Source organism: Papaver somniferum, chromosome 3, assembly GCF_003573695.1.
Source record: "Papaver somniferum cultivar HN1 chromosome 3, ASM357369v1, whole genome shotgun sequence".
Taxonomy (NCBI): Eukaryota; Viridiplantae; Streptophyta; class Magnoliopsida; order Ranunculales; family Papaveraceae; genus Papaver; species Papaver somniferum.
The window spans coordinates 127,546,970-127,619,058 of record NC_039360.1 but is presented as its reverse complement, the minus strand read 5'-3'; the positions used below and the strand labels follow the sequence as shown (position 1 = coordinate 127,619,058).

Below are 72,089 nucleotides of genomic sequence, written 5' to 3'. Positions count from 1 at the left end.
AAATATGTAAACCATACTTGGGGACTGAGGATCTTCACGGAATCTCTTCACTGTCAAATCTCAGAAGACACAGTCAACCAAAAGGCCATAGCCACAACAAGGTCATCTACTCTTCAAGGGTGTAACGCAAGAATATCATCACCTCTTTGTCTAGAAGGCGCCTTCAACACTTTACGAGGCCGAGACGGATCCCAAGCCTGCTCAGAGGAAAATAACTTCAGAAACTAAAGAAAAATGCGATTGGGGACTGCTCATCGCAGTCCATACCGACGACCATCAAAGACTCATGAGATAACTCCAGAGACGCAGCTGAAACATTTTCTTGAAGAAACAGAGGAATCCACAATAAACAACATAACTCTCTCATTTCTACCTCTTTGCTATCCAGAATATTTCTTCCATGTGATATCCTGAGCATCCCAGTGTCATATCCAGAAGAGTACAATAAGCTTGTATCAAATCCCGTGGACATGAATTCAAGGCGATGCAATGAAATTAGGATACACATGGGGACTACCAGCATGGGACGCTTTCACTCCCCTCAACCTGGTTATTTCTGATTTCAACATCATCACTACCGAAGATTTACGATCCGCAGGAATTTCTCAACATGAAGTCGTACATGTGCATCGAAGACTCCAAAAGCACGCCACAAAGATACATTCACATATTCGACCATGCCATCAGATCCAACAGGAGTATAACTGGGGACTGCTCACTGCATCCCATTCCATACGATAGTCCAAGATTCAGAAGCTGGTTCGAAGGATATCTCTTGGAACAAAGTCCTTGAAGACTTGATAGCAGCACATCGGCAACAGAATGTCTCCCAACTCATTTATTTCATCATGTGGCTTCGGAAGATTTCTACCATACAATCATCCACAACATATCATCATCGCGATCAGAAGGTCCAGACACTGAACAACCTAAAGTCAAGGATGGACCGACAACGCAACCACAATCTCCAAGATTAGACCTGACATAATCTTTGTCGAGCATATATTTCATCCATCCATCCCAAGAATGCAATGGAGTTTGGTAAATTTTGGAATCCACTGGATAGACAGTGCAGACGAAAGCACGGATCCAGACGAGCAACAGAAAACAGAAGAGGGTCGATACCTCGTTTCATGCGGACGGAGTTTCTAGAGTTTGCACAGAATAAAGATTCATTCTTGCTCCATGAACGGGAATAAATGACTGGGCGCGACTATGCTACCTCGTGCCCGCAACATCCCTCCTAAATTCTTCCTGAGTTTTACTGACGGGCTATTTTCACCTCCTAAACGAGCTCAAAACCTAAATATTCCCACGCGAGGAGATAGGAAATTCTTTTCCGTCCAGAATGGAGGGTCGAACCGTCAAAATCCGAGTTCGTACGAGAATTCTACAACGATTTTAGTAAGGAGCGCTAATTAGGGCTTTGGCATGGCAAACCCTAATTTAGACAAAGTTGCCAGGAGCCATCACCACCGTTTGGTAGCCGAAGTTCCGAAACCAGTTTCCACCTAGACCAAAGACAGTCTCCTTCATTCCAAGCCGACCAATGTTGACGGCTCCATTCCAAACCGCACAATGCCTGTGGCTCCCATTCCAAGTCGCACCAACGCCAACAACTCGCTAAGCCAGCACCTCCGCGTTCCCTAGCCCAGCCAAGATGACGCGTGACCAAGCCAAGCCGACAGTCTGCATCTCAACTAGCAACCGCCTCTACCATTTCATGGTCTAGACAGCAACACCACGAGTAGAATTCACTCAGGACCGCCAGAACAAGAATCACGAATTCTCCATATCCCTCGAAAAAGGTTAGCCAGGTCCTCTTGACCATCTTTTCATGACTTGTCATTTCGATTTCTTCATTTCCTGTCACCATCCTATGCTTACCTCGCAACAATGTTGTTGTTCCGAGCTAAGCAGGGGACTTAATATTGATGGTGGTTTTTAGCTCAGGGTTAAAATCGTAAAACCTTACATCTAACGTGACGCCACTACCAGCGCATTTATTGAATCATTCAACATGCCTACGTAAGAATTACCAGGGTAACTTTTTTTTTATATATACATGTGTCATGTTCCACGGCAGAACCCTTAGTATTGACCGACATCATCTTCGTATATAGCAAACCCTAATTCTCACACCACCGTGGCAATGGAAAACCATGCCAGCCACGTCTCTGCGCCAAGGCATGCCAACCATGCCAGCCACGTCTCTGCGCCAAGGCATGCCAACCATGCCAGCCGCGCCACCGTGCCAATGGCAAACCATGCCAGCCACGTCTCCGCGCTAAGGCATGCCGACCATGCCGTCCACGCCACCGTGCCAATGGAAACCCATGTCAGCCATGTCTCCATGCAAAATCCATGCCGGCCCTACCACATGCCGCTGGCTACCAAAAAGAAGGGTTACAACAATCAACGACCACCCTTCTATCTGAGATGCAGTTCTCAGCCGTCCAAGTTCGCCACCTAACGCATGGAAACTTGCTGTCCAAAGCCTAACATCACGTTTTATGAAAACCCTAATTTTGGACGCTCCTAACACAGGCCAAAGCCATGCACGACATTGGATTCCAAAACGAAGGGTTGCAACAATCAAGGGCCACCCTTCCATCTGAGATACAGATCTCAGCCGTCCAAGTTCGCCACCTAACACATGTCAAATTGCGGCCCAAAGCCAAACATCACGGTTTATGCAAACCCTAATTTAGGTTGCGCCTAACAGATGCCAAAGCCATGCACGACGTTGGCTGCCAAAATGAAGGGTTGCAACAATCAACGGCCACCCTTCTATCTGAGATGCATATCTCAGCCGTTCAAGTTCGCCACCTAACTCATGGAAACTTGCGGACCAAAGCCAAACATCACGGTTTATGCAAACCCTAATTTTGGTCACGCCTAACACATGCCAAACCCATGCACGACGCTGGCTGCCAAAACGAAGGGTTGCAACAATCAACGGCCATCCTTCCATCTGAGATGCGGATCTCAGCCGTCCAAGTTCTCCACCTAACGCATGGCAACTTGCAGCCCAAATCCAAACAACACGTTTTATGCAAACCCTAATTTTGGCCGCGCCTAACACATGCCAAAGCCATGCACGACGCTGGCTGCCAAAACGAAGGGTTGCAAAAGTCAACGACCGTCCTTCCATCTGAGATGCAGATCTCAGCCGTCCATGTTAGCCACCCAACGCATGGCAACTTCCATCCCAAGTCCAAATGTCACGGTTTATGCAAACCCTAATTTGGTCGTGCCTAACACATGCCAAAGCCATGCACGACGCTGGCTTCCAAAACGAAGGGTTGCAATAATCAACGACTACCCTTCCATCTGAGATGCATATCTCATCCATCCAAGTTAGCCACCCAACACATGGAAACTTCCGGCCCAAGGCCAAACATCACGGTTTGCACCAAACCCTAATTTTGGCCGCGCCTAAAATATGCCAAAGCCATGCCGGCCCTACCACATGTCGTTGGCTGCCAAAACGAAGGGTTGCAATAATCAACGGCTTCCCTTCCTTCTGAGATACAAATCTCAACCGTCCAAGTTCGCCACCCAAGGCATGACAACCATGCCACATGTTCCAATGGCATGCCGTGCTATCCACATCTCCGAGCCAAGGCAATCCAATCATGCCGCACATACCAATAGCATGCCACGCCGCATCTACGCACTAAGGCATGCCAACCATGCCACATGTGCCAATGGCATGCCTTTCCAGCCGACATCTCCGCGCCAAAGCATGTCAACCATGCCAGCCTTTCCTTCACGCCGTTGGCTGCCAAAACGAGGGGTTGCAACAATCAACGGCCGCCCTTCCATCTAAGATGCAGATCTTAGCCGTCCAAGGTCACCAGCTAACGCGTGGAAACCTTTGGCTCAACGCGAAGCCCTAATTTTGGTCGCGCCTAAACTATGCCAAAATCCTAGATTGGCCACACCTAACCATGTCAAAGTCATACCGGCCATGCTTTGATGTCGCTGGCTACCAAACGAAGGGTTGAAATAATCAACGGCTACCCTTCCTCTCAAGATGCAAAATCTCGACCGTCAAGGGTCACCACCGAGCTGGCAAGTCTCCCAAGCTCAACTTGCCAAACAGCAGCAACATGCTACATGTTTTCCACGAAAACACTCGAGACATCAACACATGTCACAAACTGGGGGATGCTCATTAGGGTATTGGTTTGGCGGTTTACAATGTGCGGCATACACTACGCCCGTTACAAGACAGTGTCACAAGAATGAGGAGGTTAGTAAATACAGGGAGTAATGGTGAAACACTTTCCTTCATTATGGAACATCAATTCCAGGCGTTACCGGTTACCACATCCTCCCATTTAATCATCCGTTTCTATTTCTTACGAGACCAGAGTACGTTCCACTACATTATGCCAAAACCATCCTGGCCCTAAACCATGTTGTTGGTCGCCAAACGAAGGGTTGCAACAATCAACGGCCATCCTTCCATCTAAGATGCAGATCTTAGCCGTCCAAGGTCACCATCTAACGCGTGGCAACCTTTGGCCCAACGCCAAGCCCTAATTTTGGTCGCGCCTAAACTATGCCAAAATCCTAGCTTGGCCACACCTAACCATGTCAAAGTCATGCCGGCCATGCTTTCATGTCGCTGGCTACCAAACGAAGGGTTGCAATAATCAACGGCTACCCTTCCTCTCAAGATGCAAAATCTCGACCGTCGAGGGTCACCACCGAGCTGGCAAGTCTCCCAAGATCAACTTGCCAAACAGCAACAACATGCTACATGTTTTCCACGAAAACACTCGAGACATCAACGCATGTCACAAACTGAGGCATGCTCATTAGGGTATTAGTTTGGCGGTTTACAGCGTGCGGCATACACTACGCCCGTTACAAGACAGTGTCATAAGAATGAGGCGGTTAGTAAATACAGGGAGTAATGGTGAAACACTTTCCTTCATTATGGAACATCAATTCCAGGCGTTACCGGTTACCACCTCCTCCCATTTAATCATTTGTTTCTATTTCTTACGAGACCAGAGTACGTTCCACTACATTATGCCAAAACCATGCTGGCCCTAAACCATGTTGTTGGTCGCCAAACGAAGGATTGCAACAATCAACGGCCATCCTTCCATCTGAGATGCAGATCTTAGCCGTCCAAGGTCACCAGCTAACGCGTGGCATCCTTTGGACCAATGCCAAACCCTACTTTTGGCCGCGCCTAAACTATTCCAAAATCCTACTTGCCGACGCCTAAACTATGTCAAAGCCACGCCAGCCATACTTTCATGCCGCTGGCTACCAAACGAAAGGTTGCAATAATCAACGGCTACCTTCCTCTCAAGATGCAAAATCTCGACCGTCGAGGGTCACCACCGAGACGACAAGTCTCTCAAGCTCAACTTTCCAAACAACAACAACATGCTACAAGTTTTTCATGAAAACACTCGAGACATCAACACATGTCACAAACTGATGGATGCTCATTGGGGTATTTGTTTGGCGGTTTACAGCGTGCGACGTACACTATGCCCGTTACAAGAAAGTGTCATAAGGATGAGTCAGTTAGTAAATACAAGGAGTAATGGTGAAACGTTTCTTTCATTATGAAACATCAATTCCAGGCATTACCCGTTACCACCTCCTTCCACTTTACTCAGCCGTTTCCATCTCTTACGAGACCAGAGTACGTTTCACTTCGACTTGTATAAATAGGTCTTACCTATTTCCACCGAACAACAAGTTTTGGTCAGGGAGCATACAACACCCAGAAATCACTTGTTAGCTTTCCCATCTGTTATCTTTCACTTTCTGATACAAGTCAAACAACTACTCTTCCAGAATCAATTATTCTGGTCTCATCACTCTCTCCGCTTCCCTCGCCAAAACCAACCCTTCTCCTTCACTTTGTGACCGAAGCAAGTCTGGAACGGCCATTTCTTGGTTTAGGTCGGATTTGTACAGATTGATATCTCGAATCTAAAGTACTCCGTTGCAGTACATTGTTTAGGGTTTAAACTCGTTTCTCACCCACAACACACGAAATTACCGAAACCAGCAGAAACTGTTTTCCCCCTCAAACAATGGTGATGAAGAACATGGCTGATATGAAATTGATCATATGGCTAACCATTTGGTTAACTATTGTTGAACCAACAAATGTTCATGTTTGGGTACGGTTACATAAACCCAAAATAGTACATTTCATTTGTGTGTAACAAGCTAAGTTTTCGATCCAACGGTTGAAAGATATTAGCTTGAATTTAATTAGGTTTTCATCTAACGGTGAATATTGAATGTTTTGTTACCAAGCTAACATTGATTGCAAACCCTGATTTGAAAGACTATATAAGGGAGAACTCTAGCAAATGGGAAACCTAATCCCCACACCTTCCGTGTGATACTAGTTGTATTAGCTAGAGTCGATTCTCCTTTAACCTTAGGTTTCTTCTTGAAAACTAGGTTAACGACTTAAAGATTTCATTGGGATTGTGAATCCAGTCTGATACTACTTTCTCGTAGTTGTGTGATCTGATCTTGTTGATTCTATCGTTTTGAGTACAATCGTAACGATTGGCTAGAGATTTATATATCCGATAGGCAAGATATAAAAGTAGTCACAAACATATTCATCTCATCGTTTGTGATTCCACAATATATTCTTTCGCCGCATCGATTAAGATTATTGTGAGGTGATTGATAATACTAGGTTGTTCTTCGGGAATATAAGTTCGGGTTATCAATTGGTTCCTGTTCACCTTGATTTATCAAAAGACGGAACAAAACTTGTAGGTATTTTTGTGGGAGACAGATTTATCTATTTTGTAGACTTTTCTATGTGATACAGATTTGTTTATTAAAGTCTCCGACTTTGGTTCGTAACAACTCTTAGTTGTGGGTGAGATCATCTAAGGGAATCAAGTGCGTAGTATCCTGTTTGGATTAGAGACTTAAGGAGCGCAATTTTACCTTGAATCAGTGTGAGATTGATTGGGGTTCAGCTACAGTCCAGACCGAAGTTAGTTTGTAGTAGGCTAGTGTCTGTAGCGGCTTAATACAGTGTGGTATTCAATCTGGACTAGGTCCCGAGTTTTTTCTGCATTTGCGGTTTCCTCGTTAACAAAATTCTAGTGTATCTGTTATTTCTATTTTGCATTATATTTTTTTATATAATTGTAATATCACAAGTTGTGCGTTTGAATCAATTGGAAATCCAACCTTTGGTTGTTGATTGAAATTGATTGATCATTGAACATTGGTCTTTGGTACCGTTCAAGTGATTTCTCTTGTATTCAATTAGACTCGCAGATTTCTATTTGCTTGAGAAAGAATTGAATCAAGAAAGAGAGATATAACTCTTTGATATACTTTAGTAAGATTGAGTCTATTCGATTCTCTTTAAAGTATATTGGAGTTTGTCCATACAGATTGCTAAGCCTAATATTGGGTGTGGTTGTTGTACCCTCGCCTTTTCAGTTGGTATCAGAGCAGGAAAACACGTTCAAGACCTTACAAGTCTGTGTTTGTGGCAATCTGAGTCTGAGGACAAAATCTCTTCTCTAGCTTTTACGCATACCAAGATGTCTCCTAAAGCTTTTAATTACACCGAGTGTCTTGGAAACACCTCAAAGGATTACTCCTTAGTTGATTCTTCCGAATCCTGAGGTAGAAAGATTGTTCCATCATATGTTGACATCTCTTCCTCTCATGAGGATGTGACACTTTGGAAAAAGCTGAAACGGAGCTCACCAGAATTTTGAAAAATTCCACTGAAGCTATTGATTTTCAGGATCATGCTCATCTTATTGATGAATTTGAAAAGTCTCTAGATCGAGAACGTGAATTGTATAATATCATTGAGTCATTCTCTAAGAATATTGAAAAAGTTCTCAAAGAAACTACTCTACAACGTGGAAAGATTAGTGTTCTTGAGGATATTATCAAGGAAGACTCAATTATAGAAAAACGAATGATCGAGAACACTCATCATATCTAAACAGACTCCGTGTTGAAAAAGACAAAGTTGGTGCATCTCTTGTTCTAGCCCATGAACAGTGCAGATCCTTGGAAAAGGAAAACTCTGTCTTAAGGAGAAATTCTTCCGTAACAAATAATTCTCATGAATTACCGCACGTGAGGAAATACTCTCAAGAAGAAGGTTGTCTCAAGAAAAGTTTGCGTGACTTACAACCCTCTCATATAGCTATGAAGTTAAAACAGGTGCCAGTTTTTGTTTCTCCTCCACGAACCTGTACATTCTGTGGGAAAAAGAATTACTATGCTATCCATTGCCTTGCCATAAGGAAACAAATCTCGAATCTTCATAATTTGCTTCTTTCTACTATCAATGGAGTAAATAGTCTGCCGAATTCTGCAGTGAATCTCGTGCCCATAGAAAACCAGAAACCTTATAAAAATGATCTTTACTCTAGAAATCATCACAAGGAACAAGTTCATCTCAATGGTATAAACTCGTATGCCACTAATGAACACATTCCTTGTGCTTATAAGAATGAGTCTGGTAAATCTAAGTCTAGAAAATGGATCACTATCTATTCTGATCCTCTTGAACCAATTGAAAGAGGTCCTAGATTTAGTCCTCAAAGAAAGCCTTCTGACAGATATGTTAAACATGCCATGTCTTACACTTCTGGGATGAAATTCGACCGAAGAAAGGAAAAGAACACAAAGATCAAACTGCCAGATAATATATACAACTCCTTTCTCGATGATCATAGTGATATTAATTTCCACTCTACCACCTGACTCCAGGTATTCTTTTCCTTGTTTCTAACTTGAGAGGTGCAAGTAAATTAATTGAGAAATGCTCAAGTATGTTGTATATTATTTCTGTTTGAGTTTTTGTGCTGACGGTCCTCTCGTGAGTTCTTAGGGTTTTCGTAACAAGAGTTTCCGACTCGTTTTTAAAAACACATATATACTTCTGTATTGTGTTTCTCCTTCCCTAACAAAAAAAAAAGGAAGTTATTCATGGAGAACTCTGTAAAATCTCAAGAGATTGTGCATCTTGATATGGAGGAAGACAATCAGGGGCGTGAGTCAACTCAGGAGCTGGTTCTAAAGAAGATGCTTGAAAGAAAGGATCACAACTTCTAGATAGATGATTCTGTCAAGGACTTAAATCGTTTTCAGAACGATTCAAAGGTCGAGTTTTCAAATCTTCAATTGAAAATAAACCAACTTCTAGATGGTCAGGCCAGAATCCTTGCTAATCAGAATATTCTGATACAGAATCAAAAGAACTCATCATGGACTGCGTCAAAGCTGAACAACTTGCTCGGGTTGTTGATCGCAAAGTTAGTGTTCTGACTCACGAACATGGTGTGTCTATGGTCAAGAGAATAAAGGAAATCAGTGATACCTTCTTTGATGGATTCATTGAAAGATATGAGGTTCTCAATGAACTCTGATTTTTCCTTTAATTTTTCTAGTAAATCTTCTATTTTTTTCCGTGTTTCGTTTAGAAGAATAACTAGAGTTTGGAATAGCCATTATTGTGATTACACATAGCTATGTCCAACGTTTTCATCTTCATGTTTTTAGATTTATTGGTTTAAATTCTAAAATTGTTTGAAAGATGATTTTTGCAGTATTAATCTTTATGGTTTTATATATTGCAATTTGTTATGGGATATATGTGTTTGCGTCCGTGAACTGTGATTGTCCCATACCTTGTGAAAGTTAAGTCCTTTATATGTCGATATGCATGTGTTGATAAAATAAGGAATGAACTTTTGACAAATACAAAAGTTAATCCTATTATGTCAATTATTCATGGAAGATGGGTTAAAATCTTTTGTTTACAAGGATTATGTCTATTGTATGTCATTATGCAAATGGTGATGGAAAATAGAATTAATCCTTGCTTATTCCACAGTATTTGGTCGACCTTCGATCCAAAATTTGTGTATATACCGTGGGTGTCTTATGCGTACCTCTATCGACTGAGTTATTGTTTGGCTTAGTTGTTTCTCCGTGAGGTACTTTATGTCGAGCATGATCAACTAATTTAATCATCGTGTTTGGTTGTTTAGTTGTTGCTCCGTAAGTTTTCTTATGTCGAGCATGACCAATTAAATTGATTACTTTTTGTGGTTAATTTGGTTGTGTATTTTGATTAGATTAATTATGGGATCTCTTGTGATTAATATAATTGAGCATTTTTGAGTCTCCATAAGTTCATTTATGTTGAGCATTTCCGATTAAATTAATCATGGGTTCTCTTGTGGTTAATTTAATTGAGTATTTTCGATTCAAATTCATACTTGTATGTAATTTGTTATGTCCAAAGAAATCCTTCTTTTCTCTTGAAATTAAGGTCGCTCTTGTTGCTCTTTCGGGAATGACATATTATGGGGGAGAGTTCTCAACTGAACTTGTGCTTAATTGCCAAATCTTTGTGGGGAGTGCGGCTGTGAAATATTATAGGGGTTATCTTGTATCTTTATAAACTCCTTGATGAATGCATTTAGCTTCGGCTATATGATTGCATCTAAATAAGATGATATATGCTTTCTTTTGGTCATGAAATGTCTCTTTCGGAAATTTCAGTAGGATCCCGTTTTCGTACCTTTGCCAATTTTATTGACAAAAAGGGGGAGAATTAATATGTAGTTCACACTACAAATATATATGGTTTTCGGATCATTATGTAAGGGGGAGTGGTTTCCATGTGAGATGGAGTATATATTGACTAAGGGGGGTGATACATATCACCATAGTATTGTCGAAGTTGTGATATGATACTATGACACTGTATAACAATGATTGGGAACTCTTATTTTCTCGTTATTATATCTACGGATTTTCAACAACGATGATGTTGAACTTACAACCTTTGGGATCATTGGAGTACTTGGAAGTGATGAAGATTTCGAGTAATGTTGAAGATTAGGCATGTGGAATAGGAGCTACAAAAGTTAATTCATTTATTTTTGTATTCCATATGTATTGATAGTTTTGTCACTAAAATTGACCAAGGGGGAGATTGTTAGAGCATTTCTCGGTCGAACTAGCATGCATTTTATCTCAAGCATGTTTGTCAATGTTAGTGATCAAAACTATAAGTCTTGATTTCTAGTCTATTATATCTAAGTCTCGGACTAGGATAGAAAGTGTAGTTGAGCTCAAGAACTCCATGAGAATCATCATACAAGACGAAGGACTACTCAAGGAACTGGCGGATCTTCATCGACTAAAAGGTATGTGGAGACTTGAACTTATATATCACTCAAAAGTCTATCTACTTTATCTCCTATTTTGAGACAAAAGTCGTTTTGCTATATAAAATTTGATTATATACATTTGCTATTTCGAGACGAGTTTATCTCGCCTATCTATTTCTAGAAATATGTGTTGGCAAGCTTTTGCGTTGGCCAAGTTCATCTTTACTTAGTGACGAAAGTCATGACACGTTTCAATCACTTTGAAAATTGGTTACTTTGACGAAATGTCCTCTAAGAATGTTTCAACGATTGAAATGAGAGTTTAGATCATATAACCAATGATGGATATAAGCATTGGGTGGCAACATATATATGTATAAGTCCTTTTTCCTTGAACCGAAGTTTGCAAACTTTGTTGATCAAGAGAACCGGAACAAGAGACGTGAACTCAGTACGCGAACCCAGTCCGCGAACTGGCGGAAGTTCTCGACCCGAGAAAATCTGCTGGAGTTTGAAAACTCCTTCCGGGAACTTAAGTCCGGGAACTAAGTCTGCGAACTTAAGCTGGTTATATCTAAAGACGATTGTTTTTGAACTTATTTATATTAACAAAGGAATGCAAAATGCAAACCGTGGATATATAGTTCACGAACCGATTCGAGTGAATCAAATCGTTTTTGCTTCAATTGTGTCTTGTGTAGTTACATAAGATTTCCTTGCATTGAACAACTTTCTAACTAGTTCATTTGAGTCATTTGAACTAGTTATGGTGAAGAAGAACATGGTTGATATGAAAGTGCTCATATGGCTAACCATTTGGTTAACCTATTGTTGAACTAACAGATGTTCATGTTTGGGTACGGTTACATAAACCCAAAATAGTACATTTCATTTGTGTGTAACAAGCTAAGTTTTCGACCCAACGGTTGAAAGATATTAGCTTGAATCTAATCAGGTTTTCATTTAATGGTGAATATTGAACGCTTTGTTACCAAGCTAACATTGATTGCAAACCCTGATTTGAAAGACTATATAAGGGAGAACTCTAGCAACTGGGAAACCTAATCCCCACACCTTCCATGTGATACTAGTTGTATTAGATAGAGTCGATTCTCCTTTAACCTTAGGTTTCTTCTTGAAAACCAGGTTAACGACTTAAAGACTTCATTGGTATTGTGAAGCCAGAACGATACTACTTTCTCGTAGTTGTGTGATTTGATCTTGCTGATTCTATCGTTTTGAGTACAATTGTAACGATTGGCTTGAGATTTATATATCCGATAGGAAAGATAGAAAAGTAGTCACAAACATCTTCGTCTCATCTTTTGTGATTCCACAATATCTTCTTTCGTCGCGTCGATTAAGATTATTGTGAGGTGATTGATAATACTAGGTTGTTCTTCGGGAATATAAGTCCGGGTTATCAATTGGTTCCTGTTCACTTTGATTTATCAAAAGACGAAACAAAACTTGTGGGAGACAGATTTATCTATTCTGAAGACTTTTTCGTGTGATACAGATTTGTTTATTAAAGTCTTCGACTTTGGGTCGTAGCAACTCTTAGTTGTGGGTGAGATTATCTAAGAGAATCAATTGCGTAGTATCCTGCTGGGATCAGAGACGTAAGGAGCGCAAATGTACCTTGAATTAGTGTGAGATTGATTGGGGTTCAACTACAGTCTAGACCGAAGTTAGTTTGTAGTAGGCTATTGTCTGTAGCGGCTTAATACAGTGTGGTATTCAATCCGGACTAGGTCCCGCGGTTTTTTGCATTTGCGGTTTCCTCCTTAACAAAATTATGGTGTATGTGTTATTTCTATTCCGCATTATATTTTGTTATATAATTGAAATATCACAAATTGTGCGTTTGAATCAATCACAAAGGTCGGATTTCCAATTGATTGATCCTTGAACACTGGTCTTTGGTACCGTTCAAGTGATTTCTCTTGTATTCAATTAGACTCGCAGATTTCTATTTGCTTGAGAAAGAATTGAATCAAGAAAGAGAGATATAACTCTTTGATATACTTTATTAAGATTGAGTCTAGTCGATTCTCTTGAAACTATATTGGAGTTTGTCCATACAGATTGCTAAGCGAAATATTGGGTGTGGTTGTTGTGCCCCCGCTTTTTCAATTTCTCTTTCAAGACATCTTAAATGTTTATATGAATGATTTAGTTATGTTGAAGTTGCTTATTTTTAGAAAAAAGTTTGGTCGTTAGAGTGTCTTCCAAAAATTAAATTTTTCATGTGGAAAGTTTTTGCTCAAATGTTGCCAGTGAACTCTACCCTTAAGCTTTATAATCTTGTTGTTGACGATTACTGCCCGTTATATAGAAATGAAGTTGAATATGTTATGCACCTGTTTATTCTTTGCCCTATTGCGTCCCATATTTGGTTTGCTTTATCTTTCCAACATCTGATTTCTTCTGATTATAATTGGATTCAAGATATTTTTCAATGTTGGTTTGATAAAGACTTAGGAAATTCCCCTTATGCAGTAAAATGGCCAAGTATTGGAGCTATTGTGATGTGGTGCATTTGGAAATTAAGATGTGATGTGGTTTTCAGGAATGCTTCAATAAATCTTGATAGAGTAATATTAGATACTAAGAGATTGATCAATACTTATATTGCGCCTCCCCAGCATTCGAAAAATATTAGAATGGATGTTAAAACTTCCATTCATGTTGTTGATTGTATCATGTTCATAGATGGTTCCTTCAAGAACTTTAACATGGGTGGGGGTATGATTCTCTGTGATACTGCAAGTAGAGTAAAGACGTCTATATCGGATTTTGGATTGATTACAGACGCAGTTGGTGCTGAGGCGACTGCACTAATTTTGGCAATCTTGAATCTGTCTAAAGTTCTATTTGTTAGTGATTGCCTACATCTGGTGGATTTTGTTAATGGAAGCAATAGTGTGGTGGATTGGAGATGCAATGATATCTTGGAAGAAAGCCGGATTTCTATTTCTAGTTGTTTTTGGTTTTAAGTTTGTTTATATTAAGCGTTCTAAGAACAAGCTAGCTGACCGGCTTGCACATCGGAATAGAAAGTTTAGTTTGAAAGATATTTGGGTTTCTTTTCCTCCTTTTTTGGACAGTTTAATGAGGAAAGAACCCATAGTTTAAATCTGTAATTTCTTTCTTTGTTAATGCATCGGTGTTTTTCTCAGCAAAATAAAATAAATTACGGTGATGAATTCAACTCCAACTGAGATTTTCCTTATTTTGAAACTTTAACTTCATGCGCTGGATTTCTAAATTCTAATTGTTGTGGTTTATGACTTCTATTCAAATACGTACATGTACTATGAAGGGTCTATAAATAGTTGTTTAGCTACATATGTTCTCTTGGAAGCTAGAAAAATTCTCAAGGTATTTTTCTTCTTTTTTATTAGTGTAATTTTAATATATTGCGCCAAGTATAGGAAGGAAGAGGTTCATGGATGTGTCTACTTGGAATGAATTTCTTTTCTTGTCTAGTTGGTATGAATTTGTTAACAAGGAGAAACTGAAGGAAAAAGATGAGGATTATGCGAGAAAGGGCATGGACTTCATATCGCTCTTGCAAGGAAAAGGCAATGAGCGGAGAAGCTATGATCAGGAGACGGTGGACAAGATTAACGTTGATTTGAAAAGGGAACCTTTCGTGAAAGAGTTGGAAGAAAAACATCCCCGAGCAGCAACAAATAACACCAAGCCTTTCAACATCTGCGCGCATCAACCAGCTTCCTACAAGGAACCACGTCTTCTGACAATTTTGGTTAGGCTGAAGGCCTTGATGGTTGAGAGAGGACTAGATAGAAGGGATGATTAAGCACTGGGACTTGTTATATATTTTTCAGATGTTATTTGCTTCACACTTTGTTTTTTTCCTTCCGATGCAACTTATATAGTTATATTCTTTTAGTTTGTTTTTTTGAAACATTTATATTCTTTTAGTTTTAATTATATATGTATGTTGAATTTAAAGCTCTCCCTTTCGTTCCAGTTCTGATACACCATGAGTAGTTCGACCGCTAACTATGAGCGAGCAAATTAGGCTAACTCTGCAACTTGTATTAGGTGACACACCACCAGCTTTATTAATTGAATGAATCTAAGTCGGGACTCTGTATTCAACAGATGCTAAGCCGGCACCAGATGCACGAACAAGAACTGTGAGGTCTTCTACATTCAAGTAATAGGGAAGGAGTGGAATAGTCACCTTTTGCTGCTCATCTTCCCTCCTTAATTGCTAATGAAATTGAGAAAATTCATATACCCGTGGAGCATAGTGCTGCTGACATGTTATCCACAACCATTCAGGGATATTCACCTCTGAATTAAACCCCGTCTGGGATTATTTTATTTTTAACTAAAAACACTTTGTAACAAATTTTTAACAAACTTTTACCAAAAATTATGTTTGGTAAATTTTTTTTGAAAGTGCTTATGGAGAGAATCACTTTCATTATAGGCATACTTTTAAAAGCTACTCAGCACTAGCTTTTCAAAGCTGAAAAAGCAGAAGCTATGAACCCACATAATTCGATATAATTGATTCTCTATTTTGACCTTGTTATTTTATTATAAAGACAAGTTTTACCTAGAATATTGTACACTTAAAATTATATTTCTAATTTTTGTTTTATTTATCCATTTTTCATTTTAAAATAATAATTATGATTATTATATTTTTTAAGCAAACCATAATCATAAAATTCTTTAGTCCCAACCCTTCCGAACAGTTCCGTGTAATTTCTTTTCTCAATTTTCTATAAAAGCACTTGCGACTTTCCTTTTTTTTAGAGAAAAAAAGAAATTACTTGTATTTTATAAATATATTAAAATTAGAAATATAATTTATTATAATAAAATTGTGTTTAAAACTAATTTTTGAAATGTGTCTATTTTCGTCATTAACTACACCACCGGCACTTTAAAATACCAGTTTACCAAACAGAATTTACAGTTTGTTAATTGCACAGTATTTTTTAAATTATAGTTTACCAAACGTCATGCCGATTTATTTCCAAAGCATATCACAACAACGCACAACACAACACAACAGAAAAGCACTTTTCTAAAACTCATAGCTATACCAAACTAGCCTTTAGTTTGTTTTTTTTTTCTTTTTTCATTTTTGCTTTCTCTTGGAAAATAAAATAAAACAATAATAATACCAGAATAACCAAACAAATAAAACTAGTTGTAAGAAAGCCAATTATAATCACATTCCTGACATCAATCTGCACTTGGATTCCACCCGAAGTTGATTTATCAAATACAAATATGTAGTTTTAGTAAGTACACCCAGAACCTATCCTTGCTCCTCCAGTGAACTAGACGACATCTCCACCTCTAACGCCATAATCAAAACCAACCCAACTTCCCCTTGAACGCAACAATAAAACCAAACAGTGGCTGAAGTGGATCTTTAAACACCAACGGCAAGTTTCTTTTCAACTTTTCTCTAGAACTTTTTGCAAAGGAGAGACTTCTCTCTCCAACACCACCCCTCAAAGAAGACGATAAATGCTAGGCCATTCACATCACAAATACTATCTCCAATGTTGTATATCAAAATATCTGGTTATTAAACCTACACAACCTTAAATCTTGGAATATGCACATCAACGAAACTCAACAAAATATAAAATCAGAATCGAATTAAAATCTTATAAAGTGTGTTCCTGATTCTGGGAGATGATGCCTCTGGATGAATCTGAGATTCATTTCAGCTTAACATTAATGAAAACCATATTAACACTATAAAGGCCGAAACATGCAATAGTTGGGTGAGGAAAAAGTCTACCTTGGGTCCACGCACAAGTGAAGAGATTCCCCTGGATATAAAATATATATATGAGATGAGCAGCCTGCGCATTGATAAACATAATAAATAAATTTAAAAATAAAAAAAAAAAAAAAAAAAGAAGAGAGAGTAAGATGAAACTAAGCAAAACGAGATGGAATATCATATGGAAATTGTTGGAAAATAATTAATAGAAAATTAATTTTTAAAGCTTTTAAAAAAAGTAATAATTTATTATTCTCTTTTGTGAATGAAACTTTTTAGTCCCATATCGGGAAGTTTCTTTTTTTAAGTTGTATTATTCCATTATATAAACAAGTTCTCTACTTTTGTATAATCTATGGGAAAGGGGATTCTCTATTTTTTAGAGAGATCCCCAAGGGATAATATTTTATAGTGATTTCTTTAACGTTCGCGATTTTCCTTATGAGTTTTTTTCGGAGTTGCCAAGCTCAAGTTGAGCATCTACTACATATGCTAGTAGTAGGTGTAGTAGGGTGTTTTGTCTTGGAGATATCCGTCTTGTGAGCGCTATAGCATCACTCTTGAGTGTAGTCGGGCGCTAATGTATGAAGGACAGCGTGTTGAACACGTGACTCACTATGTTTTTCCAAAGTTTTGCCTTGTTGTTGTTGCAGATATTTGGGAGCTCGTCCGTTTCATCCAATCGATCACTTCCATTATAAAGGAGCTAAGTATCAATAACTTTTGCTTATTTGATTTTTTTCTTATTTTGATTATTGCACCTAACAATCTTAAGACATTAGAATTTGTAATAATCATGGATGTTAATTGTGGACTCAAAAACAAAAAAAAAAAAAACGAATTTTTGGTCAGTTGTAGAGTTTCGAGTTTATCTCTTACACTAAAAGGAATTTCGTTGAACCCTTTGGAGATGATGTAGAAGACATCTTGATAGTTAACTACACAAAATTTCAGAACTTCAGGAGTTGTAAAGTTTTTTTTTTTTGATATTTTACATATTAGAGAAACGCTCCTGAAAAATTCAGACGAGCAGAAATTTGTTGTTCAATAAATTAGTTTTTATGGGATAACCATGAGTTTTTTGAAATGGTGATTCAAACGAAGTTTGTATATCTAGATTTTATATTCTAATCAGATGGAACATGAAAAAGCGGCGGTACAACAACCACACCCAATATTTCGCTTAGCAATCTGTATGGAAAAATTCCAATATACTTTTTAGAGAATCAACTAGACAGTCAGACTCAATTTAGAGAAAAGTATATTGAGGAGTTAATATTTCTCTCACTTGATTTGATCTTTACTCAAGCAAATAAGAATTTGCGAGTCTTTATCAAATACAAGGATAATAACTTGGATGGTACCAAAGACCAATATCCAAGGATCAATCAATTTCCAAATCAACAACCAAGGTTGGATTTCACAATTGATCGATAAAACGCACAAACTGTGATATTTCAATTATATAACAAAATATAATGCGGAAACCGCAAATGCAGAAAAACCCTGGGACCTAGTCCAGATTGAACACCACACTGTATTAATCCGCTACAGACACTAGCCTACTACAAACTAACTTCGGTCTGGACTGTAGTTGAACCCCAATCAATCTCACAATGATCCAAGGTACAGTTGCGCTCCTTACGTCTCTGATCCCAGCAGGATACTACGCACTTGATTCCCTTAGATGATCTCACCCACAACTAAGAGTTTCTACGACCCAAAGTCGAAAACTTTAATAAACAAATCTGTATCACACAGAAAAGTCTACAGAAAAGATAAGTCTGTCTCCCACAGATAAACCTACAAGTTTTGTTCCGTCTTTTGATAAATCAAGGTGAGCAGGAACCACTTGATAACCCAGACTTATATTCCCGAAGAACAGCCTAGTATTATCAATCACCTCACAATAATCTTAATCGATGCGGCGAAAGAAGATATTGTGGATTCACAAACGATGAGACGAAGATGTTTGTGACTACTTTTCTATCTCGCCTATCGGAGATAAAGATCTCAAGTCAATCGTTACGATTGTACTCAAAATGATAGAATCAGCAAGATCAGATCACACAACTACGAGAAAGTAGTATTGGTCTGGCTTCACAATCACAACGAAGTCTTTAAGTCGTTAACCTGGTTTTTAAGAAGAAACCAAAGGTTAAAGGAGAATCGACTCTAGCAAATACAACTAGTATCACACAGGAGGTGTGGGGATTAGATTTCCTAGTTGCTAGAGTTCAACCTTATATAGTCTTTCAAATCAAGGTTTGCAATCAATGTTAGCTTGGTAACAAAGAATTCAATATACACCGTTAGATGAAAACCTGATTAGATTCAAGCTAATATCTTTTAACCGTTTGATCGAAAACTTAGCTTGTTACTCACAAATGAAATGTACTATTTTGGGTTTATGTAACCGTACCCAAACATGAACATTTGTTGGTTCAACAAAAGTTAACCAAATGGTTAGCCATATGAGCACTTTCATATCAACCATGTTCTTCTTCACCATAACTAGTTCAAATGACTCAAATGAACTAGTTAGAGAGTTGTTCAATTGCTTAGATCTTATGTAACAACACAAGACTCAATCGAAGCAAAAACGGTTTGATTCACTCGAATCGGTTCATGAACTATATAGCCACAGTTTGCATTTAGCATTCCTTAGTTAATATAAATAAGTTCACAAAAAATCGTCTTTAGATATAACCTGCTTAAGTTCGCAGACTTAGTTCGCGGGCTTAGGTTCCCAGAAGGAGTTCTCAAACTCCAGCAGATTTTCTCGAGTCGAGAACTTCCGCTAGTTCGCGAATTGGGTTCGCGTACTGAGTTCACGGCTCTTGTTCAGGTTCTCTTGATCAACAAAGTTCGCAAACTTCGGTTCAAGGAAAAAGGACTTATACATATATGTGTTGCCACACAATGCTTATATCCATCATCAGTTATTTAATCTAAACTCTCATTTCAACCATTGAAACATTCTTAGAGGACATTTCGTCAAAGTAAGCAATTTTCAAGGTGATTGAAACGTGTCATGACTTTCGTCACTAGGTAAAGATGAACTTGGCCAAAACAAAAGCTTACCAACACATATTTCGAGAAATAGATAGGCGAGTTAAACTCGGCCCAAAATAGCAATTGTGTATAATCAAAGTCTATATAGCAAAACGACATTTGTCTCAAAATAGGAGATAGAGTAGATATACTTTTGAGTGATAGATAAGTTCAAGTCTCCATATACCTTTTAGTCGATGAAGATCCACCAGTTCCTTGAGTAGTCCTTCGTCTTGTATGATGATTGCCATGGAGTTCTTGAGCTCAACTACACTTTTTATCCTAGTCCAAGACTTAGCTATAGTAGACTAGAAATCAAGACTTATAGTTTTGATCACTAATATTGACAAATATGCTTGAAATAGCAACACATGCGAGTTTTACCGAGCAATGCTCTAACAATCCCCCCTTTGTTAATTTTAGTGACAAAACTATCAATACATATGGAATACAAAAATAAATGAAATAACTATTGTAGCTCCTATTCCACATGCCTAATCTTCAACATTACTCGAAATCTTCGTTACTTCCAAGTACTCCAATGATCCCAAAGGTTGTAAGTTCAACATCATCGTTGTTGAAAATCCATAGCTATAACAACGAGAAAACAAGAGTTCTCAATCATTGTTATACAATGTCATAATGTTATTATACAGTAACAAAGATCAATTGCATCACAACTTCGACAACAATACTATGGTGATATGTATCACTCCCCCTTAGTCAATACTCCATCTCGCATGAAAACCTCTCCCCCTTACTTAATGATCTGAAAACCATATGTATTTGTAGTGTGAACTACATATTAATTTTCCCCCTTTTTATCAATAAAATTGGCAAAGGTACGAAAACGGGACCCTAATGAAATTTCCGAAAGAGACATTTTCATGACCAAAACAAAGCACATATCATCTTACTTAGATGAAATCATATAGCCGAAGCTAAATGCATTCATCAAGGAGTTTATAAAGATACAAGATGAGCCCTATAATATTCCACAACCGCACTCCCCACAAAGATTTGGCAATTAAGCACAAGTTCAATTAACAACTCTCCCCCATATTATGTCATTCCCTAAAGAACAACAAGAACGACCTTAATTTCAAAAGCAAAGAAGGATTTCTTTGGACGTAACAAATCACATAGAAGTATGAATTTGAATCCAGAATACTCAATTAAATTAACCACAAGAGAACCCATGATTAATTTAATCAGAAATTCTCAACATAAGTGAACTTATGGAGACTCAAAAATACACAATTAAATTAATCACCAGAGAACCCATAATTAATGGAATTGGAATACACAACCAAATTAACCACAAAACGTAATCAATTTAATTGGTCATGCTCGACATAAGAGAACTTACGGAGCAATAACTAAATAACCAAACGAAAATGATTAATTTAGTTGAACGTGCTCGACATAAAGTACCTCACGGAGCAACAACTAAGCTAAAAAGAACTTAGTCGATTGTGCTCAACATAAGACACTTTATGGAACAACATAGTATGTACACAAAAATTATGGATCGGAGATCGACCTTATAACGTGGAATAAGCAAGTATTCATTCTATTTTCAATCACCATTTGCACAATGACATACAATAGACATAATCCTTGAAAACAAAAGATTTTAACCTATCTTCCATCAATAATTGACATAATAGGATTAACTTTTGTATTTTTCAAGTGTTTATTCCTTCTTTTATCAACACATGCATATCGACATATACATGACTTAACTTTTGACAAGGTATGGGACAATTCACGGACGCAAACACATAATTCCCATAGAAAATTGCAATATATAAAACCATAAAGATTAATACTGCAAAAATCATCTTCCAAACAATTTTAGAATCTAAACCAATAAATCTAAAAACATGAAGATGAAAACGTTGGACATAGGCTATTCGAAACTCTAGTTATTCTTCTAAACAAAACAAGAAAATAGAAGATTTACTAGATGTATAGAAAAATCACAAGCTAAGAACCAAAAAGCATACTCCAGTGCTATGGTCGTACTCAAACTAAAAATCAATTAGACGGTTTCAGGAACATCACGAATATTGGGGTCATCGAGCTTGCGACAACATCCATTACATTTTCAGAGAAGATATTCTCTTTGAGAAGATCATTGATGTGAGATTTTATGAGACCAAGGTTAGAAGTAACCTTTTTCAACTCAGTTTTTAACACATCAAGACTTTTCAGAGTATCGACGAGCTGCAACTTTGATTCCTTAAAATATTTAAGAAAATCATGAACCACTTCAGCGGAGATCATATCATCCTTCTTAACATCCTCATGAGTATAGGCATAGTAACATGAGGCATTAGGATGATCTTCATCTACAAGGGTTATTTTCTTCTTCCCTTCGGACTCAAAACCAGTACCTTTATCAAGAAAGCCTTTAGAAAAACCACAAGATCGTGAAGAGGACGACATTCTGGACAGACCAAGATAACCTAGAGTACGCAAACGTGACTCAAAGGTTTGGTATTTATATGGTTTCTAAGGGAAGGAGACCTTTAGGGTTACTAAGAATTGATTTGTATTAGTAACAGGGGTACCCGTACGAACACAACCCGACCCAAGGAAAACTTAAGACATAAATCTTTTTGCTATATGAAAAATCATAAATGGCTCAATAAATTCCATACCAATAGGAGTAGTTTGGAGCACAAGAGTAGCAGGCAACATTGTTGCAAAGATAACTTCTTTAAAAAAAAAGAGCAACACGAAACGACAAGAATACTTAAGAAATCTTTTCTGGAAATAGTAGTTTAGCTATAAACGATAAGAAAATAGCTCAACTAGACAAAAGCAGTATGCTAACAGTATACCTGATTATTGACACAATTTACTCAACAGGATTTTTATGAGTACGTTCTTTAATCCTTGTGATTAATTAGGACAAGTATGAGCTCTGAGCTCATTAAAAGAATTGTGTCTATGGTCGAATCTCTTTTTCCTTTCGAATTTAGAAACAGATTATTTTTGATGTGAGAAATTATCATAAAACTTACTGTCATCAAAATACGAGAGATAATTTGAGTCCTTACCAGAGGATTTTTTCCTTGAGGGAATTGACAACCTGTTGATAGTTTCCTTATTCCTTCCAATCATCTCCTTCAGGATATTTCTCATATCATCATTTTTTCTCCTTTCTCCTGGAATCTTATTCTCATCAAGGACAACATTATCTTCTCTTTTAACAATAGGAGAGACTTGTTCCTTTCCTAAATGTTTTTTGTTAAGACTTCTGTTCCGCTTTGGAGCATTTGAGGAACTCATTAAACTGACTTTCCTGGTAGCATACACCGGGTATGTACGAAAACCAATTGGTTTAGACATACGAATGTCAGTTACACCTTTGAGAATTAAGTCTAAGGTGCGTTGAAGTTGAACAAAGGATTTTTTATTCAACCTAGAGTTACCTTTTTGTTTTCCAGAACATTTTCCCTCACAAAAGAGACATAGTTTCTGATCACAAGAGTGATTAGTCAGTACAGTCTTAACAGTATCGTTAGGAGATTTCTTCCTTCCATGTGATGGAGAACATCCTTGATTGGAGGAGACTAAAACATCTTTTCTGATAAGAAGGGATTCCAATTTTGCTTTTGGATCTGAAACATTTCTCGTCGTATCAAAAGTACTTGGTGTATTAGACTGCTTAGAGCATCCTTGAATAGAGAGTTTACTCGAGCGATGTTCAATTTCCAAAGCATCCTTTTTGAGTCTTGCCTCAAGAGATATACGTGAAGAATGATCTTCAGTATTTTCTTTGAATTTGCAGTCCCTTACAACACCAAGTAGAACATCAACACGATGTTTTAACCGATTAAATCTATTATCTTGGATTCTAACAAGATTTAGAATCAAATCACTCTCTTCAGCTGTTTCCCGTTCATTTAGAGAAATAGACTCTTTTGAAGGGTAATCGGAATAACATATGTCAGAGCCTGTATGTCTAGTTTGAACACAGGGTTCGTCTGTATTAGAGATTGAAGAATCTTTCTCTTTAATAGAAATAGACGAGACAAAACTTTTATTTATGGTGACGCATTTATTAGAGATAGTACTTCTGTCCATAGAGTCATATCGCTACCAAGATATACTTATAAGGTCTTTAGACGTGTTTTCCTGCTCTGATACCAATTCAAAAAGCAGAGGTAAAACAACCACACCCAATATTTCGCTTAGCAATCTGTATCGACAAACTCCAATATACTTTCTAGAGAATCAACAAGACAGTCAGACTCAATCTAGAGAAAAGTATATTGAGGAGTTAATATCTCTCTCACTTAATTTGATCTTTACTCAAGCAAATAAGAATTTGCGAGTCTTTATCAAATACAAGGATAATAAACTTGGATGGTACCAAAGACCAATATCCAAGGATCAATCAATTTCCAATCAACAACCAAGGTTGGATTTCACAATTGATCGATACAACGCACAAACTGTGATATTTCAGTTATATAACAAAATATAATGCAGAATAGAAATAACACAGACACCAGAAATTTTGTTAACGAGGAAACCGCAAATGCAGAAAAACCCCGGGACCTAGTCCAGATTGAACATTACACCGTATTAAGCCGCTACAGACACTAGCCTACTACAAACTAACTTCGTTCTGGACTGTAGTTGAAACCCAATCAATCTCACACTGATCCAAGGTACAGTTGCGCTCCTTACGTCTCTGATCCCAGCAGGATACTATACACTTGATTCCCTTAGATGATCTCACCCACAACTAAGAGTTGCTACGACCCAAAGTCGAAGACTGAATAAACAAATCTGTATCACACAGAAAAGTCTACAGAATAGATAAATCTGTTTCCCGCAGATAAACCTACAAGTTTTGTTCCGTCTTTTGATAAATCAAGGTGAACAGGAACCAATTGATAACCCAGACTTATATTCCCGAAGAGAGCCTAGTATTATCAATCACCTCACAATAATCTTAATCGACGCGGCGAAATAAGATATTATGGAGTCACAAACGATGAGACGAAGATGTTTGTGACTACTTTTCTATCTTGCCTATCGGAGATAAAGATATCAAGCCAATCGTTACGATTGTACTCAAAACGATAGAATCAACAAGATCTGATCATACAACTACGAGAAAGTAGTATTGGTTGGCTTCACAATCCCAATGAAGTCTTTAAGTCGTTAACCTGGTTTTTAAGAAGAAACCAAAGGTTAAAGGAGAATCGACTCTAGCTAATACAACTAGTATCACACAGGAGGTGTGGGGATTAGTTTTTCCAGTTGTTAGAGTTCTCCCTTATATAGTCTTTCAAATTAGGGTTTGGAATCAATGTTAGCTTGGTAACAAAGCATTCAATATTTACCATTAGATGAAAACCTGATTAGATTCAAGTTAATATCTTTCAACCGTTGGATCGAAAACTTAGCTTGTTACACACAAATGAAATGTACTATTTTGGGTTTATGTAGCCGTACACATGAACATTTGTTGGTTCAACAATAGTTAACCAAATGGTTAGCCATATAAGCACTTTCATATCAACCATGTTCTTCTTCACCATAACTAGTTCAAATGACTCAAATGAACTAGTTAGAGAGTTGTTCAATTGCAAGGAAATCTTATGTAACTACACAAGAAATAATCGAAGCAAAAACTATTTGATTCACTCGAATCGGTTCATGAACTATATAGCCACGGTTTGCATTTGGCATTCCTTAGTTAATATAAATACGTTCACAAACAATCGTCTTTAGATATAACCAGCTTAAGTTAGCAGACTTAGTTCGCGGACTTAAGTTCCCGGAAGGAGTTCTCAAACTCCAGCAGATTTTCTCGGGTCGAGAACTTCCGCCAGTTCGCGGACTGGGTTCGCGGACTGAGTTCACGATTCTTGTTCCGGTTCTCTTGTTCAACAAAATTCGCAAACTTCGGTTCAAGAAAAAAGGACTTATACATATATGTGTTTCCACACAATGCTTATATCCATTATTAGTTATTTAATTTAAACTCTCATTTCAACCATTGAAACATTCTTAGAGGATATTTCGTCAAAGTAAGCAATTTTCAAGGTGATTGAAACGTGTCATGACTTTCGTCACTAGGTAAAGATGAACTTGGCCAAAGCAAAAGCTTACCAACACATATTTCGAGAAATAGATAGGCGAGTTAAACTCGGCTCGAAATAGCAAATGTGTACAATCAAAGTTTATATAGCAAAACGACTTTTGTCTCAAAACAGGAGATAGAGTAGATAGACTTTTGAGTGCTAGATAAGTTCAACTCTCCACATTCCTTTTAGTAGATGAAGATCCACCATTTCCTTGAGTAGTCCTTCGTCTTATATGATGATTGCCATGGAGTTCTTGAGCTCAACTACACTTTCTATCCTAGTCCAAGACTTAGCTAAATAGACTTGAAATCAAGACTTATAGTTTTGATCATTAACATTGACAAACATGCTTGAGATAGAAACGCATGCGAGTTTTACCGAGCAATGCTCTAACAGAACACACCTTGTTCCATTTGGATTGGAGACGCTTGATGGGCTTCGTAACCACAACAAATTAATAAAGATATTTCCCAATAATTAACTGGTAATATAGCGGTAGTAAGAGATCGTTCCCACAGAGAGCTGTGTAATTGATAGGTTATTTGATCAGTAAGGTAAAATAAATAACAAAAGGGGATTTTGGTTTTAAGATAATATAAAGACAATAAAGAAGAAAGAGAAGATCAAGGAATCTTTCGTCGTTACCAAGCGTTAACATGATTAGAATACTTATTATTGTTCGTAAGAGTCATTCATCACCAACCGTGGAATAACAACTAGCTCAGTGTTATCCCCAAAACTCCTTGTACCACGGATAGGGAAGCTCTCCAATATCAGATTCTATTCAACTGAACCACCAAGTAGTAGCTCACTCAAGGTGTAATCCAATGAATGCTTTAAGCTTTGTGAATTAGGTTAATCCCAATAGTTAAACTCTTAGATCAAGCTTTACTTGTTGGTGTTGTCTTCACACACGATTGCTCCACAGAGTCCCTCTGTAAGGTCTGGTGATTTCTACTTGTGTAGAGAGTTAATCGACGATTACTTATCTCATAACCTCCACTAGCAATAGAACAATGAATAGACTAATCTGGTTACGAACCAAAACCAATCTAATAATCACTCATAAACCCTAGATATGGTAAAGACAAACGATAATGATAAAAACTCTCAATAGGTTTGTAATATTAATAAAGCTTCATGCTTAGAACATTGAAGTCATCCTTAATCAACAAAGGATTTAGCTACTCATATTATAAAGAAGAAGAATCATGTTGGTTTCCCCCTAAAGGGATAAACCCTAGGTTTTTATGTAGAACTTGTGATATGAGACGATGATATGATTACATAACCTAATACCCTTTTTATAGGTTTACATTGCTTGGTCTCCAAGTATTTAGTTAGGTTTAAGAACCCGACCCGAAAACACGAACTAACGACTCCAAACGTGCCGTTAGGCCTTCCAAGGTGTGAATACACGTTTCCCATTTGCTAAGTGCGCGAACCCAGTCCGCAAACTTCAAATTCCAGCAGATATTTTCGGAAATAAGTCTGCGAACCCCGTCCGCAAACCCAGTTCGCGGACTTCACTGTCTTCGGTACTCAATGGAAATTGTTTTTGCCACAACTTCTTCATACGAACTCGGAATGACCTCATTCTTTTTGAATTATTTTTATATTTCAATTATCTTCAATATGACTATGAGAAATCCTTAATTTGAATGAGTTAATATCGGTATTTGGCCTGTGTCTTGATTATGAGCGTTTTGCTCCTTTTCGTCGCACTTCTTCCACTTCTCTTGGACTTGGGCGCTTGGATACTTGGGATACTTCTCTTCTTAGATCTTTTCAGCACTTTGTATCTCCTTTGTGGATGATTCACATATTGGAGGAAAATAAGAGAAAACCAAAGTAATAATACGAAAATATGCAAGAATAATAGCTAAAGCAAATATGGAATGAATACTAAAATCATATGAATTATGCACTTATCAAATTCCCCCACACTTATCTTTTGATAGTCCTCGAGCAAACTAAATAAAACTAATCCTAAATACAACAACTCCATGTCGTGAGGATACGGTTACTCTTATCATGAATAACAGGCCTTTAAACCCCTAGGTGTCCCTAGTGGACGAGTTATAGTCTCGTGAGGGTTTACAAGAGGTATACCCACAAAAACTACTCCAATTTATCGCCTTGGAAGAACCGCTAAGGATAGACACAAAGCAAAAAGTCAAATAAATAGCTTGCATAAGTTGTTTAGCTACAAACATCCCACATACATTCCAATCCGCACACACAAGCAATTACTTACGTGTGACATTCAACCTGATTGCAAAAAATTACTAAGATAGTCATTGTACTTGTTGCAACGTTTGTCACAACACTCGCATACTGAAATCACATGGATATATAATAAAATGGAAATAGAAAAGTGAAGTGTGCAAATGTTGACTTAAGTGAAAGATGTTACCCACAATACTTGTATGAATGTCGTCAAAGGAGATTTATTTATAGCGCACTAGTTGAGAGAAGCACCCATTTAACTCGACTACATGATTAGATACTCTAAGCGCATGTTCCTTTTCAGCAAGTACATGATATTTGCCTTGGATCCTGCACTCCACGCTTTCTTAGGCGACGGAGTCAGGGACAACGTTTCACACATACTGCTATCAAAGTGTCAAGAACCTCATCAATAGTCTTTTTGACTTGCTATATAATGATGATATGGTTTTTGTTTTCATCGACTATGATTATCCGCGATTCCGGACCTATCATTTATTAGTGTCGAGAAATGAAGAGGAGCCTTATTTATATATATATATATATATATATTCTTCTTTTTTTTTCTATTTTTCTATATTTTTTTCCCGGCTCACTCTTTACTCTTTAAGAGTGTAATACAATTGTCTTATGGGGCTTTTATATGAATTCAACCAATGATTACCTTGCTACAACATCCACGGCAGTATCAGGATCCCACCAAATCACTTTAGAGAAACATAAAACTGCAAAAATAAAAAGAAAGTGATTCAGTAATAATTAATAGCGAGGATGACTCTTTCAAATGACTACCATAGCTTAGTTTCGCATTCAATTATGAAAGTATATATAATTAAGGATTATGGAATGACAAAGTGGAACTCAATCTAAAGCTGTAAGAACTGTTTCAACCTTAAAAAGGTTTAGAGTGTCATCCTAGATAGCTCATAATTAACTCCAAAAGATGAAGTCTCAAGAATGCAAGAAATAAAAGAGTATTATTATTATTATGTGTATATGAAAATAGTAGATACTAAATGCTCCCCCACACTTAAACTCAACATTGTCCTCAATGTTCAAAACCGAAAATTCTGATTTTTGACATAACAGCTCTGAAAAACTCGAAAATTGTACCAATGAGTAGGGAACTAGGAAAAACATCATAAACTAAAGCTGTTCACCTACCTCTTTTCTATAAGGTGTGAAAAGGGCATAGTGTTTCTAAAAACAATCTAACTTTGATGGCCTCCGGACTGAATGACATTTAATCTGAAAAAGTTCAGGAAAAATACCGAAACTCAGGAAAATCTCAAACTTAACAGACTCCAAATTCAGATTTTCTTTTTGTAAAAGAAAGGTATGTCTGTACTCTTTAAAAGTTGGGGTCACCCACTCAAATCGGATTCTCTGTATGAAGTCTCGGGATCTGTTTTCGTAACAAGTGCGCAGTCGGAATTTTCTGACGAGAATTCGTCAAAACTTTCATTATAGAAATAGGACTTGTAAAATCTAATATGGGAATGCAAAATATGAAATGCAAAACTAAGAAAATTAAAAACAAAAGGGATAGAGATACAAAACTGATGGTTGCCTCCCACGTAGCGCTTGGTTTAACGTCGTCAAAGCCCGACGTTATTGTTATCGTCCGTACACCAGTAATCTGAAAATTTAGTAATCCTTCCAAGTAACAATATGCAATTCAAATAATAGCTTCACAAAAACATTATCACAAGATATAAATATTGAAGCTATCACTTTATTGAAGTTTCCCCCACACTTAGTCCTTTCTACACTCGAAAGTGAATAGACAACATAGAATTCGGGAACTTCAAAAGGTCCCTCAGCTTGATGAACCTGCACAATACTCGAATCAAACACATCAAGTGGTGGATACTTAGAAGAAAAATAATCCGTTAAAACTTTAGAAGCACACAACTCCAATCCTAGGTGAGGTATTTTCTTAAAAGTTGGGTTAACAACTATTTGAGAAGCTACTTCGATTAGAGGAAAAGGATCAATAGATATTGAATTATGCAAAGGATTAGGATCCTCATTCGTAAATAACAGTGAATTATTTACCTCAAGTATATCGTGGTCCTCTATCGAACTATTATTATCTATCTCAATTGGGTCTTCCACGACTTCAATCAATTTTGTTTCAATCTCAATTTCTTCGTCAACCTCTTTATCGGAATCGGAATCTTCCCCCAAAAATTCTAGTTCATTGGTGCAAATACTAGGGTATTCCGTATGAGTCTCCGACAAAGAGAAAGTCGGGTCTACTTCTTGCAAATCAACCGGCCTAAAAACATTGTAATATGGATGTTCATTGTAATGCTGATATTCATTTGAGTATGTCACACCGTTCATAACAATGGTTCGGTCATTCCAAAGCTCCTCCTTTTGAATAAGCGAATAATCATTATAAATATACGGAGTTGGAATAACTTCACCACTGTTACAAAGGCTTTCAAAAGGTTGCTCATCTTTCTCCATTTCCTCTTTAAGTTGATTCATGTCTCTCCTTAAGTTGTTAATGCCCTCTTTAAGTTCTTAGAGTGATTGATCAACACTTTGTTGATGTTGATCAATACTTTGTAGACGTTGCTCTTTAAGTGACTCCCATGTGGAAAAACTGGCCTTAAACTGAAGCATAAACTGGTCAAACTTCTGTTCAAGTTCAGGAGATAAATGATTAGAAGCATAACTATCCTCCCATCCTTGTGATTGTTCACATACATTCCCGTCATATGGTTGTTGACATGTATGAGAATATCCATAAGGTTCTGTGGGATATCGATCATATCCAAAAGGTTGATTTTGATTATACCCATAGGATGGTTGGTAGTTGTCATATGAATGAGATTTAAAACCATATTGATTACCACTATTATATGATTGATTTTGTGCTCCGTACATATTATTTCCGCAAGGAAACATGACGACTCACAAGAAAAAGAAAATAAAAACAAAAATAAAAATAAAAGCAAGATAAACAAATAACAAATCAATTAGCGACTGCTCCCCGGCAGCGGCGCCATTATTTGTATGGGCTGTCGTAGGCACAACAAATTAATAAAGATATTTCCCAATAATTAACTGGTAATATAGCGGTAGTAAGAGATCGTTCCCACAGAGAGCTGTGTAATTGATAGGTTATTTGATCAGTAAGGTAAAATAAATAACAAAAGGGGATTTTGGTTTTAAGATAATATAAAGACAATAAAGAAGAAAGAGAAGATCAAGGAATCTTTCGTCGTTACCAAGCGTTAACATGATTAGAATACTTATTATTGTTCGTAAGAGTCATTCATCACCAACCGTGGAATAACAACTAGCTCAGTGTTATCCCCAATACTCCTTGTACCACGGATACGGAAGCTCTCCAATATCAGATTATATTCAACTGAACCACCAAGTAGTAGCTCACTCAAGGTGTAATCCAATGAATGCTTTAAGCTTTATGAAATAGGTTAATCCCAGTAGTTAAACTCTTAGCTCAAGGTTTACTTGTTGGTGTTGTGTTCACAAACGATTGCTCCACAGAGTCCCTCTGTAAGATCTCGTGATTTCTACTTGTGTAGATAGTTAATCGACGATTACTTATCACATAACCTCCACTAGCAATAGAACAATCAATAGACTAATCTGGTTGCGCACCCAAACCAATCTACTAATCACTCATAAATCTTAAATATGGTAAAGACAAACGATAATGATAAAAACTCTCAATAGGTTTATAATATTAATAAAGCTTCACGCTTAGAACATTGAATTCATCCTTAATCAACAAAGGATTAGGTACTCATATTACAAAGAAGAAGAATCATGGTGGTTTCCCCCTAAAGGGGTAAACCCTAGGTTTTTATGTAGAACTTGTGATATGAGACGATGATATGATTACATAACCTAATAATTTTTTTATAGGTTTACATTGCTTGGTCTCCAAGTATTTAGTTAGGTTTAAGAACCCGACCCAAAAACACGAACTAACGGCTCCAAACGTGCCCTTAGGCCTTCCAAGGTGTGAATACACGTTTCCCATTTGCTAAGTGCGCGAACCCAGTCCGCAAACTTCAAATTACAGCAGATATTTTCGGAAATAAGTTTGTGAACCCCATCCGCAAACCCAGTTCGCGGACTTCACTGTCTTCGGTATTCAATGGAAACTGTTTTGGCCACAACTTCTTCATCCGAACTCGGAATGACCTCATTATTTTTGAATTCTTTTTATCTTTAAATTCTATTAAAGATGATGATGATAAATCCTTAATTTGAATGAGTTAAGATCGGTCTTTGGCCTGTGTCTTGATTATGAGCGGTTTGCTCCTTTTCGTCGCACTTCTTCCACTTCTCTTGGACTTGGGCGCTTGGATACTTGGGATACTTCTCTTCTTAGTTGTTTTCAGCACTTTGTAGCTCTTTTGTGGATGATTCACCTATTTGAGGAAAATAAGAGAAAACCAAAGTAATAATACGAAAATATGCAAGAATAATAGCTAAAGCAAGTATGGAATGAATACTAAAATCATATGAATTATGCACTTATCAACGCTAGTAGGTGTAAAGCAGCGATAATATGCCGTGCACTGTAATTCAATATCAAGCGATATAAGATTTGTATGGCCATTATTTTTTTTTTGTAGAATAATTGATTACTTGATTAGATTAGGGTATTCTGTAGAATTAGGTTTTGGTTTACTTTTTTTTTTGACTAAACCACGGTTAATCCGGATCAGGCATGTATCACCCTTTGATCCGTGGATGTAAATCCGCGGATGATTGGGCCGGACACGGTTGGATTTTCCAAGTACGGAACTTTGACGGATTGGACGTGGGTGACCCCTAATCCGCATCCGTCCGTCCGTTTGTGTCATGTAAGTATGCACATGAGATTTGCATGCATTTCTTAGAGGCTTTTAAAATCCAACAGGTGATGCCAAATACATTACAGAGTCTTTCAATGTTCTCTTAGAGATCGATGTAAGGAAGTGTGAGAGAAGATCCATTATGTTATCATCTGGCACATATGGCAGCAGAAAAATGATAGAGCTTTTGGAGCTAGACACAAGATTGTGACATAACTTGTTATGCTTATGAAACAAGATGTTGTTCTTTGGCTTCATGAAAAAGATACATTTAGACACATTTCTGTAAGGTTTATTCTGTTTAACTGGGAAAAAATTCTACGCTCTTAATATAAGTGTTTGAATCTTTCCCTGGGTTGTAAATATTTTTTCATTTAAATATAAACTTTAATTTGTTTATTTTTTTTTTAAAAAGCTAGGCTTAGCACCAAAACCTCGCTCAGTTGACAAGCTGACCCATGCATTTGGTGTCAATCACCTGCTGCAAGATTAGGATGAGTGTAGTGGAGGAGGTAAGGGGGTACTTGTACAGTTCCTAAATATCACGTAGTCTAGTGGTGAGGAGGTAATTGGAAAATGGGCGAGGATTGCTTCCTCACCCAAGAGTATTTTATTTATATAAAACACTAAAGCTGAGCCTAAAATTTAATATTAATACATTTTATTATAATAAAAGAGAAAGCGAGGATTCATTTTGAAATCCCCACTCACCTCACCTGCTTTCGAGCAGATAAAAAAGGGATTAATAAAACCAAAAGCTTTATCCACTGCCTTATGTCGCTTTCATTACCAAGAATCCATCCACTACACTGAGCCTCAGAACTTGTCTTAATTGTCGTTCCCTCGAGAGAGAGATCGTTTTTCTGTAATGAAATTTATATGTCTACTGTGGCAGTGTGGCTAACAAGTAGCAAGTAATCCAAAAACCATGTAGGGTCTTCCTTATATGAGAATCTTGAGAAGGAATCGTTTCTTTAAAGAATCGGATGAGTCAACATTTTCTTTATGATTCCTGGCTAAAGCCAACTAAATTTCAAATTCTTTAAATGATTTTTTATTATGTTGTTTTTGCAAAAACGATTATAATGTAATTCCAACCTAAAAAATGTTTAGATTTTGTAATTCCAACCTAAAAATTGTTCAGGTTTAGCAATTATTATAATAGTTATATGTGTGCATCTTTTCAGAAAAGAGATTGATAGTCCCGGAGCATTATGTAGTCCAGCGAAGGGAAACTAATCATACGCGCCTGCTGCTTCTAATGTTTGAATCCACTCAAGTCTGATTGCATCGATTTCATCGTGTTCACATGTAAGTTTAGGGAAGGGCAGACTCCTTGTCAAAATATTTGGCACATCAATTATCTCCCTCATAAATTTCATGACATAAAAGCCACTTCCAGCACTGCTTTTCGGTTTTGTACACTTGAGACAATCCCAAATCCCCATTTCATACTTCTCAGGAAAGCCTTGCAGACCAACAGAGACAGATTCTCTGATACTAGGTTGCGGTGGGCTTTTGGATGTATCCAGCCAGTAGCAATTCATAGTCTCCATGTGAAGTACGGAAAGAGCCCAACTTCCCTCTCGATTGAATTCTCAACTTGAATTCTCAAAATTGGATGTTATTATATCAGACAGATAATCATCATTTACTGATGAAGGCTTCATGAATCCAAATTTTGTTGGGACAATTGGATCGCTCTGATACCAATTGTTGGGGTTCAGACATGTTAATACTGCGGAAACAAAATAGCTAAAAAGAAACACTTGATCTCTCGGATTGCTCCATGAACCTTACTACGATCTAGGATAAGAAGAAGAGAAAGAGAACCACATATATGCAAGCCATAAACAAAGCAACAAGAAGTAAAGTACTCACAGATTTAACGTGGTTCAACAACATACACAATGTGTGTATTTGTCAACATCCACCAAACGGTTACGACCTCTTTATTCATTATAGAATCACCACTGAGAATTACACAACTGACTGACTATATCAATCCATCGACTCACTACAACGTGACCGAACACAAGAACTCTCACAAGCACCCTATAAGATCCAAAGTAGTGTCTTCACCCATACGATATAATGTTTACCACATTATCTACCACCACAAGATGATCTTCTCTGCACACCCTGATATAGATTACCATGGACGCCTTTAGCTCAACACCAATAATCTAATCCAGCATCACCAAGATGATCTTCTCATCAACAAGATGTCTTACCAACATCTCCATATGAAACTCCATAACGACATATCTTCCAACATCGATAAGTATCCCATAAGCACCATAATGGTGTACTCCTTCCACCATTAGGTCTCTCACATAACCACCCCAATAGGTGGGATGAATCCCTCGCATATCTATGAGATTTACATTGAGGATTCCACGACTAAAACACTTAGCCTAGACCTCCTTATATAGGGGTCACAAACTTGGTTCCCAAGTCTTGGCCTCCTTGGATTAGGAAACCGACTCATACTAGGAAAACATGGTCCATTAGGCAACCCATATTAAATATGGAAGTTGACCCAATTTAGGAAACCCACCGTTTCCCTACAATTCTCCACCTTGGATCATGCATTCATGCATGAGACGATCAACTTGTTATCCCTCCATCTTCTGAACATTGGCTGCACAATCACTGGTTGCCTACATATCCTCAATAGGAATCAAACCTAAAATGTAGTTCACCCAAATTGTTCCGAAGAACCTCCACCAGAAGAGAGAAAACCAAACTTGAATGTCACCAACTTAGACTTAACAATCCAAGCTACCGGTGATTGTACAAATCTCCACCACGGTGAAAAATTTGACCATCTCAAGAAATCAACATCATATGATCATCCGTTATGCAACATCTTGAGAAACACCTTACTCCTTTATGTTCACAACTCCACATTGATTTGCATCATTCTAGGTGTATTGCATGCCAACTCAATCATAACATATAACATTATTATCCATATGCTTCCATCGAACTTAGTTACAGTCATTATGCGCCATTGAGCCTTCGCCACCTCCGAACTTGTTCCATACTACGAACACAGCTTCGTCTTGACTGGCCTTGCTCCACCTGAGTAAATGTTCCACTCTTCTAAGCCACTAACTCCAAGTTACGCACCACATCCGTTAGGGTTGACATCCATAACTACTCGATAAGCAAATCAAACTACCACAGTAGCCTCCACACGTCTGCCTAAGTATTACCTTAGCAGAACCATAGTCTTCATCTTCGTCTCTAAACTCCAGCCGATTCAATTGCTTACTTAAACAACTGATCACATATTTGCTCTTTTCCATGAGCATGTCCTCCAAAGCGAGTTGACGAGAAACCTTGCGTTAGTTTGTCATAAACCAACCTTCATGTTAGCTCCCAAGAAACTAACCATCTTGTATGTACCAAAGCATATTGAGCATGACTCTAACTGCACACCAAATACAACCAATCCACGGATCATTGCCACTGCGTGCCAATCTCGAGTTCATCTCTTATGAATCTTGCTTTACGAGCCTATCTACGATTGGATCATGATTCTACAATCATATTTTCCCAATTGAGTTTTACTCCTTCAAAAAGATCATCATATCTTCGACCAATGCATACATACCAAACACACGTATCCATATATACAGAGACTTTGACATCTGACACACCAATCATCTTCACCACTTCAGCAACCTCAACGGGATTTGACAATAATGTCCTTTTTACGGGCTTTAACATAATTGCCAAGATAGTCTTTTATCAATTTCTTAGCAAGCATGTAGTTTCGACTTCGCGACAGTCAAACCACAACATAATAAGAATTGGATAACACTGTGACTAATGTCGAAGAATTCATTGTTACCGTTGTAACAATGCATAAAGTCACACATTCTGCCTTGTGCATATCCCTTTACCAATCTTGCTCTAAACGTACACCAATGTTTCAAAATCTGATCCGTCCTTCATACAAAGACCCAATCACACACAACCATAATCTGAAACCTTTGGTAACTTCCTGAAGCTCCAAGCAATTCAAGACGCTGTTGTGTTTATCTTCTCAAACAATGTAGAGAAAATAACTTGAGGGAAACTATATCGTTGTTGAACCAAATTTCTCAATAGAAATTTCTACCTTTATCTCTACAGGCTCTGTCACTATTGAAATCAATTCAATAACTGTAGCAGACGAGCAAACCACCAAATATTACCATTTCTATAATGTAGCTCTCTCCAACATAAAGTTTCACACTGATCATCAGAAAATCAAATAGCCAATGCATAATGAAAGGTTGATGGAAAAACACGCCGAAATTGTTGCCCTCTCAAATTCATGCACCGTGTTTTCTCCTAAGTAATATGCGCTAGCTCGTAGCTATACCAACATACACATTGTAGTATTGTATCTTCATTCTTTAAGCTTTTGAAGTGTCCAAGCGATACCTTTTTAATTCCTCACAATGGGTCTTCACAAAAGTAGGAACGTATCCGCAACACAAACAGACCAACCTGTTTCTCACAACGGTCTTGCTCTTCAACTAGCCCCGATCGACTTCAAATGGTGTAAACCAAACACAAATCTTCTACTGAACGTCATTGACAAGAATCAAAAGATCACAAACTATCTATCTTCTCCATCAGAAACAGTAGAGAAACTCCAGAAAACATTGTTTTACCTGACACAATGCCATACTCAACACAGACAAACAAATCCTACAAACTGTGTCGACAAACTGCTTCTTATACAATAATAAGAAACCATAGCTCCACCACAACCAATATCACATCGCATCAAACGATCACTATCCTTCAACTTATTTGTAGCCACATGCTTCAAATACTAAGACTGAGAATCAAACTCTTCACTTCTGGAACATATCAAATCCTGGCCAACGATCAATACTTCCAAAAAGAAACCTACTAAGAGATTTCCCAAATCCTTATTGTAACAAACAACTAAGGCAGAACGAGTATGAATTCATCTTCACATTCTTCAACTTAATGTTAAAGAAAATCAGCAACATGATCTAATTGATGACAATTGATAACCAAACTATTGTTTCCCATGGTATGGACCAATAATGAGACTTTGACATGCTAATATTCCATCTTTACTTCCACAAACATACAAACTAATACTTGTATCCCAACTACTATATTCTTGCCTTCTTGTGTCTTGCCAAGCAAACACCGATTAATTGAAAACCAAATCTACTTAGGTCTTTCAAACAGTTCACAAGAATATAGTACGAAGTATAGAGAATAAATAAACTTACTTCAAGCCATGCATAGGGTTTATGCTCCAATAAGTATCAATGCCAAATCTCCAATGTAAAGCACCATAAACATCAAGACCATACATCTTGACCACATCGAACGCAGATCACCTGATATAATCTCATTCCTTCAAAAGTACGTTTTACTTTGCTTTGTTCTCAAAATTGATGAAATCAAATCCTACATTTACTTGATAACATCAAACTCTGCATTTTAGGAAGCTGTAACATCAAATCCTCACATACTTGATGAAACCAAATCCTTTGTCTTCAAAATTTTCTGCTACTGAAAACCCAAAACTTCTCTCTTCAAATCTTCTATCCAACCTAAAGCTCTGATACCAATTATTGGGGCAAAAATTAATATCTAACCTAAAGCTCTGATACCAATTGTTGGGACAATTGGATCGCTCTGATACCAATTGTTGGGGTTCAGACATGCTAATACTGCGGAAACAAAATAGCTAACAAGAAACAGTTGATCTCTCGGATTGCTCCATGAACCTTACTACGATCTAGGATAAGAAGAAAGAAAGAGAACCACATAGATGCAAGCCATAAACAAAGCAACAAGAAGTAAAGTACTCACACATTTAACGTGGTTCAACAACATACACAATGTGTGTATTTGTCAACATCCACCAAACGGATACGACCTCTTTATTCATTATAGAATCACCACTGAGAATTACACAACTGACTGACTATATCAATCCATCGACTCACTACAACGTGACCGAACACAAGCACCCTATAAGATCCAAAGTAGTGCCTTCACCCATACGAGATAATGTTTACCACATTATTTACCACCACAAGATGATCTTCTCTGTACACCCTGATATAGATTACCATGGACGCCTTTAGCTCAACACCAATAATCTAATCCAGCACCACCAAGATGATCTTCTCCTCAAAAAGATGTCTTACCAACATCTCCATATGAATACTCCATAACGACATATCTTCCAACATCGATAAGTATCCCATAAGCACCATAATGGTGTACTCCTTCCACCATTAGGTCTCTCACATAACCACCTCAATAGGTGGGATGAATCCCTCACATCTCTATGAGATTTACATTGAGGATTCCACGACTAAAACACTTAGCCTAGACCTCCTTATATAGGAGTCACAAATTTGGTTCCCAAGTCTTGGCATATTTGGATTAGGAAACCGACTCATACTAGGAAAACATGGTCCATTAGGCAACCCATATTAAATATGGAAGTTGACCCAATTTAGGAAACCCACCGTTTCCCTACAAATTTGTGTTGCATTTTCTTCTGCACTAATATATTGTAGAGGTGCCCAATGTACACCAGGATGCACTTGACAGATACAGCTCTCATTAAGCACATAAATTCAATATCATTCCCGTTAAGATAAACTTCAGTAGGGCTACCAAACACTGCGCCATCTATGTTCACTATCATGACGCGACTGCCGCTCTCAAATTTCTGAATCGCTCTACCTAGAAACTCTGGATGACTGCTGAGACACCTGAGCATGTAACTAAACATGCGCCTACTGTTTCAATCAACTCAAGTCTCACTTCATCGATTTCATCCTGCTCATACGTAGGTTTACGGAAAGGCTCACTCCTCCTAAAAATATGTGGCTCGAAAATTATCTCCCGCATAAACTTGAGTACATAAAAGCCACATTCAACTTTGTTTTTCTGTGTTGGACACTTGACGATATGCCAAACTGGTGATTTCCTCCACACTCTGTCCTTTTGCAAGCTTTGCAGACCAAGAGTGACAAAATGTTTGATGTTAGATTGACATGTGCGCCCTGATGGATCCAGCCAATAACAACTCATAGTCTCCATATGTATAACGGCGAGAAGCCAACCCGCCCCATCTGGATTGACAGGCATCAAAACCTATTCACAAGTTGATTTTTCCAATCTTGAAGTTATTATTTCTGACAAGTCGCCATCTTTTGCAGAGCTTACTGATGCAGGGTTTATAAATTCAAACTTGTATCCCATCTCTCGCTTCACTAAAACATCGTAGAGGTGCCTAATGTAGGGGACAAATCTTCCATATAGCACATAGCTTGAACATCATTCATGACAAGATGGACTTCCATATCTGTGCCAAAGACTGCGGTATCTACTAGTACTGTTCTGAGGGGAATGTCGTCGCGCAATTTTTCAAACACTTTGTGATGGAATTCCTGGAAGGCTGACACACTTGAATCCTTCACAAAGCTGGAAACAGGCCTTGATGGAGTTGTTAATCTTTTCTTGTTATCATTAAACAAAACCCCTGACGGAATACTGCTTGATGTCCAAGGTTCGTGGTTGTTTGAATTGGAACCCTCAGAAGATGATGCAGGAGAGGTTCTCTGACGTACCAAATTCCCAATGTTGTTTACTGCGACCATCGCAGATGTCGATGCAGGCCCAAGATTTCCAACTGCAGGAGTTTTGTCCGTTTCCATATTTTCTTTAGCATAATGATAATCCTCGAAACAACGTTTCTTGGCAGACATGTCGTCGTTAATGAGAAGAGAAATAAATTTAGGTTTTCTACGTGAAAGAGTTAAAGGAGACTTATATAGCAGCCGCTGAAAGCGGTCAGTTGAAAGCTTGTCGGAACTGCATTACTGACAACACATTGGGTTCACAAAGTGAAAATTTCATTTATTTAAGAATTATTATTGGCAGGTTTTTAATCAACAATTGACAAATCGTGGCTTTACATCTCCACCACCATGATCATTACAACAACTAAAATCTACTTATTGTCCCTTAATTATTTACAATTCTTCCTGCCATTGCCTACATTGTCCCCCTCCTTGACCAAGAAGAGCTCCACATCCTAGTCAAACAATCACTTGAGCTGCTGCTAGCCTTGCAATGGGAACCCTGAATGGAGAACACGAAACATAATCCAGTCCAGCCTCCGCAAAGAACGCAACAGAAGTAGGGTCTCCACCGTGTTCTCCGCATATTCCAACCTGTTTAACATCATTTGTCATCAGCTAATAACATTTTGTTGCACTTTAATGCTGCAAAACAAATTCTTGTCATGCTCACCTTCAAGCTAGGCTTAGCACCACGACCTCTCTCGGTAGCCATTTTGACAAGCTGACCCACGCCTTTGGTGTCAATCACCTGCAATGCAAAAATGCATCATCATGCACTCCTCGAGTTGGATATCTAGGCTCTAAGTTTTCAAATTGTTATTATTTTCCGAAGTTCACCTTACCAATAGGTGCAGTTGTACAAACATCATTTGGATTTCTTGTGTGCTTACCTGAAATGGATCGTTTTGAAGAATGCCTTGAGCAAGGTATTGAGGTAGAAACTTTCCAGCATCGTCTCTACTGTACCCGAATGTCATTTGAGTGAGATCGTTTGTCCCGAACGAGAAGAAGTCTGCATGTTTTGCAATCTGGAGAATTTTTTTACAAACAACGCCAATGGTCAAAGAAGGTAAAGCGAGTACTAAAGTTTTAAAATTAAATTGGTTTGGTTGTACCTCATCTGCCACTAATGCAGCCCTAGGAATTTCAATCATTGTTCCAATCTTGTAAGCTACTGTGGTGCCCATCTCAGAGAAGACTTTCTTGGCAACGCCACGTATCAAATTCGCTTGATGTCCAAGCTCCTGCCATATTCATGACAAAGATAAGTTCTAGCAAAGCACTTCGGGTCTCAATTTTATTGCCAAGTAAGATTAAAAAAAAACGGAGAAACCATGCCTGAGGAGTTCCCACAAGTGGAACCATTATTTCAGGAAGAACAGTGACACCCTGGTTGGTCATATTTATAGCTGCTTGAAAGATGGCGCGTGCTTGCATTTCAGTTAGTTCCGGATATGAAATGCCAAGCCTGGTGAAACAGAATTCAACAGCACCAAATGTACCATGGTTAATTTTATCGTCCTCTGATTATGTTAATATAAATGTGGCACTGAAACAAAATTGATGAGAGTCAAACCTGCAACCACGGAAACCAAGCATAGGATTCACTTCCGAGAGTTTCTCCACCCTTGAGATAGCTTCATCTTGGGTCACACCAGTGTCGATAGCTAGCTGACCAACAATTTGTTCAATATCTCCTTCTGGCAGAAATTCATGAAGCGGTGGGTCTAACAACCGGATTGTCACAGGAAGACCTACACATCCATTAATTTCAAGTTAGAAATGACCATATATTAGATAGAACATTGTTTATCTTGAATTGAACCACCAATAACTTTCATGGAAGCATAGTGCTAATGAGAATACCATCCATTGCACGGAAGATTCCTTCAAAGTCAGATCGTTGGTAGGGCAAAAGCAAGTCCAATGCCACTTTTCTGTGTTCTAGAGTTCCCGCCATAATCATCTGTCTAACAGCCTTCAACCTCTCATCCGAAGCAAAGAACTATTACACCACAAAAGAACATAGTGAATGAAAAAGAGTGTTATTATGATGCATTCAAGTAAATCCACAAAAATGCCCCATTTACCATGTGCTCTGTCCTGCAAAGTCCGATTCCCTGAGCACCATTGTTTCTTGCTGTCAATGCATCTTCAGGAGTGTCTGCATTTGCCATAACCTGTAGAGCAACCACATTTGTCAAATTGAATTTTTACTCAAAAAATGGATACAATTTCATTTTGAGGTAGATTAGTGTTTAGCAATGTCGTACCTTGAGAAGCCTAACCTCATCAACCCAAGTCATAAAGGTTTCCATATCAGCACTTAGAGCTGGAGGAGCTAGTGGCTGCTTGCCCAATATCACTTCACCTGTAGACCCGTTAAGTGATAGCCAATCTCCTTCCCCTAACACTTGGTCTGCAATCATAACAACCTGTGCATATCCAGAAAACACACATTTAGCAAATCAAGAAAGAATTAGTTGATCAGTTGGCAGTGGAAATTTCTTAGGTGTCTGACAACTCTGACCTTCTCGGAGTCAACTGCACGGATGTTGGGGCATCCGCAGATACAACATTTTCCCCACCCTCGGGCAACAACTGCTGCATGAGAGGTCATACCACCTCTTGCTGTCAATATTCCACTCGCTGCGTGCATTCCACCAATGTCCTCTGGACTGGTCTCAGTCCTTACCTACAAAAATACATTTCGACTCTTTAAATGATTCAACTCCGTCGACTATACAGTTTCTGAGAGCATGAAAGAAAAGCAAGAATAAATAAAAAGAAGATAAAAGAATACTAAGCATACCAAGATAACACTCTTTCCTAGTGCATGCCACTCTTCTGCATCTTCAGCATTAAACACTATCTGGCCTACAGCTGCTCCTGGTGATGCAGGCAAACCCACAGCCATAACTTTGTTTTTGTATGCCGATGGATCCTCAAACTAATCCAAGAATATTGTCGTACGTCAGACATCAGTATAAAGATTTATTGTTTATTTTGCGTTTTTTCTTACCAATATTTTACATTTATACCTGTGGGTGAAGAAGTTGGTCAAGATGTTGTGGTTCAACCATCTTGATGGCAGAACGAGTATCAACAAGACCTTCTCTCACCATATCTACAGCTATCTTGACTGCACCTTTGCCAGTCCTCTTGCCTGCTCGGCATTGCAGCATCCACAGCTTATTTTCTTGAACAGTGAATTCGATGTCCTGAAATAACAAAAAACAAAGAAACTCGCTTAATTCGTGTCTTCTTAGTATATAGTAACAATACAGAAATAAAAGGAGAATGGAGAAACTAATTAGTACCATCATATCCTTGTAATGACTTTCCAGAATATCACAGTTTTCAACAAGTTCTTTGTAAGCATATGGCATGCAATTCTTCATAACCTCAATGTCTTGTGGTGTTCTAATTCCAGCAACTACATCTTCACCCTGTTAAGATGTGAGCACTATATCTGTTAATAAACAGTCAAAGGTGAGCATGAATTTGTCAAACTCATCTACAAACGAAAAGACGACATGAAATGCAATTTCTATACCTGTGCATTGACAAGGAATTCTCCATACAGTTTCTTTTCACCAGTACTTGGGTTCCTAGTGAATAGAACTCCAGTCCCTGAAGTGTCACCCATGTTCCCGAATACCATACATTGGATGTTCACGGCTGTTCCTTTCAAACCCGTAATATTGTTGATACTCCTATATTTTTTTGCCCTGGGACTGTCCCATGAATCAAATACTGCTTGAACAGCCAACATTAACTGCTTCTTTGGATCTATGTACACATAGAAGAGAAATGAAAAATGCAATGTCAGAATTTTATTTTGAAACCATTAGACACAATTCAAAATGTAAAAGCAAATATGGCTTACCCGAAGGGAAGTGTTCGCCTTTAGCTTCAAAGTAGACTTTCTTGTATTTTTCGACGAGTTCTTTCAAGTCAGATGCAGTCAATTCTGTGTCAAGTTGAACTCCTTTTGCAGCTTTCAGTTCTTGCAATTTCTCCTCAAATAGTGAATGTGAAATTCCCATAACCTTCCATAAGCCGTAATACATCTTATTAAAATGAACGAGTTTCATCTCTATATATGCAATAATAATAAAATTTCACTTACAACATCACCAAACATGTCAAGGAAACGTCTGTAGGAGTCATAAGCGAAGCGTTCGCCACTTTTAGCAGCTAAACCAGCAACAACTTCATCGTTAAGCCCCAAGTTTAAGACAGTGTCCATCATCCCAGGCATTGAGATCTACTCAATCATGAACAACAAATAATCAAATTACAGATACATGAAACCAGTAGAATTATGTCAGAAGAAAACTTGATTACATACCGCTGCGCCAGAACGGACAGAGAGGAGGAGTGGCCTAGATGGATCACCTAAGACAGCACCCATGGAATTCTCAACAATTTCGAAAGCTTCTAAGACTTCTTCCCACAGTCCTTCGATTATCTTTTTTCCAACCTCTTGGTATTCTTGGCATGCCTCTGTTGAGATGGTTAAGCCTGGAGGTACCGATAGTCCAATTGTCGCCATTTCAGCGAGATTCGCTCCTTTTCCACCCAACTACATTCATTGATACATCTTATTGATTCAATATCCAACATGAAACATTACTCGAGGATTGTAAAGTAAAAAAAAAAAGAGTACTTACCAATGCCTTCATTCCTTTGTGCCCTTCACTCCTTCCTTTGCCAAATGTGAACACCCTCTGTATGTACAAAACAATGTCAGCATTTTGAATAGCGCCGGGTATAGAGGTCTATAACTTAAGTGTACAGGCACAGCATATTGCAACAAACATCGGGAGCGTGCACGAAATGCATTTATTGTGCCAAAAAAATTCCTGAGCCGTGATATGGCAAGTAAATAAGAATTAAGTTTTACCTTGATGGGTCCATTATCATTTGAGAGTTGTGAGCTTAGAGGAGTAAGTAATGCTCTTGACGGTGAAATGCTGCGGCCACGACCACCTTTTGGCACTGGATCAGCCGAGGTGTTAGTTGTCACACCAGCACCATCTTGAGAACTTGCTTGAACTCGGCTTGTTTTAAGAGAACCGTTACGTTTGAATTGAACAGAAACTCCTCCTCCTCCGATTTGGTCTTGGTTTTCCTTCAATGGTATTTGCCCATATCCATCTGCAGATGCCCTTACGCGTACTCCTTTCACCGCGGCAAACGACATCTTTTACCTGCAACATTTGTGCACATTCCAATTGTTAGACGCACGAAGAAAAGAAGAAAATAACAGTAAGTAAATCACTCAGTCATCTCAGGGGCCATGGTAGCACGCTACGCTAATCATTGATATATGAGGCACGGAAATTGGGATAAGAAGTTACGAAATCATATATCGCCCCTTTTTATGTGTGCCAAGTTAATCAAAAGGTGGGCCAAGCCCAAAAGTTCATACATCAGTTGGCCCCACAAAAGACCACTTTTTTGGAGATTACGTTGATACTGAAATCAAGATGAAAACTGACCCCAATAATTCATTTAATCAAAATAACATTGTATGGTGAAGAATTTTTTAGGAAAATTTAAACTTATTTTAAAACTAAAGACGATTATTCATCATCTTGCGAGCATGATCAGAGGTTCCAAACGACTGTCTCTTCAGTAACATGCGGATCCTATCTTCCTTCTTACACAGGAGATTCAGGGTTCGGACCCTCGCGGCTATTATTCCTAGTGCGATTAATTAATTACATGCCTGTGTCTAAACTGTCAAGCAGTAGATGCTGACACCAAATTTTTATCTATACTAGAAGCAAGAGAAAGCAAACTAGCTACAAAATGATTTGCTGATTATGATCACAAAATGATATAGAAAAATCCAAAGAAGATAATATTTGATCACCCAAATTAACAAAACCATAAAAAAAAGCATTGGATCAGTATTACATGATTACCTTATTTGCTGGTATGTGGGATGGAAGAAGACGAACAGATAATATCACTGGATATTTTTTTTGAGCTGATGATCTAAAAAAAAGAAGAAAACTCTGATCACTCTCTCTATACTCTATGTAGAAGACTAAAAATCACTCACTCACGAGGAAATGTTGATCTTTCCTTTGTGTCATGCAATTCTATTTATAGCAAATTACTTCTTCATATAGTTAAGTGAAGTTACATAGTTACCCTTTGTTTGTCAAAATTTTATTCAATTCGCATAAATATAGCTTTTACCAAAAAAAAGAAGGAACAAAATTGTTACTAAATCTTATGACTATTTCCTACAAGATTAGTAATAAGTTGGAGTACTTGAGTTCACACTCATCGTGACCAATCTAATTATTTTACCTAGTTTAGTTAAACTATTCTATCGATCAGACCAGATATGTGTCTTGACGCCGGAATTTTTGAAGGCCTGCCTCAATAATTCGTCTCGAAGTTTATTTTGCTCGCGTACTGCCCGAACATTTTTAATCTAGAAATTGCGCAATTAAATTTTACTTGCATATTGTTCTAGCATTTTGTGTATGCACAATTGGCATTGACTCATTTTGATATGAAAGATAGTTCCATGTTCATTATCCATATTTGGCGAGATGATAAGTGACACACCCATATCACACATCATGGCTAGCTGCTAAGTTGGCTAAGTTTGGAAGACTGATGATATATATTGACCTGGGTAGATAAGAAATGTCGATTTCAGTGTTTTGTTTCTTGTGATTTGGGTTCTTTCTTGGCATGATCCTTTTGAAGTGGCAAAACAAAAGGATCTATCTGGATTATTATTCATCCTTTTACACCCATTTTCTTTGTCTTTGCTCTGACCAATTCCCCATAAATGGCGGTTTGTTCAATAAAAGGATAAATGATGCTTGTGGTAAGAACAAGATAAAGGTAGTGATTAGTTCACGAGTAAGGGTATTATGGGGATTTAGCACAAGTGTACGTGTGGTTGAGTTTCATAAATGGTGATGATGTTTGTAACTTTGTATTGCTGAGAAGATCAGTGTGAGAGACAAAACCGTAATCACGTCAGTGGGACCCATCTCCCCACACTTTGGAAAATATACTTTTTCTTGTGCTCTTCATGCCATGTGGCTAAGTCTTGGACACATTCTTCCCCTGTTCCCCGATCCTTCCAGTTATCTCCAATTATCTTATCTTGCTAGACCTGTTACATACCTCCATTAAATACGCATCTTTCTCTGCGCAAATTACCTTTCAAAACTAGTTCCGGTAGCCGGTGATAGACAGGAACCGTAGCCAATAAAGTAGTGACCTTGAACAAACTTCAAGAACGGCACTGATTGAAACCGATAAGAAATAAATAGCATAACAAAGACAAAATATACAAATAAACGAGGACACTAAGATTGTGCTTGATAACAGACTATCCTTTGAAAAGAATTTCCATCGAATCAGTATTCCGACGAAAACGAGGAAAAACTTTCGATGAAGTTGAGTTAAGAACATATTTTAGGCCACCGTTTATTTAAAATTTCATGGAAACAGACTTTTGATTGAACGATGGTAAGCACGCGATTTCGATGGAAGATGGTTAATTTTATGGAATTAATTCTTATCAAACACATCAGAAGCCGAAACAGGTCATGCAAACATGAGTATAAGGCTAAGTAGTATGGCGCACAATTTTCTTTCCCTATCCCCTAAGTGTATGGAAATTTCTCAAAATTCATCTACTATGGTCTCCCGTATCCCTTCTAAGACCTATTCATATGCACATGGCAAACATCATATTTTTGCCATATATGCACCCATTATGGGTATGTCAAAGTGCCAAACTTATATGCCTATATGCCAAATATAACATATAGGCATACATGACAGACTTTCCAACGAGCGATAGAGTGTCCATCGCTAGGTGGTCAAACTGTCGCTCGTTGGTCATTCCAGCGCCAGCGATGGTCGAGACGTCATTCACTGGTCTGATCATCGCTCATTAGTTCCTCATCCAACGACTACAATTTTCCCCCTCTATAAATAGCAAATTTCAATCTCATTTCAACTCACACCAGAATCTCTCAATCTTCTTCGAATCTAAAATAATCACACCTTCTTTACAATTCTTAATTTCTTGTAATATGGATTCACAATCTTAATTTTCATGTTATAATGAATTATGCAAGTGAGCATAGTCTTGTGCAGTTGTGCATTGCACGAGCACTCAAGTCACGATATGGCCCAAAAATAATAGCGAACTTCCTCTTCAAGATTCCAAAAGCGCGTTCTGCATCCTTCCTCACTGCCATTTGGGCGGTGTTAAAATGCTGATATGAACGGCCCAATGCACCGGTAGGAGGATGACGGTAGCATTGAACCAAGGTGGACCATTTTGGGTAGATACCATCCGCAAGATAATACCCATGAGTGTACTGATGGTCGTTGATCATGAAACGGACTTGGGGACAAATTCCATACTTAAGATCTTCAAAAAGAGACCGCTTGTGCAAAACATTAATATCATTTTGTGAACTCGGAAGACAATCACTTGTGCAAAATATTAACATTAGTATCAAAAAAAGCGTGTCATATCACACAATCATAAGCAGCAGCTTCAAGGATAACTGTTGGTTTTGGATAATGACCCTTATATTGACCGACCCAATAAACAGGGCATCCTTTCCATACCCAATGCATACAATAAAGACCACCTAGCATTCCTGGGAATCCCCTTTCCTCATTCTCCCTCAATATTTGTCTAACATCTTCCTCAGTTTGTTTTCGTAAATATGTTGGACCAAAATGATTAATCATTACTTCACAAAACAATGAAAGGTAAGTGAATGAAGTTGTTTTACCCATACGAAGGTGCTCACCGTTCGCATCCGCTGGTCTTCCATAACCTATAATCCTTTAAGCTGAAGTAACTTTTTGTTCAGGACTATGACCTCTAATATTCAGTGCATCAAACTGATAATTAAATTGAGGTTCTACTCGACAAAGCTCTTCAATAATCTTTTTCACTAGATGTCGAGGCATGCGGAGTCGACCTTGAAAATTTTGATCTGAGTACACACAATTGGGAAGAAAATAATCGTGCATCAGCTTCTGGTGGTAAAATTCCCTCCCTCGATAGGTATATCTTTTTGAGAATACTTCTTGTGGCTCTGGAACTCTATGTATTTGGCTCATATGTACAAGCACCAAAGTGTCAATTAGTTTATTATCTTCAGCTACCTCATCTTCAAGTTCTGGCAACCTCCTTCGATGAATTTCTTGCTGTAATCTTAACAGATTCATAATAACATTCCTCTCTTCATTGGATCTCGCCATTGATGATTTTGAAAATTTTAAAATTGAGAATAAAGGTAGGGAAATTGGTGAAATATACGTAGAAGTAGGTGTGAGTAACTTGAAGATGTACAATGATGTATATATAGAAACCAGCAAGGGGAAATAGCCGTTGCAAAATAACTACTTATCGATAATCATAATATCGTTGGCGATATTATGATTATTGAGCGATCGGTTTGGTGGAGCCAACGATATTCATCATATCGCCAGCGCTGTCAATAATAACGATCGATAGAAACTCTGTCGCTCAATGGTTTTCCCATAGTGGCGCAACTCGTCTGCCATGCCACCTGGTATGTCAAACAGGTTTTTGTTGGCAGATGCATAGGAATAGGCATAATTAGGGATATCCCTTGAAATGGCACGGAAACTCAGTTTCCGTGTAAAATTCTGCTTTACGGAAACTGAGTTTCCGTGTGATTTTCAATGGGTACTTAGTTTTCTTTTGAGAATTTTTAGTTGTGCCCTTCTTTTTCACTTTTAACCCTTTTATTTCTACTAAAACTCTTTATTTTCTATTATGTCTCCATTTTTTCTCTTCAACTTTTTTTACCCATAAATAATAATTATCTAAACCCGTGGAAATAAAATTTGGAAAAAAAAAACGAATATTGAGTTTCTTTTTGGCACTGTTTACACAGAAACTTAATTTCTGTGCAGTTTAAGGAAGGGATGAAAGCAGACCATAGTGAGGTTGCCTTGTGACCCATATCCCTTCCCTACAATTAAGGGATGGAGAAGGGATATCCCTTACCATAATGCTTGGCCTAAGGGAATCTTACATATTGGAGTTGCGAAACAGTTCATCATAGAAGGTTTCAAGGTTATGATGAGATCCGGGTGAATTTTCCTCATTCCCGTAAAAAGATTGAAGCTCAAATTTCAAATTGTTTGGGGATTCACTTTTACGAAGAAAACTTGAAGTCGATTGGTGATGAAAATTTGTTTTCATTGGAGCAAAAACCCTTCAAATTAGTAGCACCAAATTGGACAAACAGGGGCTTTAATAAATTTGCAAACTTGCTGGAATAAATAGGTACCAAAGTATTAGTTGTTGTAGATCATGATAAATATGCTTTCGGGCTTACTATTCTGGGTGTTGCTCATGAAAATGAGATGGTACAAGTACACCACCAACTTTTTAGTTCGGAAACCTGTATGGAAAAACTTGTCATAATCAGTAGTATAGATCGACAAATGAGATCATGCACCTGATATGTAAACAAGTTTACTTGGATTATCTCAAAAAAATCAATATCCAAGAATCAACCTAGTATGTAACCGGACTGTATAAAAACCAAATTCCAACAAGAACAAGTCTTTTAATCTATATTCAAGATACGAATTCTAAAGAATTAATATTGTGGGTTCTTTACAGTCTTTTAGGCTTAAAAATTTTCTAGGTTGTTTAACATACTACTTGTGATATTTCTATTATATAAAGACAAACAATATAATGCATAAAAGAAATAACACAAGACATCAGAAATTTTGTTAATGAGAAAAACCACAATATGCAGGAAAAAACCCTGGGACCTAATCTAGAACTTCAACCCCACACTGTATTAAGCCGCTAAAGATACTATCTTACTATCATACTTCGAATTGGAATGTGGTTTAGACTGAATCGACCCTACGAGAAATTCAGATTCAGTTATGCTCCTTTAAATCTTTTGGATCTCGCAAGACCCTATGCAACACGATTCCCCTAGTTGACGTCCTTCACAGGTCTAGGAGTTGTTTTAACCTAAGTGAAGACTTTAACTAATCTCCCTATAATAGACTTCATGTTGATTCCTTTTAAATATGTTTCAATCAAGGTCTAGAAATATGTTTTTAGTAGAACAAGTCCATCGAACCTCAAGGATCTGGAGCACTTACACTCTTATTAAATAAAAGGCTGGATCACTACCGTCTTACAAGAAAAATCTAAAAAATCGAAGAATAGTTTAGATATTTATCTTATGGAATCATAAAGTCTGAAAGAAAGAGTACTTTGTGATTTATATTTATCTTGTTCCCAATCTATAGTTCGCTAACTGCAACCGTCAATAAGAACAAGATCCGGGTGACAAAAATCTATCAGGTAAAGATAGTCCGACCGAGCTTCACGAATTTCTTAATGAAGACTTTCGAAGTTTTTTTAACTTAGAAACTAAGTTTCAACTTAGCAACTTCACACACGAGAAGTTTTTTAAAGGTAACGTCCTCTTCTAAAATTCCACAGCCGCACTCCTCATAAAGATATAACGCTTTAACTTAAGCACAAATTCAAATTGAACTCTCCCTCATTTACATCATTTTTAAAGAATACAACAAGAGCGACATTTCTCTATGTAAGAGAAGGATTTTTCTTGGACATTGACAAATTTACATGTAAATATGTATTCAATATGTTTTCTCATTTCTCGTCAGTTATGAACAAAGAAACTTCAAAATAATGATTTTAGATATTAAAGGAATCCAGAAACATTATTCATTATGAGAAAAATTCATCACCAAAATTTGCTTCTTTAGTAAAAACAAAGAGTAAAGAGTGAAATTTCTGTGACATGATTCATAAGATTTCATTTTGATTTTTACAATTACGTGCGTAGGATTTAAAGACAGGACTCTATTTTCCGCCAGTTACGAACAAGAAAATAAACCAATGACTAAGAATCATCTTATGAAATACTTGTAATATGTTCAAAGTACAAAGTACTTCAGGATACTTTTTTTTTTTTTGCTGAATCACACTTTTTTCATTGATTGAAAAATTAAAGAGTCAAGCAGACCAAATACAGGACAAACACTTTGCTATTTCAGAACAGCAGAAACAGAACTTACAGTGACAAGAAAAATAACAAAGTTAACAAACAACTCAAAGCTTAAAAAAAGGAAATTATCTGACTTTCATATGTCTTCCCACATCTGCTCCCTGTCATTCTATACCTCCCTTCATGGACCAGCTGGATAACCTGCTTTTAAAGTTGTTAAGATTAGGTTTAACCTCACCGAATAGCCTAGCATTTATCTGAAACCATAGTTCTTTCATAGTGGCACATGTTGTTGTCAACCATATTTGTTTTACCAAAGGACTTTTATCCTTAGATTCCTAACAAACATCTGTAAAGGACTTAGGATTTGTAAATTCAAAAACTGCAGTTAACCAATCCCATACTACAACACTAAACAGACATTCCCAGAGTGTATGTTGCATGCTTTCTTGCTCTGCACAGCAAATACAACAAACAGAGACAATTTCATATCCCCTCTTCACCATGATAACCTCATCCACATACACTTCTTATTGCAGCTTCCATATATTGCTAGCAATGCTAGGGTGAAGAAAATTATGCTATATGTATTTTGGCCATGACACTCTAGGTTCTCTGGCTCTTATTTTTTCAACTGCAGCAGATCTTGAAAATTCACCATTTTTGCCAGTAGTCCACATTCTTTGATCAACACCATAACTAACAGCAGGAAAATTTGCACTGGTGCAGTTCAGTTGGAATGACCCACTGACCTTCAGATAATAATGCATTGACCTTCAAACCAATGTTATTTTTAACATAATCTGTATAACCAACTTCATTTATTAAAGGACTCTCTCCCAACCAAATGTCAAACCATACTGAAAATTTTGAACCATCTCCCACATTCCATCTGACATCATCTTTTAAAGTATTCCAAGCCCATTTTAATCCTTTCCAAATTGTAGACTGCCTCCAATTAGATGTCAATTGTCCAGTTCTATCCTTGAATTTTGCAGAGAAAAACAGAGCCATTCATCATTTGAATTAAGAATTTTCCACATCATCTTCATTAACAAGGATTTGTTGACTACTTCCAATCTTTTAATACCAAGGCCTCCTTCTTTATAAAGGGTACATACTCTCTTCCAAGAAATTGTCTTGAATTTCCTAGTATCTCCATCTCCACTCCACAAGAAATTTCTAATGATTTTTTCACACACCTTCATCACATATGAGGGAAATTTGTATATTGACATGTTATAGATAGGTAAAATACATAAAACAGATTTAACAAGCACCAATCTATCATGAAAAGAGAGCATTTTACCTTTCCATGCTTCCAGTTTGCTTTGTAATAATTCAACTATAGGCCAAACCATTGCAGATGTAATCTTCCCAGGTGCTAGATATACCCCCAAATATTTGTCAGGAAAGTTGGCCACTTTCACCTTTATTATATCACTAATCATTTGTTTTCTCAGATGTGTAGTTCCATCCACAAAAAGTTTATTCTTACTTATGTTAATGAATGTCCAGAACCAGCTTGGTATTCATCTAGAAGCTTGAATAAGTTTGTTAGACTCTTCTTTCCACCATTAATAAATATAAAAACATCATCTGCAAAAAACAAATGTGTTGGATGTATTCCATTTTTGATAACCATTGGCTGCATCTCTCCCCTATCCACCAAAGATGAAATGTTTCTACTTAGAACATCTTCCATGAGTACAAAGAAAATTGGAGAAAGTGGATCTCCCTATCTCAAGCCCCTTCCAACAGAGAAAAAACCACATGGACGCCCGTTAACCATCACTGAAATCCTTGTTGACTTGAACAAAGTAATTAACCACTCACACCAAGTAGGAGAAAACCCATATTTCCGTATAACTTTAATCAGAAAATCCCAACTAACTGAAACATAGGCCTGAGAAATATCAAGCTTAATACCTACATTACCTCCCCTCCTTTTGATCTTCATTTCATTATCTAACTCTGAAGCAAGTAAAACTTGTTCATGTATGCTTGTCCCCTTAATGTAGGATGCTTGCTGGGGTGATATTAACTTCTCCATTATCACACTCATCCTTTTAGGGATTACTTTTGTAAAAATCTTAAAAACCACATTGCTTAATCCAATTGGCCTAAATTGATTAGCATTTTTTGCACCCTGTGTCTTTGGAAATAAGACTAAAAAACTTGAGTTCATTCCTTAGGTATAAACCTTCTCCTCTAGCAGAATTAAATAGTTGCCACTAAATCATTTTTAATGATATCCCAACTTCTAATGAAAACACCTGAAAATCCATCTGGACCAGGAGCACTTTCTGGATCCATTTCAAAAACAATAATTTTAATCTCTTCTTCTTCTGGGATAACATCCAATTTTCTTTGGTCATCATCATTGATAACTTTTGGTATCACCTCTAATAATTTTTCTGCTCCATCAACAGGCTGAAACTCAAATTTCTTTTAAAAATAATTAACCAAAAAATTAGCAATTTGAGTTTGATTTGCAGTCACATTTCCATCACTGTCTTCAAGTTCACCAATTATATTTTTGGAATTTCTAATTTTCATTTTTGTGTGAAAGAAATTTGTATTAGCAGACCCTTCTTTTATCCACTTGACTAAAGCTTTTTGTCTCAGCAAAGTATTTGCTTGAACTTCCCTACTAGCATGCTCATTTTGAGCATTTACTAAATCATTAAGATCTTCCTCATAAAATGGATTATTGTCAGAGACTTGAGTTGCCAATTTAACTTTGTCTTCAGCTTACTTTATCTTCACTTGAACATCACCAAAAACTTCCCAGTTCCATTTATTTAGAACTTTCTTCAATTCCTTCATCTTTTATAAAAACTGAAATGCAGGATCACCCTCAACAGAATTTGACCAGCAATCTGAAACAACTTGTATGAAATCAGGATGACTAATCCACATTGTTTGGAACTTCCTTGGAATAGTTTTTGGCTTAGGAATACTAGCACATCCACTTAACAAAGGAGCATGATCAAAAACAATTATCATGCCAACCTTATATCCCTAATCACCATACAACTGCAACCATTTTTGACTAAACACAACTTTGTCTAAAGTGCATAAAATTCTCCTACTTCCATATTGACAATTAGACCGTGAGTATTGCAAACCACTTTTAGGTGATTGAAGTAACTCACACTGATTAAGACAATCACTAAATTCTAACATTGAAGTTTTGTTAGTGGATCTACCACCAACTTTCTCATCTTGAGTAAGTACTGCATTAAAATCACCTAGGATAATCCAAGGTTTATTAATATCAGTTATCAATTTCATTTCAGACCACAAAAACCTTCTTTGAACAACCTTGACATGTGCATGAACTCCAGACACCAATACATCTCCAACTCTTACTGTAAGCATATGATTAGAAACTGAAATAACTTGAGGCTGCTTTATACTTTTTTTCCAGAATAACCATATATTTCCTTTATTACCAGGAGTAGAATTATGAATAACCATTTTTTCCATTTCAGGAAGATTCAATTTATGACAAAAAAAAAGAACTACAAACAACCTTAGGTTCATCTATCCAAACTAAAGAAGGACTAAATTGATTTACTAAAGACCAAAGTTTATCCTGGGCTCTTACTCTTCTTAGGCCCCTAACATTCCAAAACATTATCTTTCATTGTTTAGGTGTGGTGGGGGGGGGGGGGGGGGGGGGGGGGGATTTTTATTGCCCCCTTTACCAGGATTCTTCCTAAAGTTGTATTTATTATTTAGTGGAATTTGGCTATTTACCTTTGATGGAGCAGAAGGACTTTTAGAAGCAGATTTGCTAGCTGAAACAGAAGTACTAGATGAAGTAGAAGTAACCATTTCTTTCTCCGCAACTTTGGCCCAAGAAGTAACTTGAATTGGTATATCCTCTACTGTGTCATTTGTTCCATTCACAAATTTAACATTACTGTTATTCAAATTATCTTCTTCAACAACCTTCAAAATCTTACGAACATCCAAAATTACTGCCTTAGGTATCTCTTCATGTTGAACATTTTCAAGAGCACTAAACCTACTCATTTGTAAAATACTATCCCCACTTGAAGCACTTTCATTAACTGCATCCTTAATATAATCTACTATTGAATCTTCATTTAATACAAGTTCACAAATATCAAAAGGTAGTGGTGTATGATTCTCCTTCCTTTGATTATATTTATGAACATTTTCCACAGTTGTACTAGTTTTATTTTTGTGCTTCTCAAACCTGCATTCAGAATTCATATGCCCCACAATTTTACAAGAAGTACAAAATTTTGGACAGTCTAGAATCAGAACATCTTGAAAGAAACCTCCATATTTGGTTCCAATTCATACCTTACTAGGAATGTGTTATGCAAAATCTACCTCAACTAATACATTTGCATAATACCCAACATCACACTTAGTAATAGCATTATCAATTTTGATTGGAGTACCAATTTCTTTATAGATTGTAAACAAAACTTTTTCACCCCAGAACTCCAATACTAAACCAGGAAAAAAAACCCATACCATAGCTTTTGAAGTTCTTTGACTTGTTGGTCGAAAGTTAGAAACTCAATTCCTGACTTGTAAAATTTGATTCAAAACTTCCCATCTCTGAGATTTAATATGATGTTTATCATGTTCATTATCTAGCTTGATAGTAAAAAAAAAAACTTCCTAAATGAACGAGTCTACAATCACCCACTCACTTCCATTGACTTCTTAAAATAACTGAAGCATCAACAAACTTGATTTTCTGTAAATCAAGTCTTCCAATAAAAGAAAATTTCCAAGGATCCAAGATTTTTTCAAACAAATCATCAGGCAACTCAATCAAAGGAATTTTCTTTAAAAAATTTCATTCCTTAAACTCTCCATTTCAGAAGTATTTTGATTAATCAAAGTGATTTTAGAACTAGAATCCATTAAAAAAAAACACTTCAATTAATACTTAGCAATCATTATAAACCAAAAACCAGAACGAACAATCAAAAATTAGCACCTGAATAACTGCTTCGAATCACTGAAAACGAGATCTGAGAAGAGAAAATTCGCCGAGCCAATCGCCGATTCACAGAGCTCAACTCAGTCTTATTCCCAAAACCTCACCACCAAGATACTAGTTTTTCCTCAAACAATAGTAATAAATCCTTACAAATGAGTAAACTACACTTCTGGGGTTTAGGAGAGTAACTCTCAAGGTAAGTACGCATACCAAGTACGCGTACCCTAGTGATCTGAGTTTCAGAATGGGTAAGGGTATGCATAGGTCATTACGCGTATCCTAAGGTTATGAGTTCGTGAATGGGGGATGTATGCATACCCAGTATGCGTATCCCAAGGGCATGAGTTCGTAAATGGATAAAGGTACACATACCCAGTATGCGTAGCCCAACAACCTGAGTTCACGGAATGGTCTGTAGGTATGCATACCCCTACACATACATATCCCGTATCGAACTAAGCATATGCTCATAAACTATTTTTCTAAATATGTGGCATTGCTACACCTATCATAAACACTTCTAAGACAACTTTGTTCATTAAATCACTCTGTGTGTTAATGAACACGATTATGTTTATAAGTTCATAAGGTTATTTTTCATGAAATATCATTGTACACGGTTTCAGAACCGTGGACCATAACGTATATTCTTCTGTGTAATTTCAATGAGAACTTATCACATGCTTACATGGATTCCTAACAAGAATTTCATCTAAATTGAGAAAGTGTTTGCTTGAATATCAAGTTATCTTAGCTAGAATTCAAAGCTACTTAGAGCCTTGAAAAGCTTTAAATAAAAATGCTCTTGTAACTGGAACTCTTAATCCCCGATGCTTTTTTGTCCTAGTTTCTTGTTGCAGTTGTCCTCTATTAACCAAGGTTTTCTTTGTGAAACATAATTAGGTTTACGACTTGAAGACTTTACTTAGGGATTCGTGAAGACATGTCTGACTATCTTTACCATCTAATAGTTCGTGTATCCTGGTCTTGTTCTTACTGGTCGTTGAGGTTTTCGTCAATATCCGATCAGGAATAAGATAGATAGAAATCGCAAAGTTCTCTTCGTCTTGGACTTTATGATTCCTTAAGATAAATATCTAAAACTCTTGTTCATTGATTTGGTTAGATTATTCTTGAGAGGTGGTTAATCCAGGATTCTCAGGTAACTGAGTGTAAGTATTCCGGATTCGTGAGGTTTGATAAACTTTATCTATTACAAACATATTTCTAAACCTAGATCGAAAGATCAAAAGGAAAATAAAATAGATGATTCAAGCAATGGATGTTCATATATCCTTAACAATCTTTGTTAAGAATAATTTATCTTTCATGAACTATTTTTTTTCAAGTTGATCATTTGGAAATTTCCCAAGCAATGATATTTATTATCTATGGTGATTGAGAATGTTCCAAATTTCTTAAAGAAAGTTTTCAGAATTTACTGAAATTTTGTACACAAGATAGGTCTAGTGATCTGAGTTCCAGGTATGTGTACCCCTTTGCATATGCTCATAAACTATGTTTGGAATTGTTACAATTCTCATAAGCACTTCTAGGACAACTTTGTTCACTAAATCACTGGTAGTTCAAGGAATGAGACCTAAAACTATGGTTATATTTACACCTGCAAGTATACATGGTCAGATAGTAGATAATGAATAAGCAGGGGAAGTCCACAGGGACAAGGAGGGAGCTGGTGTTGTTTTCTAAATCTTTCTAGTGACAGTGACTAAAAGCACTAGGGCATTTCAATCCACCCAATAATCCTAAGCTAAGGCAATGCCTATTCAAATTATGTTCTTGTTCTTTTCCAGATAAAACTACAATGAATGATCTCTCAGTTAGTCTCCCTAACTCACCCCTAGTATAAGCTGTCTTCTTACAGCACAACCTATCACAGGCTCATTTGGTTCAATTAGATAACTGTCATTCCTTTATCAATTAAGCACATTTCTTCCTCCATAGAGGTCTCAAATGGATGACTTATCAACCAACTTCACTAACTCACCCCTAGTATCAACTGTCTTCTTACAGTACAATTGATCACAGGCTAATTTGATCCATTAGCTAACTATCATTCCTAAAGCAATGAAGCACAACAAGAACAACAACATGAACATGAATTATCTTAACATATGATTATGGGTTTCATTAAAACCCTAGTTATTAAATTATAACATGATGAACACAATACTGAAAATAAACTACTACAACTTGGTGCACCGGCTACTCCGGGCATGCCCAAAATCAACACCCATGTCTTCAATTTATACATGCAAGCTTTTTCCCCAAAAAATCCACAAACAGTAAAATTAGGGTTTACTAAAAAATCTAAAATTGACCTTTACCTAATCTCTGAAATCAATCAATGGTCTCGACCCATTCTTCTATTGCTTCTCCTCTTCCGTAATTGGTGGTTTGATTTCACTAACTCTGTTTCTCTCAAACCTAGTTTCTAGGTTCACTGTTTTTGAAAAGATAAAAGGGTTGAGAGAGAAGGAGCTAGAGGGTATCATGGTGGTGTCCTTTAGTGATGGCGGGGGTGGCTGATTGATGGGGTACAGTGATGGAGGTGGTTGAGCGGAGTTGGTGGCGGACATGGTGGTGGTGATGGTCGCTGTAGAGGAATGGAGAAGATGGAGTCGATGGTTTTGGGAAGAAGGGTGCGTTTGTTTTGCGGGTATAGGTATTTGGTTGTTTGGGTGTTGAGCGGGCTCATCAAATCTTGATGTTTCGCGAAGCTGAGCCGTGTGATGCGGAAATGATAGATCGATCTAACGGCGAGATGGAAGGGAGCGAGGAGCGACCGTTGGATGTTGAAGTACAACGAAGCTGACGGCTCAAGATGGATTTAGGTGCTGTAGTGTTAGACAGGAGATTCAGACTTTGATGACTGGCGATGCTGCGACCGTAAGATGCTGAGATGATCCAATCTGACGGCTAGAAAGGTAAACGGGTATGGATATATGAAATGGATTTGGGTGAGGGTTTTGGGCCTTGGGTATGCCAAGCCCATATCTTCTTTAAGAACAATTCTTCCTATTCAAGCCCACTTCTAGCCTTTTGGTCTTGTGCACAACATTCTTCGCGGCTTCCTTGTGTAATTCCTCCCGGCTTTTCACCGCTTTTCTGCTCTTTTCCGCTCCGCTATTCATCCAAACTTTATTTATTACCTAAAAATGCAAAATTAATTAATAAAAATATTTATTCTTGAAAACAAAGAAAATACAGAATATGGGATAAAATGTAGAATTAATGCAAAAAAGATGAGTTAAATGCCAAGAAAAATATATAGAAATATGCACTTTTTAGCACTCATCAAATACCCTCAAACCTGAATTTTACTTGTCCTCAAGTAAAACAAAACTAAGGAAATCCTACCTATACCACTGTCGCTGGTCTCTCGAATGCATTTAGCATATGCATTAAGCCTTTTAAACCACTAAGTGTCCCTAGTGGACGAGTGAAGTCTCGTGAAGGTTTGCTTAGAACGTACCTACAAAGTTCTAGGACAAAATATAAGCTCAGATTCCATCAAATGTGACATGTGCAAGACAGTAGAAGCTCACAGCAAAATGGAGATGTCAATCTAGCTATCTAAGGCACAATCCTAGCACTGATAACAACTAAAGACACGTGATAAGAGTGTAAAGTGTATCTACAAATGTTTCTAGAATGACCTGAAGTTATGACTACTAATCACCAAGAGATAGTTTTTAGGCTAAGAACCGAATTCTAAGCCAAGCTAGCTGTCCGGCTTTACGAGAATTGTGAATGTTCACCCAATGAGTTGGTGATATTTCAGTTTACCCGCGTTATACATCGATGGCTGCACCCTCCTTGCTTATTACAAGACTATTTACAACAAAAAGATGACTCTTTACATGACTCTTATTTACATTGATTACTCTCTTTTATTTTTGGAACAAGAGAGAACTATTGTCTTTAACATGACAAAACATGGAATAAATACTTGATTTTTTTTATTTTTTTTTTGATATAAATTTTTTTTGATTTTTTTTTTTTTTTTTTTTTTTGTAAGAAATAACTTTGATCTTTACAACATAGTGACACTTTTGATACATGAACAAAAAGAAAAACATAATTACATGACTCTTAGCAAGAGGTGGCCCTTATCGAATGCATCCGGTCAAATTCTATGGTTGCTTTTCTTAACGTATCCTCCAACTTCTATCCCAGCCAACCAAAGAACAAGCTAGTCAAGTCTCATTCAATATTCTAAAGTGATTGGCAATCTAACTTCCTATCAAACACCTTGAAGATCGAGGCTATACATGTATTGGTAGATCGTGCGCGTGCAAGTTTCTTATCACATGTAAATTGTGCTAGAACAGGGGTGCCTAAATATCTAGACTAAGAATCCTAATAAAAATACATATTTGCACAAGAGTCAACATTTCAAGGTAAATGAGCTCGATTTTTATGATTTTTCATTTTTTTGGAATTTTTTAAATTTTTTCAAAAAGAGGGAGTTCTGTTTTCAATTATAACATGTTATCGTGGTATCTACTCTATACCCCCAAACCTAAACTAAACATTTTCCTCAATGTTTCTAATGATAAACATATTCATAACTTGGACAAATCAGAAGAACATGTTGAGTTTTGAGAGAAAGGAAAGAGATTACCCGATTTGACGAAAGAAAGAACCGAACTCCATTGTTCATGGTTAGAATCCAACATATTTCAGCCGCGATCACCATGGAGTAGCAAAATATAAAGAAAACATAAAATTTCACTAAAAACTACCTACCAGATTATATACAAAAAATTCACTATATACATAAAGTCTAAAGAGTTGAGGATCAACCCAAAAGACAAAGTGTTGAAACATAGACAGTTTCAAAACACTAAAATTGGACTGAAATGAGAGAGAGAGTGAAAAACCGGATGAATCACCCCCAAACCTGTAATTTTCAGCAGGTTTACTTTTAAGCACAAAATCTTTCCATTTTAGGGGTGCAGGATTCACAAGGTCTAACTCAAAATGGACTTTGTTTAGGATGGACAAACATGCATATTCCAACTGTGGCTCCTTAAAAGTATTGTATTTAGATGCAAAATAGTCCAAGAGGACTTGAGAGGCACACAGTTCCAATCCTAGGTTGGGAATCTTCAGAAAAGTTGGTTTAAATTTTTTGTTACAAACCAAATCTAGGTTGGGTGGAATAATCTCAATCTGTGACTTAGGCAAGAAGGTGACATCTAAGTTTCTCACATGCATGAGATCAAAAGTACCAATATTATCAGTCACATCAGCATTTTCTAAATCATAATCAAGTTGTGTAGCATTCTCATCATCACAACACAATTTCACAAGTCCAAATTCAGAATCATGGTTATCCGAAATATCCAAATTAACATCAAAAGAAGCAATATATTGTGGCTTAGGTATGGAATCAGACACATCAACTATATTTTCATGCATAGGATCATTAGTGTCAACAGAAGATTCAACATTACCTAAGTCATGCTCTTCACAGGATAACTGCACAATATCTAAATCAGTAGCCTCATCACATGTATATGGAATACTAGAAGAAACATCATTCATGAAGGTCGGGGCAGAAAAGCCTAATGTATTTAAACCCAAAGGTTCCATAACATTTTCAGCATAGACATGTTCTTCTAATATAACATCATCATAATCATCATCATCACAAATACATGAAAATCCTACTTTGTCAAAATCATTAGTGTTTTTCGTCCATACATCTGCCTCTAAAATAGGTGAATATGGATTGACATTTTCAGCAATAGGGTATGAAACACTATATCCAGAATTAAGCTCATTGGGAAAATCAACATCTGACTCATGGTGATTACCCATATCATGTGGCATGGTCCTAGTTTCCCTATAGGTTTCCCACTGATGGGTTTTCTCTGCAACTTCAGCTAGAAATAACCATGCATCGTCCACAGTTTTATCAATGAATTCACCATTACACATACATTCAACCAAGGCTCGAGACTTAAAGTCTAGTCCCTCATAAAGAATGGCGACCAGTCTCCACTTCTCGAGGCCATGATGAGGACACTCAAACAACAAATCATTAAATCGTTCAAAATAATGAAAAAGTGTTTCTCCATCTAACTGGACAAAACAATTAATACTTCGACGAATAGAGATGGTCCTATGATGTGGAAAGAACTTTCCGAAAAATTGATTTGTGAGTTGGTCCCAAGTGGTGATTGACTGCGGTCTCAGATTGTAAAACCATGTTTTAGCCCTTTCCTTTAAAGAAAATGTAAACAAGCGCAATTTCAAAGAGTCTTTGGATATATAGTCAGGTTGTAAAGCCCGGACAATTTGTTCAAACTCTCTTACATGGTTATAGGGATTCTCAGAATCGAACCCTCGAAATATAGGAAGTATTTGTATCATGCTTGCGTTTAGTTCAAATGGGCCATCAGTCTGGGGTAAGACGATACATGATAACTGACTTATTATGTTAGGGTACATGTATTCATGGAGACTACGGAGTTTATTCACACACTCGCCCATTTTTTCAAAAAAATTGGTTTTAATGGGTTTTGAAAAGAAAATTTTGGTTTTTAAAGAGGGAGAAAAATTTTGGTTTTTGAAATAAGGAGCAAATTTTCTTTTTCTTTTTTTTTTTTTTTAGCCCAAAATTTAGTTAAGTTTGGTTCACAAAAGAGGCAAGCCCAAAATCCAAAAAGTTAAGTTTAGAGCAAGCCCACTATTAAGAAACTACAAGCCTAACAAACAACTAAATTACAAGCCCAAATAAAGAAAGAAATAAAAATAAAACTAATTATTACAAACCCACAAAAAAAAGAAAATAAAACTAAAATTATTACAATCCCAAATAAAGAAAGAAATAAAATTAAAATTAAAATAATTATTACATGCCCAAAAAGATAATTAAAATTACAAGCCCAAAAGAGAATAACAATACAAACCCACAAAAAATTACAAGCCCAAAAAATTTGGGTTTGGGTTTAGGCTTACCATTTTGGAGGGAAGCCCAGTTAGGCTTTGGTCCCTATTTTTTTTTGTTGCACAAGCCCAGTTGGGCTTTGGATCTTCCTAAACTTTTGTTGGAGAGGCCCAGTTGGGCTTTGGCTTTCCTTTGGCTTTACAACAGAAGCCCAGTTGGGTCAACCCAACAGCACCAGGCAGCTTGGAGAAGGCAGCACCAGCAAGAATGGCTAGCTGCACCAGGTTCACTCCAACTGCACCAGGGCAGCCTAGCAGGCAGCAGTACAACAGCAACAAGCAGCAGCAGGGCTACACAACGCTCAGCAGCAGCTGGTGAGAACAATATGCAAAACAGTAGGAACTAGCAAAGGACTAGCTCAGAAAAGCAATGAAGATGAACAAGCTAAGATGACTTGGTAATGCAAAACAGTATGCAAGAACTTAAGTATGCAAGAACTAAGTATGCAAGACCAGCTAAATGCTTACACTAAATGCACAGAAGCAAGTGAGACTAAGATGCAGTTACACAGTGATGCTTATGCAAATGGATGCAGTGCAAGAAGATATGCAAGAATATAAGATGACAAGTATGCCAAGATGATGTAAGATGCAATGCAGATGGCACAAGCTTCAGATGACAAATAAGAAAGTTACAGGACAGAATCAATGAGCTGCAAGATGAGTTGATAACTGAATACGCAGGACAAAACTAGATGCAAGCTAAAGCTAATGATGCATCCATAAAGGCTAGATGGTGCAAGTTAAGAATTCTGTGAGGCTAGATGACAGTAAATGAAAGAATGCAAGAATGCAGTTGTAGTGAAACAGTAAATGCAGTGAAGATGCAACAGGATGTACTAAGGATGCAAAGATGGAACCAAAAAAATTAAGATGCTACTAAGTTACAGAATAGTAAACAAGTTAAGAGTTCTAAACTGAAACACAAGTTCTAAACAGTAAACAAGCTACAGAATCTAACAGTAAACAAAATTCAAGTGAAAATACACAAGACTAAGCTAAAAATCAGAAGAGTAATGAAAACAACAATGGCACCGCTACCGAGTCCCCGGCAGCGGCGCCAAAAACTTGGTAGCTAAGGAATTAAACCTAAAACTATGGTTATATTTACACCTGCAAGTATACAGGGTCAGATAGTAGATAATGAATAAGCAGGGGAAGTCCACAGGGACAAGGAGGGAGCTGGTGTTGTTTTCTAAATCTTTCTAGTGACAGTGACTAAAAGCACTAGGGCATTTCAATCCACCCAATAATCCTAAGCTAAGGCAATGCCTATTCAAATTATGTTCTTGTTCTTTTCCAGATAAAACTACAATGAATGATCTCTCAGTTAGTCTCCCTAACTCACCCCTAGTATAAGTTGTCTTCTTACAGCACAACCTATCACAGGCTCATTTGGTTCAATTAGCTAACTGTCATTCCTTTATCAATTAAGCACATTTCTTCCTCCAGAGAGGTCTCAAATGGATGACTTATCAACCAACTTCACTAACTCACCCCTAGTATCAACTGTCTTCTTACGGTACAATTGATCACAGGCTAATTTGATCCATTAGATAACTATCATTCCTAAAGCAATGAAGCACAACAAGAACAACAACATGAACATGAATTATCTTAACATATGATTATGGGTTTCATTAAAACCCTAGTTATTAAATTATAACATGATGAACACAATACTGAAAATAAACTACTACAACTTGGTGCACCGGTTACTCCGGGCATGCCCAAAATCAACACCCATGTCTTCAATTTATACATGCAAGCTTTTTCCCCAAAAAAATCCCCAAACAGTAAAATTAGGGTTTACTAAAAAATCTAAAATTGACCTTTACCTAATCTCTGAAATCAATCAATGGTCTCGACCCATTCTTCTATTGCTTCTCCTCTTCCGTAATTGGTGGTTTGATTTCACTAACTTTGTTTCTCTCAAACCTAGTTTCTAGGTTCACTGTTTTTGAAAAGATAAAAGGGTTGAGAGAGAAGGAGATAGAGGGTATCATGGTGGTGTCCTTTAGTGATGGCGGGGGTGGCTGATTGATGGGGTACAGTGATGGAGGTGGTTGAGCGGAGTTGGTGGCGGACATGGTGGTGGTGATGGTCGCTGTAGAGGAATGGAGAAGATGGAGTCGATGGTTTTGGGAAGAAGGGTGCGTTTGTTTTGCGGGTATAGGTATTTGGTTGTTTGGGTGTTGAGCGGGCTCATCAAATCTTGATGTTTCGCGAAGCTGAGCCGTGTGATGCGGAAATGATAGATCGATCTAACGGCGAGATGGAAGGGAGCGAGGAGCGACCGTTGGATGGTGAAGTACAACGAAGCTGACGGCTCAAGATGGAGTTAGGTGTTGTAGTGTTAGACAGGAGATTCAGACTTTGATGACTGGCGATGCTGTGACCGTAAGATGCTGAGATGATCCAATCTGACGGCTAAAAAGGGAAACGGGTATGGATATATGAAATGGATTTGGGTGAGGGTTTTGGGCCTTGGGTATGCCAAGCCCATATCTTATTTAAGAACAATTCTTCCTATTCAAGCCCACTTCTAGCCTTTTGGTCTTGTGCACAACATTCTTCGCGGCTTCCTTGTGTAATTCCTCCCGGCTTTTCACCGCTTTTCTGCTCTTTTCCGCTCCGCTATTCATCCAAACTTTATTTATTACCTAAAAATGCAAAATTAATTAATAAAAATATTTATTCTTGAAAACAAAGAAAATACAGAATATGGGATAAAATGTAGAATTAATGCACAAAAGATGAGTTAAATGCCAAGAAAAATATATAGAAATATGCACTTTTTAGCACTCATCAATCACTATGTGTTTATGAAAATTACTAAGTCTTGAGTGTTAATGAACACGACTAATGCTTGAAACTTCAAAAATCATATTTTCCAATATGAACTATCATTGTACAGTTCCATATCCCTGGACCATAGTGTATTCTTCTATATAATATCAAGACAGACTTATCACATGCTTACATGAATTCCTAATAAGAAGTTCATCTAAAATGAAAGACTGTTTTCTTGGATATCAAGTTATCTTAGCTTGAATTCATAGCTACCTAAAGCCTTGAAAATCCATAAAAAGAGAGACTCTTGCAACATGATTATCTAATCTCTGACACTTATGTGTCCTAGTTGTTAAGCTAAAGTCGTCTTCTGTAATGTAGGTTCTTCGTGAACTGTGTTCTAGGTTATGACTTAAAGACTTCACTTAGGTATTCGTGAAGCCCAGTCAGACTATATTTTACCTGATAGTTCTTGTATATGGATTTTGTTCTTATGATCTTTGAGGTTATCGTAATCTCAGATTAGGAACTAGATAGATAGAAATCGTAAAGTTCTCTTAGTCTCAGACTTTTTGATTCCTCGAGATATCTAAACTATTCTTTGATTTGTTTGTATTGTTCTTGAGAGGTGGTTATTTGAAAGCTTGATATTTGCATAAGAAACAAGTTTCGAAATAATCTTTGATGCATGATGTCCTAATCTTTGATGCCACAATGTTGTTGAAATTACAACAGAAGTAAATGTTATTTGTATTTGCTGATTAAAAGGTGATGCTAAGGGGGTTGCAGAGGATATAGATTGTGCAGCACCAAGTGATATGTGTCGCAAATGCAACAAATTATTCAAGATATTTACCACTAATCAACTAGTAATACACCGGTAGTAAGGATCGTTCCCACATAGAGCTGTGTAATTGATAGGTTATTTGAATCAGCAAATTAAAGTAAAAGACAAAGGGGGTTGGTTGAAAATTAAATAAAAAGAATAATAAATAAAAGAAAGAAAGATGATTAAGAACTCCTTCGCCGTTACCAAATGTTAATTGAATCAGTATACTTATCTATCTTCCATCAGAATTATTCATCACCAGTCGTTGAATAGCAAGTACATTTAGATATCCCCAAAACTCCTTGTATCACCGGATAACAATTACTGTCAGAGCACTGCTCGATAGAACTCGCAAGTGTTGATATCTCAATCTTGTTTGTCAAGTTTGTTTGTCAAAACTATAAGTCTCAATTTCTAGTCTACTTATAGTTATGTATCGGATTAGGATAGAATGTGTAGTTGAGATTTAGACTTCATGACGTTCATCGATTGAAGACGAAGAAGTACTAAGGGAGCTTGTGGAACTTCATCAATAAAAGGTATGTGGAGACATGAACTCATCTATCACTCAGAAGTCTATTTCTATTCTATCTCCAATTGAGACAAAAGTCGTATAGCTATATAGACTTTACATTATACACATTTGATATTTCGAGCTGAGTTTAACTCGCTTACATATTTCTCAAAATATGTGTTGGTAAGCTTTCGCTTTAACCAAGTTCATCTTTTATTCTTGTCAAAAGATGATCATGTGAAAATCGCCTGGTAACATCTTACATGATTTGTGTGAGAAAATCATTTGATGTAGACTCGGAATGTTTTGTATTGATCATTTGATTACTTGAAAATTGCTTTGAAGCTAATAGTTTGTGTGAGACAGCTATTCTATTCTTCCAAGAATGTTTCAATGATATAAAATGGGAGTTTAGAACAATTAACCTTTGATTGGATATAGCACAGTATGCGTACTTGTATGCTAACTGTTGCATGTGTATTCCTTGTACGGGAATTTAGTATGCATACCCGTATTCGTACTGATTTGTGTGAGACAGTCATTTGATGTAGACTCGGAATGTTTCGTATTGATTATTTGATCACTTGAAAATTGCTTTGAAGCTAATAGTTTGTGTGAGACAACTATTCTCTTCTTCCAAGAATGTTTCAATGATTAAAATGGGAGTTTAGAAAAAATTAAGCTTTGATTGGATATAGCACAGTATGCGTACTTGTATGTTAACTGTTGCATGTGTATTCCTAGTACGGGAATTAAGTAAGCATACCCGTATGCGTACTGATTGAACCGTTAAAATCCGGAACTATAGTATGCATACCCGTATGCGTACTGATTTCAACTGAGTTCGGTCGTGAACGACAGTATGCGCACATGTTTGCATACTTGCGAACAAGACCAAGTCCTAGAACTTACGTATGTGTACCCGTTTGCATACCTGAGTGGGTTAAGTTCTAAAATCAGTTAAGTATGTTTACATACTCATGAACAAATACATTTATTTAATAAGGAATGCAATCTTTGCAAACCGTGGTTATAATGTTCATGAATCGATTCGAGTATATCAAAATTGATTTTCCTTCAATTGTGTCTTATATGCTTCTATGAGAATATAAACAATTGAACAACTCTATAAATAGTTTCATTTGAGTCATTTGAACTAGTTGTGATTAAGATGAACAAGGTTGATATGAAAGTGTTCATATGGCTAACTTCGGTTAACTATTATTAAGCCAACAATGTGTGTGCGTTAGGTACGGTTACCTATATCTAAATAAAGGTACATTTCTTTTGTGTGTAACAAGCTAAGACAATCTAACTGTTAAAAGATATTAGCTTGAATCTAATCAGGTTTTGATCTAACGGTGAATATTCAATGCTTTGTTACCAAGGTAGCATTGATTGCAAACCCTGATTTGAAGAATATATAAGGGAGAACTCTAGCAACTGGGAAACCTAATCCCCCACACCTCTTGTGTGATACTAGTTGCGACTAGAGTCGAATCTCCTTTAACCTAAGTTTTTCCTACAACCATTATAGGCTAACGATTTAAAGACATCGTTGGGATTCTGAAGCCTGACCAAACTATTTTCTCTGTAGTTGCGTGTTCTGATCTTACTTTTTTTTTATCGTATTGAATATTATATTCTCTAAGATTTTCTCGAGATTAATCTCTGATAGGTAAGATAAAAAGCAATCACAAAGCTCTTCTTCTCATTCTTTGTGATTCCACAATATCTTGTTTCGCTACCATACGATTAAGATTATTGTGAGGTGATTGATGTTACTAGGCTATTCTTGTGGAATATAAGTCCGGTGTATCAATTGGTTCCTGTTCACCTTGATTTATCAAAAGATGGAACAAAAAACTCGTAGGTTTTTTCTGTGGGAGACAGATTTATCTATTCAATAGACTTTTGTGTGAGACATATTTTTTTATCAAGTCTTTGACTTTGGGTCGTAGCAACTCTTAGTTTTGGGTGAGATAAGCTAAGGGAATCAAGTGCTTACAAACTATGTTCATAAACTATGTTTGGAATTGCTACAATTCTCATAAACACTTCTAGGACAACTTTGTTCACTAAATCACTATGTGTTTATGAAAATTATTAAGTCTTGAGTGTTAATGAACACGACTAATGCTTGAAACTTAAAAAATCATATTTTCCAATATGAACTATCATTGTACAGTTCCATATCCCTGGACCATAGTGTATTCTTCTATATAATATCAAGACAGACTTATCACATGCTTACATGAATTCCTAATAAAAAGTTCATCTAAAATGAAAGACTGTTTTCTTGGATATCAAGTTATCTTAGCTTGAATTCGTAGCTACCTAAACCCTTGAAAATCCATAAAAAGAGAGACTCTTGCAACATGATTATATAATCTCTGACACTTCTGTGTCCTAGTTGTTAAGCTAAAGTCGTCTTCTGTAATGTAGGTTCTTCGTGAACTGTGTTCTAGGTTATGACTTAAAGACTTCACTTAGGTATTCGTGAAGCCCAGTCAGACTATCTTTTACCTGATAGTTCTTGTATATGGATTTTGTTCTTATGATCTTTGAGGTTATCGTAATCTCAGATCAGGAACTAGATAGATAGAAATCACAAAGTTCTCTCAGTCTCTGACTTTTTGATTCCTCGAGATATCTAAACTATTCTTTGATTTGTTTGTATTGTTCTTGAGAGGTGGTTATTTGAAAGCTTGATATTTGCAGAAGAAACAAGTTTCGAAAGAATCTTTGATGCATGATGTCCTAATCTTTGATGCCACAATGTTGTTGAAATTAAAACAGAAGTAAATGTTATTTGTATTTGCTGATTAAAAGGTGTTGCTGAGGGGGTTCCAGAGGATATAGATTGTGCAGCACCAAGTGATATGTGTCGTAAATGCAACAAACTATTCAAGATATTCACCACTAATCAACTAGTAATACACCGGTAGTAAGGATCGTTCCCACAGAGAGCTGTGTAATTGATAGGTTATTTGAATCAGCAAATTAAAGTAAAAGACAAAGGGGGTTGGTTGAAAAGTAAATAAAAAG

At 37.1% G+C, this 72,089-nt stretch overlaps 1 protein-coding gene across 1 annotated transcript; it reads right to left on the bottom strand.

Annotated features, from left to right (window-relative positions):
- Nucleotides 1–41,117: 41,117 nt before the first annotated feature.
- LOC113357328 (pyruvate, phosphate dikinase 2-like) lies at nucleotides 41,118–46,952 on the bottom strand. The gene is made up of 20 exons (XM_026600703.1): nucleotides 46,806–46,952; nucleotides 45,779–46,085; nucleotides 45,546–45,602; nucleotides 45,224–45,457; nucleotides 45,002–45,139; nucleotides 44,759–44,921; nucleotides 44,426–44,661; nucleotides 44,190–44,318; nucleotides 43,911–44,090; nucleotides 43,682–43,819; nucleotides 43,400–43,564; nucleotides 43,143–43,304; nucleotides 42,960–43,049; nucleotides 42,736–42,874; nucleotides 42,446–42,623; nucleotides 42,208–42,337; nucleotides 41,985–42,113; nucleotides 41,760–41,897; nucleotides 41,540–41,617; nucleotides 41,118–41,460 (listed from the first exon to the last, which is right to left on the bottom strand). The coding sequence occupies exons 2-20, from the start codon at nucleotides 46,076–46,078 to the stop codon at nucleotides 41,326–41,328; spliced, it is 2,919 nt and encodes a 972-aa protein (XP_026456488.1). The 5' UTR covers nucleotides 46,079–46,085; nucleotides 46,806–46,952; the 3' UTR covers nucleotides 41,118–41,325.
- Nucleotides 46,953–72,089: the final 25,137 nt, after the last annotated feature.

What these genes read in the sequence shown, in the direction of transcription:
- LOC113357328 (XM_026600703.1), bottom strand. Translation starts at nt 46,078, where the DNA reads ATGTCGTTTGCCGCGGTGAAAGGAGTACGCGTAAGGGCATCTGCAGAT. An exon ending in ACCAACTTCTTCACCCACAG is followed by an intron (nt 43,820 to 43,910) that starts GTATAAATGTAA and finishes TTCTTGGATTAG; the next exon opens with TTTGAGGATCCATCGGCATA. An exon ending in AATCTTCCGTGCAATGGATG is followed by an intron (nt 42,624 to 42,735) that starts GTATTCTCATTA and finishes ATGGATGTGTAG; the next exon opens with GTCTTCCTGTGACAATCCGG.